We start from the raw sequence: 72089 nt of genomic DNA on the forward strand, positions 1-72089 counted from the left end.
TGGTTCCTTTATCAAAACCCAAGAGATTTCTTATCTCAGGCAAAAGCTCTGGGGAACCCAGTGCTTTCCAAGCAATAGAGGAAAGGATACTCACAGATGCCCCTTCATCAATGATAGTTCCAGCCATTACCATTCTGTAGATTTGGACTATGATTCTGAATGGTATACTGGCTGGTAACAGGGCTCTGCCTAGTTGGTTCCAATCAAAGGACACAACCAGGTTGCTTGGTGGTGGGACCGAATATACGGCCGGATATGACCCTGACGATGTTCCTTCCTGCGATAAAGGAATGGGCGCATTGCCCTGATGCTCATCAAAATCTGTGTTGATGAAAAGAATCTGGATGGTGTCATCCTTATTCTCTTCAGTGAGGGTGTCATTTGAAGATGAATCTTCAGTGACGGTGTCATTTGAGGATGAAACCTCTGAAGGAAGAACCGGGTCAACTGCCGTATCGACCTTTAGACTTTCGTCTGGTCTAGATTCAGTAGGTTCATTTTCAATGACTGACTCTTCAGCTGACCACTTGAGTGGGCCAGCTGTATTTTCAACCAACGAAGGACTAGGCACGAGTTTTTTGTATCCAGGAGGAAGCATTACCGATGAAACCGGATGATCTTCCAAAACTCTCTTCGCTTCGTCTAAGAAGGGACAACGGTGGATGGCGTGATCGCCTTTACATAGTTTGCAGGGGGATCTTGCTCCCCCTCTTTGTCTTGAACCTTCACTTTCGCTGGTTGACGGTAAGCATTCAACATGGCTATCAGAGGTTGATGCTCCCAAATTGTACAAACGAGGTGACCAGTCCCTTAGTATCCGGGGAATACAGGGACAATCTCTATGGAAGTGGTCTCCTCTACATATGACACATGGCGATTTAGGCCCGGTCTGTGCTGTGTGTGGATTTTTTTCAGATGTCTTTTGCTTGCCCCCAGTCGCCTTAGGCTCCTTCTTCTTCTTCTCCTTCTTCTCCATGGGAGCTTGGCTTTTGCCGGCTCTACCTTGCAAAGATGAAGGATTAGAGGAAGATTTATAGGAAGTAGAAGGCTGGTGGGTAGCTCTAGACTCATCTAACTGTTGACTCGACTGTTCAGGAACCATGGTGTTCTGAACTACATTGGTTGAGAATAGCCAAATGGGCAGGCCAATTGTCAGTCCTGGAAGCGACAATGTGGCCATGTGGGGTGCACCAACTTCTCCCCAAGAGGAGAAAGGACTAGGATTTCCATCATGTGGAATTCCTTGGTTGGAGCATTCCATGTTCTCAACCTAAAGATCAACGCGGGAATAGGAGGTGATTATGTTCCGTTTAAAATAAATTTTACAACGACGCTTTAGACACAACTTGCTTTTTCACTTTTCAAGAGTCGAGAAAAAGCTAAAGATGACTCTAGTCTCCTTCGATGTTTTAACGAGCCCGAAGTGACAAATGCTCGGATGGACTTTTTCAGTTATAGAGTTTGAAAAAGGCCAAAAGAAACTGCTCTGGAGTTCTAGGCAGAGGGTGTGCCAAACTTTTCGCAAAACCACAGAATACGTTTTACGATACGAGTGGTCGATCTTCGTGAATGCTGTGTTCACTGCATTGCGATCAGTAGGGCGGCCGACACGACTTCCTATGGATAAAGGCTTTGTTCCTATAGGGGTCTCCCAATATATACGCGACGGTACGTGGGAGCACAAGTCCGTATTGATACTTATCGCTTCACCATGGAGGAATCACCCAACCACTCAATGCTAAGATATCACGTTTAACGACGCCAGAACACGTCTCTAGCTTAGACCTCTATGTGTTTGCGTTATGTTTCAATGTGTTGTTATGTAAATTCAATTTATTTTAAGGTTGATCTTGTTTAACAGTTTGCCTTTATGGATCACCACGAGATGTATGATAACACTCCTAAATGCAGTCTAAGATGATAAGCAAGCTTTTCAATCTTTCAACTTTGAAAATCTTAACTACTGAGGGAAGAGAAAGATAACATCTTTTCACGCAGATCATAGAGCTCACACTAATGCACTTTTTCCTAAATCGACATGCAAACTGTCATAATGCACATGCACAATGCAAGTATTTCTTTTCTCTTTCTTAATGTTTGTGCGACACAAAAAGAAAGCTGTTGTATAACTTTGAATTCATTTTCAAGTGAAAGCAAACAAGCTTGTCCAAAATCAAAAGACACCTTAAGATTTACTTGTTTCGACACTAGAAATATATAAATTCAAACCATATGACGAAAGAAAATGCTCAATCAGCTATGAACAGCAAATAAACTAACTCTCAAGATCAAAACGACACTTTATCACAGGTCTAGATCTAAGAGGCCACAGCAAGACTAGTTCACTTTCGTTATGGGAAACTGCAAATGATGTAAGAAATACACAAAGAACAAATACAGTTTCTTTATACAATCGAGGCGGAATAGTGGCAAGGAAAGTTGGTTTCAGATAGGTACATTGACTGGTAACAGGCAACAAAAACAAGAGTGAAAACAGGGCAAGAAACAGCAGGAAACCCCAGTAGCACAAGGCAAGACTGGTCCAGCGCAGGTGGTACACAGGCAGTTTGACCTTCAGCACAGGTAGCCCCTTCGGGAACTGTGCTGAAATGCAGACAACCTTCACACAGGCTGCACTGAAGAACGAAACTTTCGTTTCTCTTGGTTTCCGGGTCACAGATTGCTCAAAAATTCACAGTTTTTGGCCAAATCAGAAGCTATCAGTCAAGTACACACTAAGGGATGAAAAGGAGGATGAAAAGCTATCCCTAAGAGCTTATTAGAGTCCTTGTGGATCAGCTCTTCAAATCATAAACTTGCCCAGAAACTGAGCTAGAGTAGCTGCCCTCTACTTTGCATTTGAAAGATCCAAATGCAGTTCGATTCGGTACTCTCTTTGTTTATGAAATGAATAGCAAAAACACAAACAACCAACAAGATACGATCCCCAGTGGAGTCACCAATTTGTTGTTGGGAAAAGTATCCAATACGGAATGACCCTATCCCACTCTAAGGGTGATAGTACCTCAGTAACAACCGAATGCAAAGCTATCCGAGATTACTTCTTTATGAAATGTAAGAGAGAGGAGAAAGAGATCCACTAACCGTTATCTTACGCTAATGATTGATCCAATCTTCCCTCTTTGCTGCTTGCTCCCAGCTCCTTGCTCTTTCACTGGCCCAGCTACACCAAGATCCTGCAAAATAACAAGAAAGGGAAACTACAAGAAGCATACATTCATAATTGATTCCAGGATTAGAATAAATCAAATATACAGGTATCAAGACGCCATTGAGACACATGCATATAGAAGAACCTCAAATGCTTTATTAATGGAAGAAGTAAAGTTCTGAGAGTGTTACAACCATAAGAGGCCCAATCCAGCAACACCTCCCAGCAGAAAGAAATCTCCTCTTCACCTCCTTCAAAGCAATCACCCAATAGTTCTATACTCAAACCAACAGCACTTCCTTACATTCACAAGATTCCAGCCCCCCTAGACCTCATGAGAGAGCTCTATATATAGGAGTTTTGGAGAAAGGATGAGTCAGCTTGAGGCTGGCATGAAGCTGACTAGTGTCCTCTCCCACTTCAGTTATTCTTCAGTTCTTGAGTCCACTTGGAGTTTCTTGCTTCCACTTGGAGATCTAGATCCTCTTACTCATCACAAGGCGAATTCCCTGATCCAAGTGTCATTTTGGAAGCTTCCTGGGCATTTGACACCTGTTGGCATTATGATGCATGTGTTGTACTTGATGGCAACCCTCTAATATCTCACTTATGTATAACTGGATGAATCTTCAGACGAGATATCAGATGTGATTGATGGAGGATAGCTCAAAGGAATCAGATGCTAATTCTAAGTGTGACAAGTTAGCCTTGCCATCAAGTCCAAAGGGGGAGATTGTTGGCATTATGAGATAAGTGTTGTCCTTGATGGCAAACCTCACTGATGACAAATCATAGTACAGAAGGTCAGCAGCAAGGAATTGATGATCAGACTATAAGAAGAAGAGAAAGTTCATACACGCAGGTTCGTTAAGCCCAAGTCGCGTATACACGCAGGTTGGCTTCAGCAAAAGCGCGTGTATGTGGAAAAGTACCTTTGGTCCATGGCGGTTAGTCCTTGGAAGTTGTGCCTATGGTTTCGGACCATTGTGTCTCGACGGGCGTGTCGATCCCTAGTTTTGAAGTTGATGGTATTGGATTTCTATGGTTTTGGCTCTTGGTATTGAACAAGGCCTAAGGCTATATAAGGAGAAGGAAATCATTAGGCAAGTGCATCTGAAATGTCTTGAATATCTGATGAAGCATTAGATCCAGTATGCAGGTTATGGGTTGATGATGCATTGCTTGATCTGAGCTAAGGAGAGATCTCACCTGTTGATGGAGAACTAGATCTAAGGAGAGATCGGGATCAAATGGTTTGAAATGAACTATCTTTATGATGCTTATTCTAGATCTACATACTGACGCATGTACTGTTCTATAAGTGTTATGAGTATGACTGATGTCTGGTACAGCTGCAAGTTATGAGAAATTATTTTTAGATCTGTACGCGGGTTGTCCTTGATAAAAGCGCGTATACACGCGGGTTTGATTCATCGAAGTAGCGTATACATTGTAAATCTTAATATTTGAAGTTGCAGATGGATCTGATGGTTATTACAGAGTTCTGTGTCTGCTCTGTGTTCTGGTGACTGTTGTTAACAGGGTTTCAGTGATTCAGAGTTTGATGATTGTTTTGAGCTTCAATGATAGTTATGGGTCCAGTATGAAAATTGGATGAAAAGTGGCCTTACAGATTATGTGTTGTGCTTCAGTGTATCCAGTCTGAAAATTGATGAAACATGGTACCTGGAGGTGAGAAGATTGTAGGCAAGCACCTACGTACTAGTATCTAAGCTAGTACAAAAGCTAAAGGAGATCTTTGGAGCATTGTAGCAGGTAGCAGCCTGCGTACTAGTAAATGGATCGGCTAGTACAAGAGCAAAGGGGGTTGTAGCTCCCGTACTGGTATAAGACTGCACCAGTACAAATATTGTAAAAGGATTTTCTTATTAAGAAGAAGATTGAGATGACTTGCAGCAGGTGGTTTTCACCCACATTGGGTTTCCACCTTATATCTTTGTGTTCATGTGTGTGGCTCTTGTGTGATGTTCTGTTCTGTTATTCTGCACCTGTTTACTGTTAATATGCTTAATAATGATCTGATGCATTTACTGAAGATTAAGCTAACTGAATTATAAGATCTCTGGATATACGCGAGTTTCATTAGACACAGTAGCGTGTACACGCGGGTTCACTTAATTGAAGTAGCGTATATGTTTCTGAGTATGAAATTGAAAAGTTTGATTGATCTGATAATACTGATTCACCCCCCCCTCTCAGTATTATTTCCAACAATCCTTCAAAGCAATCACCCAATAGTTCTATACTCAAACCAACGGCACTTCCTTACATTCACAAGATTCCAGCCCCCCTAGACCTCATGAGAGAGCTCTATATATAGGAGTTTTGGAGAAAGGATGAGTCAGCTTGAGGCTGGCATGAAGCTGACTAGTGTCCTCTCCCACTTCAGTTATTCTTCAGTTCTTGAGTCCACTTGGAGTTTCTTTCTTCCACTTGGAGATCTAGATCCTCTTACTCATCACAAGGCGAATTCCCTGATCCAAGTGTCATTTTGGAAGCTTCCTGGGCATTTGACACCTTGCAGAATGACTGTGCCACTTGGCCAATCTCACCCAGCGTAGGTAGCCTTCATTAGAGTTGACATTCAACGCAGGAACAGAGTGGAGCAGTTGACATTCAGCGTAGATGCTCAGTGGAGCAGTTGACATGATCCAGAATTAGCTTGTTTTTGAGTGTTTTCAGGTGGAGAACTGATATTTAGTGCTGTGGTTTGCTGACCTTGTTCCTCTAGGGGGAGGAACAACATGTTTAGGGACTTTGGATCCCTTAGATTATTGACATTTCATGCTTCATGCTGTAAGGCACAAAAATGTCTATAACAGGGGGGGGGGGGGGGGGGCGCGGATGAATAAGTAGTGATAGCCTTTATATAAAATTTAAAAATGTTTTACTGTAATATCAAAAGGGCTACACACATCCATAATAGTAGCTTTATCAAAATATGTAAGTAGAAATAAACTCAAAACATAATGACCATGAGAAATATCAACATAAGCATGCACAAATAAAAAAACAAATATTTCTAGTGGAAACCCTTTTGGCAAAAAAACCACCTTTTTGCTACTGCGCTGCTAAAAGATTTTATTAATCCGCTAAAAAAATTGTACATGGATTAAATTACACCCATAATTCAGAAGATTTGGTTTTCTCTATAGTATGTTGGCATCTATAAGAGATGAAAACTATTTCTCTCATGGATCTACATAAATCTATCAGCTGGAAGCTCCCACGACCAATGATCCTCACCCAACTACCATTGGACTTTCCAATTCCTATTGGATGGAGAAATATACTCCTACTGAATTCACCAAATCACTGTATACTCTGAAGCCTCCATGCCTTCACTTACTCCATGCGAACCAAGTTTCATAAATGTTTCATACTAGTTTCCCAATTTTCTCAACATGAGAAACCCAACAAAACCATCATTCTACACATCAAATATGAATCAAAATCTTTTCCTTGGAGAGGATTATTTCTTATCTTCTACTCACAAAAATCTCTACTCTCTAACACATACAAACTCAAAATTCTCTTCCACTATGAAACACATAAAATCTAAATATTTTCTTCTCAAATCATCTCTTATTTCTACATACATAATACTAATATATCTCTACCATACTATGTGAATAGATGCAATAATATATACTTACTCACAATTCCCTCACAATGGCATGCTCTCACACTCTCAAAAAACCCAACCAAATAGATGTGAATCCTTCCTCTATTTATCATTTTTCTTTGTTGAGTAACTTAGTAAATGATACAGGTTATGAATCACTCAAAAATTATTTTCAAATGCTTCATATTTGGTTAAGATAGGCTTTATGTCCAAATAAACCACTAACTCCACTAGCATTGTGATATATTCAACCTTGATCAACTTCTAGAGGCCCCACGAATGATTATGACCATATGCCAATTTTTTTTGATCAAGAACATTAGCACAACACCAAAATTAGTTGAGTAGTGTGAGGAATACAAAGAAAAACTCATGAAATACCTTAGTCAAATGCATGACACTAGCTCTATGCAACTTAAAACTTCAGTTGTTCTTATATGCCTGTCTGTCAGGGACTGGAGCCTTTCAGCCACTCCCATGGGCTTGGATCCATGCGAATGTAACTAAGATGATCAAAACTTAGTCAACTCAACTCAGGCACTGCTCAACCTTTTTCCAGAGCTCCAAAATCCTATATATAGGACCTATGGAAGTCACTGGAGCCTCTAGAAAACTTCACAAAATTACTGCCACATCACTATCATCATCATCAGTCAAACTAGGTTGAATACGATTCCAACCAACAACCATAATAAACATCTGGTCCATCAAACTTATCTCTGCCATCAATATGTAGCTCTGGTGCCTATCAGAAATTCCCCAACACCTGTACAACCATATAAATCATTCACTTGCACTTGTAGATACTCTCTAAGCATAATGTATAACATCATGTTGTGCTATACAATAACCCCCCATTTCTATAAAAAATTTACACAAAATTTTTAATAAGAAATGGGTCCCTTTTTAAATAAACTTAGTTAGATTTGTGAGTTGATAAATAAAACTGGTATTGACCTCATTACAAGAAAAATATTTATCAAAAGGCCTGATGTAAATAATTCGTTTTATAAAGCCTTTTGAAAAGAACAAAGTGTTCCTTTAAAAATATTATAAATAATTATACATTGCGATAAAGCGATCGGAGATCACATATTACAATGACAAAGGGACACACACAAACAAGGCCTCATCAAATCCTTCGATCCGATGAAGGAAATCGCAATTGGCAATCGAAGATATCATATGACAAATGGATAAAAGCACAAGCCAAACCCCGATTGCGATCAATCAATTGGGTGCACATCTCAAAAGGAAAACATACGCTAAAATGGTTTGCATGCATAATACTCCGCTTTATTATAATATCACTTTTCGGCAATCAGAGATATTCGTTGCAAGTGATAAAGCCTCTCCCTTTGAAACTCCTGATTGCGATTTGTGATTTATCGCTGATCGCTGATTGAGGAAATCTGAAGACACGCTTGAGATAATCATTTGATATATAATCGATGAGATGGGTATTTATGGTATTTATTCATCATGATTGGCAACTCGAACGGCTATTAAATTTTACAGTTAAGAATAAATCCTTCAAAAGATTTCATTCGTGGTAATTCTTAACTACATCTGATTTATCATATGTCAATCACCTTAATTCTGTTCATTTTCATATTGGCTTTCAGCGGTAATATCTCTATGTTATGGTTTGTAATTGTCTGTGCAAAGTTTCTTCGAACCCATGAATCCAGAGAAGATGGGGAAGAAATCTAAGAAGGCCAAAGCAAATCCTGTAGCCAAAGAACAAGGACCGAGCAAGAAGGCATTAATATCAGAGACAACATGTCTCGGTTTAGGAAATGCTAGCTGGGAAATAATTTATAATTTGATAGAAGCAGAGGAGCTTGAAGAATTAGAAGAGGAAGCCACAGCCGATTCAACCAACAAGTCAAAGGGAAATCTCAAAGAATTGGCCTGTTCATACCTTCACAGGATAGCAGCGCGGGCCAAACTTTTGCCATACACTGATGTGGTTAGATGGGTTGTCGAGAAAATCCCAACTTCAGATGGAACATTTTCCACGATTGATGGAAGGATATTCGGTTCATTCAAACCTAAAGATCTCAGGCAAATGTACCATCTACCTCCACCTGAGAAGCGCTATAACAAGGCATTCCTAGAAGCATTTGCAAAGGAAAATGACTTGGAGTCAGACCCGATCAAGCACTGGAGGCATTTCCCAGAGAAACATAAGCATGAGTCATTAGGTAAGTATTCTATCGACTCATTTGCTTCTCCTTATTGCTATTCTGGCGCTATGATGTGTAGACTATGGGGACAACATGATTCTGCAAAATTTACTATAGATATGGTCCCATTAATGGAAGCTATGATTAATGGTTATGTTATGGATTGAGCAAATATTTTATCTGATAGACTAGCCACTGAGATATTAGAATACAGAAGGAAAGCATATACAACTTCCCAGATCATTCCTCTTTTCTACTACAATGCATATATTCTGGATATTATTTGTTTTAATTCTGAATACCCAGTACTTGAATGGAAGTGGACTTCCCAAGATCCTAATCCTATTCATATCTATCACAAACAGTTGTGGAAGGCACACTATAAAAATCACCTGCACAGAATTTGCAATGGTTTTGTTTTACCTGTATATTATTCTATTTTCAATAACCCGCCCCCAAGATATCTTAGGAAGTAGCAATTGACCTAACAACAGTAGGTAGTTGGTTCGGAGAGGAGAAATTTACCTATGTGAGGCTTTTTGGCAGTCCCACTAAACCCCATGTTCTTCCTCTATATGTTCCTGATAAATTGTTAGCCCGAGAATTGGCATATCAGATAGCAGTTGAAGGAACATCAAGAACCCTGAAGGATTCCAAGAAACATATGTGGCCCATATTCCCCCTACGATTCCATGCAACTGTAGCTAAGATGATCAAAACTTAGTCAACTCAACTCAGATACTGCTCAACCTTTTTCTAGAGCTTCAAAATCCTCTATAGGACCTATGGAAGTCACTGGAACCTCTGGAAAACTTCACAAAATCATTGCCACATCAATATCATCATCATTAGTCAAACTAGGTTGAATACGATTCCAACCAACAACCATAATAAACATCTGGTCCATCAAACTTATCTTTGCCATCGATATGTAGCTCTGGTGCCTATCAGAAATTCCCCAACACTTGTACAACCATATAAATCATTCACTCACACTTGTAGATACTCTCTAAGCATAATGTATAACATCATGTTGTGCTGTACAACAACCCCCCATTTCTATAAAAATTTTACACAAAATTTTTAATAAGAAATGGGTCCCTTTTTAAATAAACTTAGTTATATTTATGAGTTGATAAATAAAACTGGTATTGACCTCATTACAAGAAAAATATTTATCAAAAGGCCTGATGTAAATAACTCATTTTATAAAGCCTTTTGAAAAGAACAAAGTGTTCCTTTAAAAATATTATAAATAATTCTATATTGCGATAAAGTGATCGGAGATTGCATATCACAATGACAAAGGGACACACACAAACAAGACCTCATCAAATCCTTCAATCCGATGAAGGAAATCATGATCGGAAATCAGAGATATCATATGACAAAGGGATAAAAGCGCAAGACAAACCTCGATTGCAATCAATCAATTGGGTGTGCATCTCAAAAGGAAAACATAAGATAAAACGGTTTGCATGCATAATAATCCACTTTATTATAATATCACTTTTCGACAATTGGAGATATTCATTGCAAGTGATAAAACCTCTCCCTTTGAAACTCCCAATTGCGATTTGCGATTTATCGTTGATCACTGATCAAGGAAATCCGAAGACACGCTTGAGATAATCATTTGATATATGATCGAAAAGATGGGTATTTATGGTATTTATTCATCATGATTGGTGGCTCGAATGGCTATTAAATTTTACAGTTAAGAATAAATTCTTCAAAAGATTTCATTCGTGGTAATTCTTAACTACATCTGATTTATCATATGTCAATCACCTTAATTCTATTCATTTTCATATTGGCTTTCAGCGGTAATATCTCTATGTTACTGTTTGTAATTGTCTGTGCAGAGTTTATTCGAACCCATGAATCTAGAGAAGATGGGGAAGAAATCTAAGAAGGCCAAAGCAACTCCTATAGTCAAAGAACTAGGATCGAGCAAGAAGGGATTAATATTAGAGACAACATGTCTCGGTCTGGGAAATGCTAGCTGGGAAAGCATTTATAATTTGATAGAAAAAGAGGAGCCTGAAGAATTAGAAGAGGAAGCCACATCCGATTCAACCAACAAGTCAGAGGGAACTCTCATAGAATTGGCCTGTTCATACCTTCATAGGATAGCAGTGTAGGCCAAAATTTTGCCATACACTAATGTGGTTAGATGGGCTATCAAGAAAATCCCAACTTTATATAAAACATTTTCCACGGCTGATGGAAGGATATTCGGGTCATTCAAACCTGAAAATCTCAGGCAAATTTACCATCTACCTCCACCCAAGAAGCGCTATAACAAGGCATTCCTAGAAGCATTTGCAAAGGAAAATGACTTGGAGTCGGACCCGATCAAGCACTGGAGGAATTTCCCGAAGAAACATAAGCATGAGTCATCGGGTAAGTATTTTGTCGACTCATTAGCTTCTCCTTATTGCTATGCTTATGATGTACACACTATGGAGACAAATTTGTTTTACATGTAGAAGAAATACCACCATTGGATGTCTTCTACAACCCTAAGCATAGGGTTGTAATCAAAAGACAAAGGAAAAAGAGGAAAGTTGATCAATCTCCTTGTTACACAGTAATTTGTCACCGTCCCTGTTACCCCTTTCACGCACTTTGGAGGACTCATTCCGGGACTTGTGAGCAGTGACATAACTTGAAAACACTTGCATTATGTTCCCCTAAGTATGGACTTCATATGCCTTGAAGACATCTCCTGCAAAATATCCTTAAAGAGTCCCCTTTTTCCATTAGCGCGGATCCACAGTGTATCACCCGTGCCAATGAAGGAAATTCTCCAAATAGGGCACGCTCATTGGCGCTCTGTCTTAGAGTCTTACCCGCGCCAACCAAGTTTGGAAAAGTTTGTTCACAAACGCACGCCCGAGAGTTTTTTCCTTTTGACTCATGTGGCTTTTCAGGGATAATGTCAATCTCATGGATGTCGAGAATCATCATCCACAATAGCTTTTCGAGGATAATGCTTATCCCATGAATGTCTGGATTCATTGTATCTCTTCCTCCTCCTCCATCTATAAAATCTTGTTCTGGTGCATTTGAAAAGCTAGTTTTGAGGATAGGAAGAATGATACTGTCAGAAGTCTGAGAGATTGTTGTTGAGCCTTCTTTGCATTCATAGTCAAAGAGAGAGAGAGAGGCTTGTTCCTGATCCCGACAAGCTTTGCAAGACATGTGTAGCTGATCACCCAGCCAAAGGAGGATTTGACGTCAGAACTTCGGTTGTATACTCCTTTGTTGATTATCAATAATAGATGACTATCATTATGGTTCCATTCTTGCTGTTCATTATAATGATGATTGAATTATATCTTTTCTGACCGATATATAACCGCATCTATTGGATTTTATGCTTGTATTCGTATCGTTCTTTGCATGTGCAGGTGTCCATTCATGGAGATCGTGAGGATTGTGACCGGCCGGAGCAAAGGAACGGGAGCGTCAACTTTCCTACAAAACTAGCGTTGGAATCCAAGTAGGTTCTCGTAATCCAATTTTAATTTGCAATTAGGGACCTGGATGATAGTATTGTTTTATTGTTGCTAGACCCATTTTGGGCTAGTGGGATCGCCTCTATCCGCAGAGGGGATTTACTTCTCCAACAATTTGGCGACCATACTGGGGATCTAGATTATTATGTACTCTGTTATGGATGGCTGCACCCATACCACATATATCATGTACTTGAGCTATCAGTTGTATCTCTCTATGCAGATTCTCCAGCGATAGCTGCATGTGTTCTTGTAAAGCATTTCACCCCTCTCTCTCTCTCAGGCCGCATGCCTTAGGGGGAATCTGTTACACAGTAATTTGTCACCATTGGTCACCGTCCCTGTTACCCCTTTCCTGCACTTTGGATGACTCATTCCGGGACTTGTGAGCAGTGACATAACTTGAAAACACTTGCATTATGTTCCCCTAAGTATGGACTTCATATGCCTTGAAGACATCTCCTGCAAAATATCCTTAAAGAGTCCCCTTTTTCCATTAGCGTGGATCCACAGTGTATCACCCACGCCAATGAAGGAAAAACACAGTAATTTGTCACCATTGGTCACCGTCCCTGTTACCCCTTTCCCGCACTTTGGAGGACTCATTCTGGGACTTGTGAGCAGTGACATAACTTGAAAACACTTGCATTATGTTCCGCTAAGTATGGACTTCATATGCCTTGAAGACATCTCCTGCAAAATATCCTTAAAGAGTCCCCTTTTTCCATTAGCACGGATCCACAGTGTATCACCCGCGCCAATGAAGGAAATTCTCCAAAGAGGGCGCACTCATTGGCGCTCTGTCTTAGAGTCTTACCCGCGCCAACCAAGTTTGGAAAAGTTTGTTCACAAATGCACGCCCGAGAGTTTTTTCTTTTCGACTCATGTGGCTTTTCAGGGATAATGTCAATCTCATGGATGTCGAGAATCATCATCCACAATAGCTTTTTGAGGATAATGCTTATCCCATGAATGTCTGGATTCATTGTATCTCTTCCTCCTCCTCCATCTATAAAAGCTTGTTCTGGTGCATTTGACAAGCTAGTTTTGAGTATAGGAAGAATGATACTGTCAGAAGTTTGAGAGATTGTTGTTGAGCCTTCTTTGCATTCATAGTCAAAGAGAGAGAGAGGCTTGTTCCTGATCCCAAAAAGCTTCGCAAGACATGTGTAGCTGATCACCCAGCCAAAGGAGGATTTGACGTCAGAACTTCGGTTGTATACTCCTTTGTTGATTATCAATAATAGATGACTATCATTATGGTTCCATTCTTGCTGTTCATTATAATGATGATTGAATTATATCTTTTCCGACCGATATATAATTGCATCTATTGGATTTTATGCTTGTATTCGTATCGTTCTTTGCATGTGCAGGTGTCCATTCACGGAGATCATGAGGATCGTGACCAGCCGGAGCAAAGGAACGGGAGCATCAACTTTCCTACAACACTAGTGTTGGAATCCAAGTAGGTTCTCGTAATCCACTTTTAATTTGCAATTAGGAACCTGCATGATAGTATTGTTTGATTGTTGTTAGACCCATTTTGGGCTAGTGGGATCACCTCTGTCCGCTGAGGGGATTTACCTCTCCAACAATTTAACAATACTATCATGCAGGTTCCTAATTGCAAATTAAAAGTGGATTACGAGAACCTAATTGGATTCAAGTAACCAGGTGGCTAAGAAGAAGAAGAAGAAGACAAAGACGAAGAAGACTCCTAAGCGAGAGGTTAAAAGTACAACTCAAGTTGAGCCACCTTCTGCTCCTCCGCGGAAGGTCAAATTTCCTTGTAGGTTGTGCAAGGAGGACCATCTTCTTCACGATTGTCCTGGCATTCCCAAGGTCTTAGAAGTATGGTCTCGTGATCCGGCCTGCCCCTCATCATCCTCTGAAGCTCACGGAAATGCTACTCTATCAGTTAGAAATGGTAAGGGAAAAGGGAAGATTCAAATCCCTTGTAGACTTTGTGAAGGCAATCATCCCCTTCACCTTTGTCCGCTCATGGATAAAGCCTCTGTTGTCTTGGAAAGTCTCACAGCTCCTTCACCCCAACTACCCATTGGCTATCAACGTCTCTCTGCAGCCGCAGATCGTTCCCCTGCTGACAAAGAGATCGACCAAGATTCCTCTCTTGTCCAGCCTCCTCTTCCTGAACCTGGCTCTTCCAAGGCTATTCCAAACCAACCATTGGTCGAAAAGAGTGTCGACTAGAGTTCACCACCCGATCACTCTGTTTCGGAAGAGCATAATTCCCATGTTCTTCTTGTCTCCTCAGATTCTCCTGAGTCTGGAAATGACTCTCCTATCCCAGCTGCTCCCGAGAGTCCTGCTTCGGTCCCTTTAGAGCAGGGGGGCAATCATACGATTCCCCCACCAAGTAGTTCAGTCGTTTCCTTCGACTGGAGTCGTTTGACCACCTCCCGCCTTCCATCCCATGTGCCTTTCTGGGTTACGGTACACGCCTATAATAAGGCGATACCTGGCACTGTTTTGGATGAGGGTGCATCTGTCAGTCTTATGCCTGCCACTACTTGGCAAGCTTTGGGTTCCCCACAGCTTGAGCCAGTCGCACCGAATCTGACGGCTTTTGACGGAGGAACTAGTCAACCATTAGGGATCCTTCCAAAGTTCCCTATTACTTTGGGAGGCAAAACCGTCTATATAGACGTATCGGTTACTCAAGGTGCTTTAGATTTCAGTCTTCTCCTTGGTCGTGACTATGTTTATGCCATGGGGGCCCTTGTCTCTTCCCTTTTTCGTGTGGTTTTCTTTCCACACGATGGAAGAATTGTGACTATAGATCAATTATCGTTCGTTCGTCCCTGGGTGCCTCCTGCGCAATTGTCATCCCTTCCTGGTTTTCATCCACCAGTTGCATCTGCCCCACCACAGATCAACTACGTGGCCACTTATCCCATGCCTGTATCTAGTGATGCCACCGTTGTGCATAGTGTCCTGGGGGCATTGGGTCCTGACTTCCGAGATGTGGTCCTTGCACTGGGAGAGGCACTCTTGGAAGCCTCAACTTCCTATTCATTATGATGAAGTTCGGGCGGAGCATAGTTCCTTTTCGGTGTCAAGCTCCTTCAAAAATGAAACTAGGTTTGGTCGGAGCATAGTTCATTGTCCTATATCAAGCTCCTTAAAAAATGAAACTGGGTCTGGTCGAGCATGGTTCCTGATCTTGTGTCAAGCTCGTTAAAAGATGGAACAATGGTTATGAGGATAGTTCTTTTACTGTGTCAGCCTCATCAAAAAATGAAACAATTCCCTTTCCAAATCGAGTCTTTGATTAAGATCTCGTAAAATCCAAGTCGAGTCTTTCCAAAATCTCGAAAATGAACCTTCATTCCATCCACCTCATTGAATGCAATGGAGCTTGGGGGGCATGTACCTTGTTTTGCGTCATTATTCTAGGGACATGCGAACTTATAACAAGCATAGTTTTTCGTTTCAAGCTTGTGTAAACATGAAACCGAATCCAAGAAGAGTTCTCCATGGTTCAAGCTTGTGTAAAAATGAACCCATACCCGATTTACATCTCGTGATTGTCGTTTTTATCTGCTAAATTCTGTTAGATGAGCCTTGGTTGTTTCATTCCATTGCCACCATCTCTTTGGCTGATCATATGCTCTCACTTGATTGTTTATCCTTTCCTGAGGAACCGCAGCGATGAGTGGTTTTATTAGCCAGCCTCTTGACCATTACATGTTTTGAGCAGTTCCACCATTGCCAGAACCAGTTGCTACGCGTTATAACACTCATTCCTCTAGGACGAGTCTACTTTTAGCTCTTTTCTGACTCATAAAATATGAAAAGATTGCTGAGTATTTTTTCCTTTTTAACTCGTTAAAGAGAACAAAATGGAGGTATGCTTTTAGCTCTTTTCTGACCGTTTAAATGTGAAAAGATCGCCGAGTTATCCCTCTTGACTCATTAAACGTAAATAAGAGGCGGTCGTCTTTAAACTCTTTTCCGACTGCGTAAAAACAAAAAGATCGTTGAACCTTTGTCGTTTCAGGTTCATTAACGGTTTCGAAACGACGTGGTTTCGATCGTTTTTTTACTTTTTCAGGTCAAAATCACTACTTATGAAAAGTACTCCTCGATCGTAATGGTCGGGCGGTTCTTTCGAGCATTTTTTTATACTTTTTTCGGGCTCGAGAGACACAACTTTACGAAAAAGGACACCCTTGGAGTTTTCTTTTCCGCACTCTTTTCAAACTCTCTAAACATGAAAAGACGCCGAGTTCTTCCTTTGTCAGACTCGTTAAAACGTGATGACATTGGAGTCCGTCGAGATGACGTTACAAGCATATGCTATCCCCGTAAAGCTTGTTAATAAAAAATAACTGGGGTACTCGCCAGAAATGGTGGGGGAAAATGGAACCATAATTATTGTCGTGTTGGCAGTATGTCACTCTTGAACATGGCACTTGTCTGCTTTCGTGTCCAGGTGGGGACATCTCATCTCATTTTTCACTTGCCTCCGTGGATTTGGGTAATCCTGTTTGACCTCTCATCTGCTCATTGCCTCGCCACCATGACCTCTGATCCATTGATGTCAAATACTGCCAATTCCACTGTCATGCCACCGATATGTTCAAGAGAAGTTGACCTCTGCAAAATAACAACCTCCTTCTGATAGCTCACACAATTTTGATCCACCATAACATTCTTTCTCTGTCTCATGTCGATGATGTGGGAAACACTATGGCCCACCTTCGATCAAGGTCACTTCCTGTCGACTTCAGCTCATTATCCAAGAAGCGGATCTAGAGACTCCTTTTCGGTGCCTTGGAGCCTGCATGCCTCAATGGCAGGTTCTTTGTGTTCGACCTGAGGTTTTCATCATTGGCCTCCGATCGAATGATTCTACGAGTGTTCGACGCCAGCTCACTGATTCACACGCCATAGATTGTACCTATAGTACCTTGAGGGCCATTGTCATTATTGGTGGTACCTCTCGCGTCTGTTAACAGTTTTCATTATTGATTGGTAATCAGGCGATGTTCATGCATGTTCGACTTCAGCTCATGTATTCGCATGCTTGAACTTGTACTTTTGTTCGGGTCGAGATGGAGCGCAAGACCCTGGATTTTTTCTGTTGGAATCCAGGCTGTGATTTTGCGGATTCTTGTTACATGACTCATTCACTGGATGGCTGCGACCATACCTGAGTCTATTCATCGATCCTAACCGGATGGCTGCGCCCATACCATGGATCTAGATTATTATGTACTCTGTTATGGATGGCTGCGCCCATACCACATATATCATGTACTTGAGCTATCAGTTGTATCTCTCTATGCAGATTCTCCGGTGGCAGCTGCATGTGTTCTTGTAAAGCATTTCACCCCTCTCTCTCTCTCGGGCCTCATGCTTTAGGGGGCATCTGTTACACAGTAATTTGTCACCATTGGTCACCGTCCCTGTTACCCCTTTCCCAAACTTTGGAGGACTCATTCCGGGACTTGTGAGTAGTGACATAACTTGAAAACACTTGCATTATGTTCCCCTAAGTATGGACTTCATATGCCTTGAAGACATCTCTTGCAAAATATCCTTGAAGAGTCCCCTTTTTCCATTAGCGCGGATCCACAATGTATCACTTGCGCCAATGAAGGAAATTCTCCAAAGAGGGCGCGCTCATTGGCACTCTGTCTTAGAGTCTTACCCGCGCCAACCAAGTTTGGAAAAGTTTGTTCACAAACGCATGCCCGAGAGTTTTTTCCTTTCGACTCATGTGGCTTTTCAGGGATAATGTCAATCTCATGGATGTCGAGAATCATCATCCACAATAGCTTTTCAAGGATAATGCTTATCCCATGAATGTCTGGATTCATTGTATCTCTTCCTCCTCCTCCATCTATAAAAGCTTGTTCTGGTGCATTTGACAAGCTAGTTTTGAGGATAGGAAGAATGATACTGTCAGAAGTCTGAGAGATTGTTGTTGAACCTTCTTTGCATTCATAGTCAAAGAGAGAGAGAGGCTTGTTCCTGATCCCGACAAGCTTTGCAAGACATGTGTAGCTGATCACCCAGCCAAAGGAGGATTTGACGTTAGAACTTCGGTTGTATACTCCTTTGTTGATTATCAATAATAGATGACTATCATTATGGTTCCATTCTTGCTGTTCATTATAATGATGATTGAATTATATCTTTTCTGACCAATATATAATTGCATCTATTGGATTTTATGCTTGTATTCGTATCGTTCTTTGCATGTGCAGGTGTCCATTCACGGAGATCATGAGGATCGTGACCGGCCGGAGCAAAGGAATGGGAGCGTCAACTTTCCTACAACACTAGCATTGGAATCCAAGTAGGTTCTCATAATCCACTTTTAATTTGCAATTAGGAACCTGGATGATAGTATTGTTTGATTGTTGCTAGACCCATTTTGGGCTAGTGGGATTGCCTCTGTCCACAGAGGGGATTTACCTCTCCAACACTCCTTTTTCAACTTTATAAATGGAGATAACAAGCGTGGTATGGAGAGAAAAAAGTAATCCTTCTGAAGATCTCACTAAACTATTTCGGTATGCTGGAGCATACATAGTGGCCACAATGGACAAAGCATCAGAGATCAGTAACTTGCTCAAAGAAAAAGACCAAGCAATTATTTTATTGGAAACACAAGCACAAGAGAAAAAACAAAAGATAAAGCAGTTGGAACAATAGTAAAAGTCCAGAGGTAGTCAAATGACCAATTAAACGAGCAATTGCTCAAAGAAAAACAAAGGATTGATCAACATGCAATTCATAAGCAACAGGAATTATCCCAAGCATTAAGAAAATTGCAATCATTAAATGAACAGTTGAGTAAATCAAAGGAAGAACAGATTGCTCAACTATCACTCCAGATAGAAAGATTCAAATAATATCCCCAAGTGGAAGAATTCAGATTGGAGGCTCTAAAGAAATCCTATTCACTGAATGGAAATCTCAACTAATGAAGGTAGAAAGAGTGACATCAAGATGCAGATCGACAATAAACAATCTGGTTGAATTGATTAATGATACTGTTTATTTATCAAATTTAATTACAAAGTGTTTTCTAGGGAAACTTCCATCAATAAAAGCATTAAAACAGACATGGAAATAGGAGCTGGAGTAGAGGGAAAGATTGATCGCAGGTATTCAAGTTTTAACGTGGGAAACTTTTTGGTTTTTCCTTGTTAAACCATATAGTCAGCAAATAATGATGAAATGCCTCACCGATGCAATTGGCCATATGATTCCCAAACTTACTGATGCCACATACACCACTCAGTTACACTCATGCATGAGTCATCCACCAGAACTTCAACCGATGCTCGCCATTTGTCAGCTCAAGTCACAAGATGATCAGCCAATACAGTGAACCATTCTGACCGACTGCAACATGCCTATTTCGAGAAGATTTTCACATTTTTATGATTTGGTTATACCAGCACATAGCATATTTATTTCATAGTTTATTAGTTTAAATAGTATTTATAGAACCTTTCATGTTTTTAGAAAGGGTCCTCAAATTTTTGTATTAAGACTTGGATCGGAAGTTGCACTACTGTGCTTCTAATATATTTATTTTTATAAAAACTAGACCTGAATTCTGAGTTTTGATGAAGAATACTTTTATGTGATATGCATTATTGCTTCCTGTAAAATTATTTCCAAGTTGAAAGGCGGATTTGAATGCAATTCATATTGGAGGAGACTCAAATACATATGGTACTACTATCTATGTTTTTGGTTCATGATTTTATGTGAACCAACATTTATTTATTTTTCTATTATTGATAAATATATATGTTTTTACAACAATTCTTTGACTTATCACTATTGAATGTTTAGGAGTTGTTATTTTTCATACATATGTATGTCAATAATATATAAAGATTAGTGTGATAACGTTTTAATTATTACTTTGTTCAACTATTTGAACAAAGTAATTATCATATGAATAAATATTTTTGTTTATAAGTAGAGTCATCTATATGCCTACTTGTCAATAAGAATCATCAAAAAATTTCACTAAGAATAAGACTTCCCAGGATAGATTAATTATTTATATTATTGCATTTTAGAATAAATAATCTATCATTCCCATTAGATATTAGAAAATCTATCACTTATCCATCCCATTTATGAATCATTGGGAAACTAGTCCCATTATATCCAGTTGGAGCCACCACACCAAGGAAAATTTTAAGGATGGAAAATTTTCTTGAAGTTTAAAACATTGGCGAATCTCACTAATCCCTAATATGCAAATTATAAATGTTTATTGATATATTTGTAAAATTAATCAAATTTATAATTATATTATATATAGTCTCTCTATAATCTTGGCGATTTTTAAGGTAAAATAATTTTATATTCTAAAATTTGGGCGAATCGTCTTTTATAAAATTGGAAATTGGCGAATCTTTTTTGTGGAAAAATCATGGAAAATTAGCCCACTGGGCGAACATTAGCCCCTAAAATTTTCCATGCACCACACCAAACGGAAAAGGAGCTGCTTTTAAGGTCCAGACTGGGTGGTTTTCCCCGATATTGATGCAACGATTTTTGAGGCCTCAACATTTTTGGCACTAGACGGAGGGTATAACCTGTGAATGATGAGAAAACCCAAATCTATAATCCATTCTGAGAGTAAATCTCCCTCCACCTCACCTCTGACTTCTCCCTCACATGCTAAAACTCCAGTTTTCAAGCGAGAAGTTGAGGAAACAACAACCACTACTCAACCCCAAAACATCTAAGATAAATCAACTTTAGAATCTCCTGAAGTATAGTCTCTAATTCACAAACTTCAAGGATTCTCAATATCACCATAGAAATCCGAGTTATCTCAAGGCAGTGTGACTTCGCAATTCATTCCTTCTCACCCCCTCACCAGACTTTAGAGTGAAAAGCTTGGTATTGAACTTACTGAGTTACCTTTTCCTAAAAGGAAAAGAGAAAGGAAGACAACTGAAGGGTTTGATAGTGAAACTTTCTCATCATCATCATCCATTTCATCTTCTCCATTTCGAAGTCAACCATCCACCCCACCAGTCTAGATTGTTGTTCAACAGGGTACTGGAACTTCAACATCTGTTTCCCAACCGTCTAAAACTTCAATATCTGTTGTTTCCTAACCATCTAGAACTTCATCTGCGCTACCATCCATTAGTAGCTCGACAATGGCACAGAACCCATGGAACAATCCTGGTGCAGTCACAATGCTTGCACCTTTGAACCCATTTCCAGCTCATCCTGAAAAATGGTTGCCAAAATTCAATCCAGATGCAGACATACAGGCAGACAAACACATAAATAACTTTATGTTGTCAGTCAACTTAAAAGGAGTTACTGAAGAAGATGTGGTTGTCAGAATTTTCCCTTATACCCTACAAGGATCAGTCGGGTCTTGGTACTTTTCCTTACCAGCAGGATCCATTACTAGTTGGAATATTTTCCAAGAACAGTTCTTAACTAAATACGGTGATGATAGATTTGTAGCAATGTTGATCAATGATCTTTCAAATCTTAAAACAGAATCTAGAGAGGCTATAAAAGAGTTCAATTCACGATTTAATAAACTCTTAAATAAGATTCATACTACCTCTAAACCTAGTGAACAATTTAGAAGTGAATGGTATATATCAGATTTACCTTCAAAAATAACTATCTTTGTAGATAGAACTGCAAAACCTACTCTAGCAGAAAATATGAAAGAGGCAATTGTTGTGGAAGAACATTTCATCGCCTTAGAAAAGAAATCTGCTCTTGAAGATAGAAAATCTAAAAAAGTCATCTTCAAAGATTATTCAAAGAAGAAAATGGCTAAAGATCCATACAATATGGAAGGTCTTCAAAAAGTTCTAAAGACTATGTCAAATGAAATGATAGAAATCAAGAAACAAGTAGCTAAGACTTCAACTAAAAAGCCATTTAGAAACTTTAAGAAACTAGAATCGAAACCCCCTAATGCTATATCTAATGTAGAGTCAGACCCCAAGGATGATGAAGAAGAAGATATAGTCTTATCATTTGAAGAAACTAAAGAAGAGGTAGCTGTAGAATGTCATGGGATGTGGGACTTCATTTTTCCCAATTCTGATACTGAAATTGAACAGGAAGCTTTCCCAGTTAGTACAGGAGTAAAGGCACTCCAGAACCTGTTCAAGTAACTCAGAAGAAAAGGAACATGAGTACTACTAATAAAGAAAAGGCTCCCACAAAGAAGTCTACAACGACACCTACTAAAAATCAGCCATCGGCTTCCAATCCACCTTCAACATCTAAAACATTAGTAGTTGCAAACTCTATGGATTACAACATCATTGAAGACATGAAGAAAACGAAACAAAATATCACTATGTTTGAGCTTAGTAAACTCAAACATTAACAAAAGTTGCTGCTCAAGGAATTAGATGCAATACCTTCTTCTCCACTTCCAAATGCTGTAATGTCCAAAGCTGCTAATGAGACAGGTAAACCACCACCTGGTAGAGTAGAAGCTACTGATACTGTTCTAATTGGAGATAGATCAAATTCCCATACTCCTCCTTTTCTCTTGACCTACGAGATTTATAATAGAAATATGCACAATTGCTTGATAGACTGAGGGGATTCATCGGATATAATGCCGGCCTTGGTTTGTTATAAACTAAATATTGAGCCCCAAAAGTCTACAGTGCATATTGTCCATTTGGATAGAACTAAGGTCCAAGTATTAGGGAAAATCAACTCAGTTACCATTAGGTTATCAGTTGATCCAAGAGTGGTTCAAAGAATTGACATATTAATTGATGATATTCCTGAGTTCTATGGTTTGATTTTAAGTAGAGATTGGTTTGAGAAACTTCATGGTTACATTTCTATCGATTGGTCTCACATGTGGCTACCCTATAAAGGAAAGCCAAATCAGATTAAGATTGATCGATAGAAGCATATGACTCATACTGTAATAGAGTTTGAACAAGAAAACTAGCCTATAGCATTCAACAATAACATTCTTGGTAATCATTCTTTGGTAATTTTACTGCTCAATCATGACCTTTCTCAGTTAATAATTTCACATCTCAAATTGAAATGTTTTCCCAAACAGATACATCAAGATGTGTTAAAATTGCTGAGGAAATTGTAAATAAAGTTGTAGATAAACCTTTATTTTGGTTATTATATTTTGATGGGTCTAAATCTGATGACGGTGCAGGAGCAGGATGTGTTTTAGTTAGTACTGAGGGAGAAAAGACCATGCTATCATGTAGATTAGAATTTGAGTGCACAAATAATACTATTGAATATGAAGCCTTGATTCAAGGACTTTATGAAGCAATTGGTACAATATTTGAAAGTGTTTGGTGACTCTGAAATTGTTATAAAACAAGTCATAAATACTATACATTGTCTTTCTAGTCACCTTAAACATTATTAATCCTTGGTGCAAGACCTTGTATCTCATTTTCTAGCATTTAATATTTCTTCCATTCCTAGATCTCAGAATGCAGCAACAGATTTACTAGCCAATGTTGCTTCTAAGATTCTTCCATCTGAAGATTACAGCCCCGATAGATTTTCAGTAGAGTTAATTTTCAGACCATCGATTCCTGATAATTTCACTAACTTGCGAGTATTCAATCATGATGATGACATTTTAAATTTCTTAACTTCTGATAAGACCTATGATAATTAAATTATTGATGAAAGTGAGCATGATCTTCAAATGAAGGAAAAACTTGAAGAAAATTCAATACCTAAACCAGTGGTCAAACTTGAAGACCTTTATGACATCAAAGATAGGTTTAAATAGGTTACTAATTCAAAGCTTCAAAGTTCTACTTTGAGATTTGAATTAATAAACCTTGGTATAGAGGACAAGCCACAAAACATCAATCTAGGATTAGGACTTACTTCAGAAGAAAGAATTGCATTTATCAAATTATTGAATAGATATAAAAATTTCTTCGCTTGGAATTATGATGATTTGAAAACATATGATACTTCTATCATACAACATACAATTCCAATGATATCTAAAGAAAAATCAATACAGCAGAAATTAAGAAAAATTCATCCCAACCTTGAAATTCAAATAAAATCTGAGTTAAACAAACTCTTGAAAGCTAAGATAATTTTTCCTGTTAGACATTAAAATTGGGTGTCCAACTTGGTGCCAGTAAGAAAGAAAAATTGTGACATTAGAATTTGTATTGATTTCAGAAATATTAATAAAATGAGTCAAAAGGATAACTTCCCTCTACCAACAATGGAGCAAACTCTCCATTCAGTAGCTGGTTCTGAATTAATGTCTTTCTTAGATGGTTTTTCAGGGTATAACCAAATTTTGGTGCACCTTGATGATAGACTTAAGACTACTTTCAGAACTAAGTGGGGAACTTATGCCTATCAAAAAATGCCTTTCGGATTAATTAATGTTGGAGTAACATTCCAAAGAGCGATGGACATAGCATTCAAAGGTCTAATCAATAAATCAATAGTTGTCTATTTGGATGACATTACTGTCTTCTCTAAGAAAAGAACAAATCATTTACATGATTTGAAACAAATCTTTGAACGCTGTAAAAGGTATGACATTTCACTCAATTCTAAGAAGTCCTTTTTTGCTCTTGACCAAGGTAAACTCTTGGGGTTCATTATTTCAAAAGATGGTATTTATATTGATCCAGATAGAATCAAAGATATTTTTGATATTCCATTTCCACATAATAAAAAAAATGCAATCATTTTTAGGTCAAATTAATTTTGTAAAAAGATTTGTTCCAGATTTTTCATAGATTGTTTTACCATTACAAACCATGATCAAGAAAAACTTAGTGTTTAAATGGGGGCATATAGAAAGGGAGGCTTTTGATTCAATCAAGAAAGCAATCATAAATTCTCCTACATTAAACACCCCCGATTTTTCAAATCATTTCATTTTATATACTCTTGCATCTGGTTCATCTTACGCAACAGTGCTGACACAAATCATTGATCAATACTTGGAAGCACCAATTTCATTTTATAGTTCAAATCTTCAAGGTGCTGAGCTTAATTACTCCGAATTTGAAAATCAAGCCTTTGATGTATACAAAGCCATTAAACACTTTAGGCCCTTTCTCTTAAAGGCTCACACAAAAGATATAGTCCCTTTTTCAGCAGTAAGATAGTTACTAGTTCAAAGGGAATTGGGAGCAAAAAGGGAAAACTGGGTCACGGCATTATAAGAGTATGATTTGGACATTAGACTAGAAAATATTGTCAAAGGCCAAGGTTTTTGCAAGTTTTTAGCAGGAGCTTCTAATATTTAGGAACATGAAGGTATAAACAATATTGAAGAAATCAATGAGATAAGTACCATTAATCTTGAATCTCAATATGCATATTTGATATTATATTTGAAAAATGGATATGCTCCTTCTAATCTTTCCTATAAAAATAAACATGCCATAAGAATGAAAGCAAAAAACTTCATGATTGTTGACAATGTGTTGTTTAGACGGAATTATGATTCAATTTTGTTAAGATGCTTAGAAAACCTGAAGTGCAAAAGGTCTTGCAGGAATTACATGATGGTCCAGCAGGAGGACATTTTGGAGCTGATACAACAACCCACAAAATTATTCATGCTGGGTATTATTGGCCCACCTTATTTAAAGACACTCATGAATATGTAAGGAAATGCAAAACATGTCAAACTACTAGTGGAAGACAAAGGAAGCCAACTTTTCCTTTGCAACCAGTCAACATTGAACAACCCTTTGAACAATGGGGATTGGATATCATTGGAGAAATTATTCCACATTCATCCAAACAGCATAGGTATATCCTTACAGCTACAGATTACTTTACTAAGTGGGTAGAAGCAATTCCTTTGAAGACAACAAACTCTGAGGCAATCATTGAATTCATAGATTAGTTCATCATTACCAAGTTTGGTGTCCCAAATGCTCTTATTTTTGATAATGCATCTTATTTCTCCGGTAATTCCATACTTAAATTTGCTATCAAAAGAGGATTCAAATTGAAATATTCTGCAAACTACTACCCTTAGGGTAATGGTTTAGCAGAATCCACCAATAAAAATCTTATCAAAATCATTAAGAGAACTATCGATCAAAATCATAAGAATGGGCATAATTCTTTGATATTTGCATTACGAGCAGACCGTATAACACAGAAGGCCTCAATAGGCACTTCTCCATTTAATCTAGTGTATGGAAAGGAGGCTGTCATACCAGCAAACTTAGTACTTCCATCACTAGCCTTAGTGCAGTTTATTGAAGAAAATCCCTCATCTTCTATTCAATTGAGACATAATCAGATCCTGAAACTAGAGGAAGAAAGGGAGAAAGCCCGAATTACACATGCAAAGCATCAACAAATTATTAAGTCTTCTTTTGATACAACTTCAACCGGCTCAAAACATTTACAAGTTGGTGATCTTGTTTTGAAATGGGACAAAGCCCACGAGGATAAAGGAAAGCACACTAAATTTTAGAAAATGTGGTTTTGACCATTTCAAATTAGCGAGAATATAGGCCCATCAACATTCACATTGCAAGATCTATCAGGAAAGAGAGATTATTTTCTTGTCAATGGGCTTATTTTGAAAAAAAATCTTCAATTGAGGAGGTAACCCCTTCTCACTTTGTAAATATTCATTTTTCAGCTATATTTGTGTGAATAATTAGTTTATTTTCTTTCTTAGAAAATAAAGTTGTAAATAGCCTTCTATTGGTCTTTACTATTTTGAAAAGGTTACTTAAAAGAAAATAGTCTTAATATTTACTTTTGATAGATGGAAGCCTTGAAGGAAAAGGAAAAAGTTCTAGGAAATTAGGTATAATTAAACTCTAAAAGCCCTTTTTATTTTTTTGTGGAATCTTCTCAAAACTTGAAAATAATGTAAATCATTCTAAGTTTTAGAAGCCTAAAAAATATTATCAATAGAAAGCAAAGACTGATCTAATCTTAGCATCTTCAACTCTCAAAACTATCATCTATATTCTCTTAAGGAGAAAATTATTCATCCCATCCATCAAATTTTATGATTTTTCAGAGTGTAATTCTAAAATATATTTGATATAAAAGATAAGAGGTTTCATTAGGAGTCTGCTTACCATAATCATAGGGGACTAGTTCAACTGACATTACCAACACTGCATACCAAAACAAAGTAATGGCTTATAATTATAAGACAAGGGGTCTCATCACGAGCCATCTTGTTCAGTTAAATTACAACCAGTGAATGGCATTGTCAACAGTTGGCCACCAAACTAGGACAATGGATTTTTATCTTACAAAATAAAGAAATAAGGAAAAAAGAAAATGCAATAAAAAAGGTTTGAAAGCATATCTTTTGGATTCATTCTTTTAAATTATACTCTGAAATGGTTGGGACAATGAATGATCAAATGGTAAAAAGGTAACCCTACCGAGACTATAAATATTTGCTAGTAGCAGTGGCTCTACCTGTGACAAAGGAGTCATTATACAAGCTAAGTTGGAGAAGTTTCTCGTTTTATCATTATCAACCAATTAAGGTTTACTTAAACTTAGAATTTATTTAATTTTGAGATGAGAAAGTGATAACAAAAATAGTTTTCATTATATTCAGAATTTATGATTACCTAGTTATATTAGATTTTCTCTATATACTAAGGTTTTCAGATTAAGAAAGTTAAAATATTACATTACTTTTTGAGAGATAACTATTTCTTCCAATGAATCGCCAATTGTTATGTTGTACAACAACCCCCCATTTCTATAAAAATTTTACACAAATTTTTTAATAAGAAATGGGTCCCTTTTTAAATAAACTTAATTAGATTTGTGAGTTGATAAATAAAACTGGTATTGACCTCATTACAAGAAAAATATTTATCAAAAGGTCCGATGTAAATAATTCATTTTATAAAGCCTTCTAAAAAGATCAAAGTGTTCCTTTAAAAAATATTATAAATAATTCTACATTGCGATAAAGCAATCTGAGATTGCATATCGCAATGAAAAAGGGACACACACAGACAAGGCCTCATCAAATCCTCCAATATGATGAAGGAAATTGCAATCGGAAATCGGAGATATCATATGACAAAGGGATAAAAGCGCAAGCCAAACCCCAATTATGATCAATCAATTGGGCGCGCATCTCAAAAGGAAAACATAAGCTAAAATGGTTTGCATGCAAAATACTCTCCTTTATTATAATATCATTTTTTTGGCAATCAGAGATATTTGTTGTAAGTGATAAAGCCTCTCCTTTAGAAACTCCTGATTGCAATTTGTGATTTATCGTTGATCGCCGATCGAGGAAATCTGAAGACATGCTTGAGATAATCATTTGATATATGATCAATGAGACGGGTATTTATGGTATTTATTCATCACGATTGGCAGCTCGAACGACTATTAAATTTTATAGTTAAGAATAAATCCTTCAAAAGATTTCATTCGTGGTAATTCTTAACTACATCTGATTTATCATATGTCAATCACCTTAATTCTGTTCATTTTCATATTTGCTTTCAGCGGCAATATCTCTATGTTACGATTTGTAATTGTTTGTGCAGAGTTTCTTCGAACCCATGAATCCAGAGAAGATGGAGAAGAAATCTAAGAAGGCCAAAGCAACTCATGTAGCCAAAGAACTAGGACCGAGAAAGAAGGGATTAATATCAGATACAACATGTCTTGGTCTAGGAAATGATAGCTTGGAAAACATTTATAATTTGATAGAAGCAAAGGAGCCCGAAGAATTAGAAGAGGAAGCCACAGTCAATTCAACCAACAAGTCAGAGGGAACTCTTTAAGAATTGGCCTATTCATACCTTCATAGGATAACAGTGCAGGCCAAAATTTTTCCATACAATGATGTGGTTAGATGGGTTGTCGAGAAAATCCCAACTTCATATAGAACACTTTCCATGGTTGATGGAAGGATATTTGGGTCATTCAAACCCAAAGATCTCAGGCAAATGTACCATTTACCTCTGCCCGAGAAGCGCTATAACAAGGCATTCCTGGAAGCATTTGCAAAGGAAAATGACTTGGAGTCAGACCCGATCAAGCACTGGAGGCATTTCCCGGAGAAACATAAGCATGAGTCATCGGGTAAGTATTCTGTCGACTCATTAGCTTCTCCTTATTGCTATGCTGGAGCTATGATGTGTAGACTATGGGGACAACATGATTCTGCAAAATTTACTATAGATATGGTCTCGTTAATGGAAGCTGCAATTAATGGTTATGTTATGGATTGAGCAAATATTTTATCTAATAGACTAGCCACTGAGATATTAGAACATAGAAGGAAAGCATATATAACTTCCCAGATCATTCCTCCTTTCTACTACAGTGCATATATTCTAGATATTATTTGTTTTAATTCTAAATACTCGGTACTCAAATGGAAGTGGACTTCCCAAGATCCTAATCCTATTCATATCTATCACAAATAGTTGTGGAAGCCACACTATGAAAATCACCTGTACAGAATTTGCAATGGTTTTGTTTTACCTGTATATTACTCTATTTTCAATAAGCCTACCCCAAGGGTATCTCAAGAAGCAGCAATTGACCTGACAGCAGTAGGTAGCTGTTCGGAGAGGAGAAATTTACCTATGTGAGGCTTTTTGGTAGTCTCACTAAACCCCATGTTCTTCCTTTATATGTTCCTGATAAATTGTTAGTCCGAGAATTGACATATCAGATAACAGTTGAAGGAACATCAAGAACCCTAAAGGATTCCAAGAAACATATGTGGCCCATATTCCCCCTACGATGTAGCATTTTTACCTTACATGATTACAAGCATGTAGAGAAAGAGGCAAAGAATATTCAGATGCTGAATCTTGCCACCATTCCAAATAGGCAATATGACCCAAGGAAGGTTGCCCATAACGTCACCGCTCAAGCTAAACTTGCCAAATTCGATCATGAAGAAGATGACTTTGATGATTTACTTGCTTCAGCTGAAACATTTTTTTAGGTTAAAGGATTGGCTAGGATCAGGTATGGAGAAGAGGGGTTAGAAAAATTCAAGAGGTTCAGGGCCTAGAGGTTGCAAACTCTGCATTTGGACCTATTAGCTATAGCCCTGACAGTTAAGCCACAGAGTCAGAGTGAACAAAAAGCTACCGAAAAAACTCCTGTCGTGGAGAAGATTCCCGAAAAAGAAAAATTGCAAGAGTAGGAGTAGGGCCAAGGAAAATGTGGTGAACTCATTGATTCAAGCATTTATGTTGATCCTAAAGTGATCAAGGAATGGCAGCAATTTGATTCCATCATTAGTAATACTGAGAGCCTTCAAGGATTCAGCACACCTGAGTGGACAATTAGTTAGAAATCAGTAATCAATACAGTTCCAACTGGAGAAACTAGTGGCCCACCCATAACTCACAAAGATGTGGAAATAATCCCTGAAAATCCCTCCAATGAAATTGTTTTACATGTAGAAAAAATACCACCATTGGATGTCTTCTACAACCCTAAGCATAGGGCTGTAATCAAAAGACAAAGGAAAAAAAGAAAAGTTGATCAATCTCCTCTTTTGACTTCACAAATGGAGATAACAAACATGGTATGGAGAGAAGAAATTAATCCTTCTAAAGATCTCACTAAACTTTCTCAGTATGTTGAAGCATACACAACAGCCACAATGGACAAAGCATTGGAGGTCAGTAACTTGCTTAAAGAAAAAGACCAAGCAATCATTTTGCTGGAAAAACAGGCACAAGAGAAACAATAGAAGATAGAGTAGTTGGAACAACAGTTAGCAGTCCAGAGGTAGTCAAATGACCAATTGAATGAGCAATTTCTCAAAGAAAAATAAAGGATTGATCAACATGCAATTCATAAGCAACAAGAATTATCCCAAGCATTGAGAAAGTTGTAATCATTAAATGAATAGTTGAGTAAATCAAAGGAAAAACAGATCGCTCAACTATCACTCCAGATAGAAAGATTCAAAGAATATCCCCAAGTGGGAGAATTTAGATCGAAGGCTCTACAAATTACCAAGGCATTGTCTAGTCAGTTGAGCCTATTATGTCATAATATCTCACTTGTTCTTCCTCTGTGTGAAATTTCATCATCCATGGTTGAAAAATCAATTGATGCGAGACTAAACTTGGAAAAAGCAGATGAAAGATTAACAAATTTTCTCTCTTGGCAAGAAACCAAAGAAGGAAAAGCTGCTAATCTACCACAAAGTCTGGAATCGCATAAAGAAGTCCTATTCACTAAATGGCAATCTCAACTAATGAAGGCAGAAAGAGTGACATCAAGATGCAGATCGACAACAAACAATCTGGTTGAATTGATTAATGATACTCTTTATTTATCAAATTTAATTACAGAGTGTTCTCCAGGGAAACTTCCATCAGTAAAAGCATCAAAATAGACATGGAAATAGGAGCTAGAGCAGAGGGAAAGATTGATCGCAGGTATTCAAACTTTAACATTGGAAACCTTTTGGTTTTTCCTTATTAAACCATATAATCAGTGGACAGGGATGAAAATGCCTCACCGATGTAGTCGGCCATATGATTCCCGAACTTTCTGATGCCACATAAACCACTCAGTTACACTCATGCATGAGTCATCCACTAGAACTTCAACCAATGCTCTCCATTTGTCAACTCAAGTCGCAAGATGATCAGCCAATATAGTGAACCATTCTAACCGATTGCAGCATGCCTATTTTGAGAAGATTTTCACATTTTTATGATTTGGTTATATCAACACATAGCATATTTATTTCATAGTTTGTTAGTTTAAATAGTATTTATAGACCCTTTCATGTTTTTATAAAGGGTCCTCAAATTTTTGTATTAAGACTTGGATTAGAAGTTGCACTACTGTGCTTCCGATATATTTATTTTTATAAAAATTGGACCTAAATTCTGAGTTTTGATGAATAATACTTTTATGTGATATGCACTATTACTTCCTGTAAAAGTGTTTCCAAGTTGAAAGGCGGGATTTGAATGAAATTCATATTGGAGGAAACTCAAATACATATGGTACTACTATCTATGTTTTTGCTACATGCTTTTATGTGAACCAACATTTATTTATTTTGCTATTATTGATATATGTATATGTTTTCATAGCAATTCTTTGACTTATCACTATTGAATGTTTAAGAGTTGTTATTTTTCATACATATGTATGTCAATAATATATAAAGATTAGTGTGATAACGTTTTAATTATTACTTTGTTCTACTTGAACAAAGTAATTATCATATGAATAAATATTTTTGTTTATAATTAGAGTCATTTATATGCCTACTTGTCAATAAGAATCATAAAAGATTGCACTAAGAGAAAGACTTCCCGGGATAGATTATTTATTTATATTGTTGCATTTTAGAATAAATCATCCATCATTCCCATTAGATATTAGAAAATCGATCACTTATCCATCCCATTTATAAATCATTGGGAAGCTAGTCCCATTATATCCAGTCAGAGCCACCACACCAAACGGAAAAGGAGCTGCTTTTAAGGTTTGGACCGAGTGGTTTTCCCTGATGTTGATGCAGCAATTTTCGAGGCCTCAACACATCATCAACAAGGGATACCTAATCCAGGACATGGAGACCTAATCACAAGGCTCCTCAACTCAATTTTTTGTAGCATCCACCAAATCCTGTGTGCAACAAAATGATCAATATATTCATCATGGAAAGGCCTCCGAACAAGTGTACCACACCACCATCCAATTCAACAACAATAACATGATCATGAGGACCACGACATCCTCTGATCACACTCTATATGCAACACCTAAAAGTCACACATAAACATGCATTACCAATTTACTTGCAACCCAATTAACTAGTTTGACATCAATGCCAACCAAAAACACACCTGCAACACTACAACACACATCAATGCCAAAAATATCCCTCTTTGGCATTGATGACAACACCAATTGAAATAATCATCTAAAACTATCCTTTGAAAATTGATCCTCATCCTCACATTCTCCCCCATTGACATTAATGGAAAAGGGATAAACATGTCAAGGAAGAATGCTATATACTCCTCTACATGCAATGGGTTCCATCAACAAAAACATATACTCCACTCAAATTCATATTCAGGTGATGAATAATGGAGTGTAAAAATGAAAGATAACAACAACACTCCCCCTGGAAAATATGTGCACCTAGACATAAGCTACGCCGAGTCGAAAACACACATAACAACAATATACATCTCCTATTAGTAGCAATAACTAAAAATATGCTCTCTTTCCTAAGCAACAATAACATAATCCATGGCATAATAGTAATAATAGATCAAATCACCAATACATAGTAAACAACAACATAATGTGACCAACTAGCATCAACAACTTTGATCAATTCCATAGTTGCAAAAACATATATCCAACCAACTATGAAACAACATCAACAAGTACATCCTCTCCACATTGAACTATCTAGCAGCAGAAAACTCATACATCATCAATAATAATGATTATCTCTATAGCTAAAAGTAAACTGATATATATAACTACCAATTCCTTCTTTCCATATGTAAGAGGCTGCTCCACATGGACCAATGACTATGACCAAATGATATGAAATAGAGTACATTGATTCATAGGCCTATTACATGACTACCAAAATGATAATACATTATTGTACAATTACACCAATAAACCCATATATGGATGAACCATGACTCATGTACCTATCTCTCTCAATGCATGTATGACTCAAGAATGTCCCACCATGATAAGTATGAGAGTGTACAATAATAATACGTGGTTGCAAAAACACTACTAACAACCCATACATAGCCAGACTAACTCTCATGACTTATTATGAAAAAACACTACTAACAACCCATACATAGTTGGACTAACTCTCATGAATTATTATGAAACATATGCCAAACATGGATCTCATAACAATCCTCTCATTAATGCATGTCTAATACAATGTAATAGTACAAGTACATAGAGCATATGATCAGCCACATATCCTCTTTATGATAGCAAGATAATGTCAATACAAATCACATAAGAGACATGTATCAACCTTTACAAATAATCAACCATGGATTTAGATATCAACAATAATCATCTACACATAATAATGTATAGTGGCCCAATAGTAGCATGTATCAACAACATCATGAATAAAAAATATAACATCCAGTTAGACCAATATGTCAGCTCTCTATAGCTATACATGGAAGAAACAATAATTGTCATATGGAGCATGATCCTTTACAAGATACTCAAAGGCTAATAGCAACAAATACACATATAATGATGTAATGACAACAAAAACTTCACACCAACAACCATACTAAAAAAGATAAGCATCATCATATGTAGAAACATCATTAGTATGAAACACATCCATCATAAATATAAGCAACATGCATCATCATCGTACTAATATCCACGGAACCACCACATCCATAAAATCATCAGCCTAAAATGCATGATACAAGCCAACTGCATATGTAGAAAATTATCCATGCATAATCAAAATGAAAGCTCTTGCAACAATGATATATTAAATAAACATATAGCATGGAACAGATATCTGAAACCTCCAAGGAACCATGGTTCCATCAAAACCATCAAAATTTTGGAAGCATATAAAGTGCTCCCCCTGAACATGTGCCATCTCTCTCCCTGATCACATATTATAAAAAACAACATCAGTAGCAAAAATCCATCATAAAGAAAACATATTCAAAGAGATAAACATCAATGAAAACTACTACATGCTAAAAAAAATGTGTCATATACTTCCCTTGAGCGTATGAAGGCTACACATCCATTTTAAATTTTAAAACATCTATCATGCAAGAGGAGACTGAAATATGTGCTGATCTCTTCTACTTTTAATTTGAAGATGAAGAGTACTTATTTGATCTCCTTTCTTTGCTTACTCTTCCCATTAATACAACCATTGGAGCATCCAATGTGGCCTAGGCATGAAAGACCTAGGGATCTTATCCCATACTCTCAGTGCCAAGGTGTTTGTGGAGGTGGAATGCCAAATATGGGATTGAGTGTGGACAACAGCCCTTGCAAGATCATTCGCACCCCCCTAACAGATCCTCGGTCTAGAACTGGCCTAAAACTTAGCAAGCCTTCATCCAAACACATGGATTTTGGGAAATAAGGAATGGTGGCAGTGCCAGATATTGGAGTGAACAATGGATGTAGCATCCACGACTAGATCAAGAACATGCCTTCTGAGTGGCTAGGGACTCCACCTCTCAGCTAGGAGCGGAATTCATCAAGGACTTATGGAAGGACTCCCTTCTAGAATCAACATGGTGGGAATGAATACCTCCTAGGACTGCCCCCCACAGGTTCCCCATAGGGCATGGGAGGTCCTCCTTAAAACTCTTCAACAATGACCCATCCTCAACAATGGGGAACCAGATAAGCTGCGTTGGGGATATAGACCCCACAGAATGTTCACCTTGAAGGAAGCGTACTCCCTTTTGTCGATGGAAGGAAATATGGAGCTGAAATCCATATGGAAATGAATTTCATATTATCTCTTATAGCCTAAATCGTTCTTCCTATGGTTAGAAAGAATGGGTAAACTACTAATATGGGACAAAATATGAAAGAAAGGCTTCAGTGGGCCATCACGTTGCCCTCTATGTCACAAGGAGGAGGAAACAATAGACCATCTCTTAAACTCATGCCCATAGGCATTGGAAGTATGGAGGTGTCACTTGGAGCTCTTTGAAGCCTTAGAAAAATCAAATAATAGCCTTGGGGAAACTATAGAAACATGGAGATGGTCTGTGTTCAACAACCCTATCGTTAACAAATCCTGGTGCCACTCACAGGGCTTAGTACTATGGAACATATGGAAAGTGGGGAATAGAGTAATCTTCCATTTAGAACCCTTTCATCCCCTTAAGATCTAGACAACTGTAATTCAGAACATCCAAGAGACCCTCACCATTGGTAAGTGGAAGGACGGAGATTGAAGTGAGGAAGGATGGGAGCACACCATCCTCTTGGTGCTATATATTTCTCAAAAGTCCTTTATCCTACCTCCTACCTGACGCCTACATGCAAAGCAGGTGTCCTCCAGTAGGTTCAAATGCCCCCCACAAGGATTCCACAAATTGAACTTCGATGGAGCATCTAAGGGCAACCCTCGGGAAGAGGGCTTGGGCGGAATCATCTGGAATGATAAAGGGCAGGGGATTAGAATATATGTAGCTTCATGTGGACACACAAAAAACAACATGGAAGAGTATTTGGCCCTAGACATAGGATTATAGATGGCCAAAGATCTTAGAATCACAAAGCTATAGGTCATTGGGGACTCGCAGATTGCTATCTCTATGCTTTAGCACCTTATCAATGACTCACCCTTAGACAAGGTAATTAAAAGATGGTTCTTGGAATTGAAGGGGAACACATCCAATCCCATCTCTCATGTTTTGATTATGTGATCACGAAGCATGTTGATTGGAAATGTAACAAGGCAATGAACCTCCTAGAAAATCGGGGTTATGAGATATAGGGCTAGGAAATGCAGTAAAATTGGCCTCCCTCCTGTGGAGGTAACCATCTTGAATAGTTGCAAACAATAGTGGAGGAGGAGGCCACTTTCCCAATGGGGGTGATTATCAATAATAACGTGGCTGTCAAGCCTCATGAAGAGTGACAAATGGGCCGCTGGAGAGGGTCGTACCTCCCAGTCACCTCTCCATATACGACAGAGGTAATGGCATACAGGGACATCCGATTTGTGGCGTGTGAGTAATCAAGGTGCATCAACAAGGGGAAGCACTAATGAATTGAAAGGCATGATGAGGGAGGAGAATAGAATTCATTTCAATGCTCAAGTCTTGTGGTGGAGCTACACTTGGTTTCCTGCTCAACGACGGAAGCAACATTGAAGGTGTGACAAAATTGGTGGTTTATGGATTTTAATTGGAAATGGTGGTTTGTTGCTTATAATGGAGTCCAACTTCTAGTTTTTCTCAGGCCTTGTAGGGCAGGACTTGGTTGAAAAGTGCTAGGGGAAGGTAAATGTTATTTATGGTTTATTTGTGATAAGGAATGTCTTTCTAAAAGCTGACAATGCCATGGAGAGAGAGGTGATCTGGAGGCACCAAGCTCATGGAAAACTGTCATCCTCCTCGTAGCCGGCTCTATACAATGGAGTGACTATTGTGGCAGGGTCAAGGAAGGTGGTGTTAACAATGGCAGTTGTGCTAACTCCCTGGGGTTTAAGTGTGTGATCCTAGCTCTCGGGTGGATTGACAAGTGGATTGAAGACACCTCTGGCGAGTGTTGGAATAGGCGGGGCTCTAGGAGGACGATCTGGTGGATGAGAAGGTAGCAATTTAGGCCAATGGATGGGGTCAAACTCTCGGCTATCGTGGGAGCACTTGGTTAGTGGTAGATGCAATCCTTTCCATGAAATGGGTGGGATATCCTCCTGGTGGAGCCGAGAAAGGGGAGGAAGGAGGCCCTCGCATTAGCAACCATGGTTTATAGAAGCGGGAGAAATCTGATGGGAAGGGATCAAGGTGTAGTTTCTAGAACACATGGAGGGCGAGATAGTGGATAGGTGAATCAACGTGGCGGTAGTGGTGGCTCAAAGAGATCCTACATTGGTAGAATCTCTCAGACGTTGGGCTCTCTGAAGGGTGGTGGGCATAGGAGAGGTCAATCTACTCAATGCGATGATTGTGATGAAGACCTTGACCCACAAGCATTCTAACATTACTGCTGGGAAAATTTTTGTTGCCTAATTCAATCCTTAATGGACTAGGTAGATGTGGCAATGAAAATTAATAGGGAAAAGCATGAGGAGCTAATGGCAACTCTGGAACACATGCATTAATTCCAATTCTAGGTCAGGGAGCGAGTGGTGGTAGTCTAGCAGGGAAAAAACCATCTAGTGAAGAAAGTGGAAAAGTTGGATACCTAGATGACACACTTTGAAGGGCACATTCAGTGTAACTTCTGCTCTCTGCCTCCTCCAGGAAATGCTCCAGATAACCTTGCTTCTGTCACCTCAAATGATTAGTATGTCCTCTGGTTTTCTTTATGTTTTATATGTCTATTGGACCCTATGTCCCTCTCGTTTGTGGACACTGCTACTAGTATCTTTTTTGTATTTTTTCCATCTTCCACACACTTTGGTCAATAAACCTAGTCGGGGTGAGACTACATGTTTTTTTGAAGCATCAGATGTATATCCTTTTTTCTGAATGAATAGAATGTTAACTCACTATATCTATATCTATATCTATATCTATATCTATATATATATACATACATAGATATATATATATATATATATATATATATATATATATATATATATATATATATATGTATATATATACATACATATATATATATATATATATATATATATCTATATATATATATATACATACATACATACATACATACATACATACATACATACATACATACATACATACATACATACATACATACATACATACATACATACATACATACATACATACATACATATATATATATATATATATATATATATATATATATATATATAACAATTTTTAGAGACATGTATTTATGGGAAAAACAATACCTTTCACACTTTAATGTGATATGTATATTTTAAATGTTTATATATCCCATGAAATTATGAATAGTGGTTATGAGTCTTATGAATAGTGAAATTAATTAATTAAATCCATCTTAACTTTGGATCTATCAGAAATTAAGAGGGATAAGATCTCTTGTGGTGAAAAACTCTTTTTTGAGTGCAAAATTTCAAGAAATGTTTGCACCTCAGGGGATTTGATCTCTCTCGATTCTTCATAGATTCAGAGTTGATATGGATCTGATTTGATATATATAATATCGATAGTTAAGAAAGTGTACTTGACGCTCTATTATTAGACCCTAAAACCTAATAAAATCCTCAGTTATTCCGTAAAATTCAATAAGAATATATACCTTTTTCTTTGCAAGAATCGAAGATATTAACTATGTTTGGTTTAATTTTAATTTTAATGTTATCATTCGATCTCATAAATAAGACTCAATAAAAATCGTATCTAAACTAAGTTCTTATGAACATCTGAGAGACATATTCAGTGAATTTTCATGCAGAGGTTAAAATCAACAATTGGCACAATCTAAACTAAGAAACTCTAATAAATTTCAATACAGACAAAATAATATAAACAAAATGTAGGACTACATGCAACATATTTTATTTTTTTCGTGCTCTTGTTTCTCTTCATGGTCAAGAGTAAAATTTCAAAGATATAAAATAAAATGAATAACATACACAACAATGTGGAAAAACATAATCTTTGAAATCTATGTAACAAAGTGAGCAAGGTTGTTTTCCTAAGTTTTACCTAGAAGACACGCATCCACAAAAATATAAAGTATTCTTGTAATTCACCTTTATTGAGTGGTTTTCTTTTCCAAATCATCTATGAAATTTGCTTAAGGTTATGCTAATTGTTGTGGAAATTATGATTTATTTTGTGTTGGAAATAATACTGAGAGGGGGGGGGTGAATCAATATTATCAAATATTTCCTTTTTCAACTTCAGATGATGTACGCTACTTCAGTTAATAAAAACCACGTATATACACAACTTCAGATAAGGAAAACCACGTATATAAAGCAGACTTATAATTTGATTTATCTTTCATATGTCAGTTATTAATCTTTGAATCAGAAGCAAATAAATAGTACTAGAACCAGTGAAACAGAGCAGAAGATAGTCACACACATGAACACAAGATATAAGGAGGAAACCCAATGTGGGTGAAAACCCCCTGCTGCAATTCATCTCTATCTTCTTTTTAATTAGAAACTTCTCTTTACAATGTTTTGCATTGGTGCAGTCTTTACCAGTACGCAGGCTGCAACCTGCAGAGAGCTACAACTCTCTCTCATTCTCCAGCTTTCTTGGAAGGGAGCTCCAACCCCCTTAGTTCTTGTACTAGCTTGAGATACTAGTACGCAGGCTCCTACCTACAGAAGGCTGCAACCTTCTCTCTGCTTTCAGGGACCTCATTTCATTAATTTTCAGACTGGATCCACAAGTAATATCAATCAAACATCAAGTATTTCTACATCAACCAAACCCTTTTCACCAATCAAAAACTGAATCAGATAAACACTTCTCTGTCAGTTGTACCCAGAACACAATAACTGTAATCAAACACCAATTCTGAACCCAGAACACTGCAACAATAAAACAGAAGCAGCTAGAACATAAATCAAGATATGTACGCTACTTCACTATTCATCAATCTGTGTGTATACGCTTCTGTCACATAACCAACATGCGTATACGCTTCTTTCATTCACAGAAAAAGTGTGTATACGCACCTGCACTTCACTGAACCTGCATATAGATCTATAAAGGATAATTTATTCTTTTAAGCATTCAGACATTAGTTAACCTAGATTTATAGATCAAGAGTGCGCCACATATAACAGATCAAAATCATACAGAGATACCAATGTTCAAGCCTTGAGATTTTGATCCATCAATAGTCCTTATCCTTCTTGCGCTCAGGTTCCTCCTTCATTCAGATCTAGATCTGCACCATAACCCAATCAACAGTATTCCAGATCTAGCACGATATCAGATATTCAATAAATCAGATGATTCTTTGCCACATGATCTCCTTCCTCTTTTATAGTTTTAGCCCTTCCACAATACCACGGTCCAAAACCATAATAAACCAATACCAAGGGCCCAAACCTGGGGTCAACACTTCTGACGAGATACCATGGTCCAAAACCATAGGTTCAAATTCCAAGGACTAACAACCACGGACCAAAAATAAGTTTCCCACCATGTACGTTCTTTTCTGTGCATAAAAGTGTGTGTACATGCATACACGACTTTTGAACGTATAACCCGCGTGTATATGCGTCTTTGGCAAGGTGAACCTGCGTATACAAAATTTCCTTCATTCTGAGCGCCTGAACTGAGATCTGTCACCAACATGAGTTGCCATCAAGGACAACACCTGTACCATAGCGCCACATCGGTGCCAAAATGCCAACAATCTCCCCCTTTGGACTTGATGGCAATCCCAAGATCCTCAAAGTCATTCTCCCCCTTTGTCATCAAGGGCAAAGGGCTGTGCTCCCCCTGAGTACATGCTGATATCTCTACTCTGCTGTGCTGAACATGCTCCCCCTGACTGTAGGCAAGATCTGCAAAAAGGTGTTCTTCAAGAAGAACCATGACTTATACATCATAAAAGACCTTCCTATCACCAAAAGACTCAATACATACAACCATCACCCAACCAAGTGGGGATCATCCACCCAACCAAGTGGGGATACATCAGAAATTTACATATGACAACCAATTGCATCAATCATCCCAGGCATAGTGGGGAAACCAAAATAGGCCGTTACATGACCTTGATAAAAAAAAGATATACATGACATAGAGACAAAACATCAAGACTATGAAAAACACCAATAACAACTATCAGTAGCATCTGACAATCATTGTATATATCAACAACCATGTTCCCCTTCTGCTCTTCTTTCTACAGCTGATCCACCTGAACCAAAAATAGCTTGAGTACTAGAACCAAGAGCTTCTAAGGTAATGCCAACAATGCATTATTAGAAGATTATCTGCTCCCCCTGAACCTATGCCTGATGGTCTCTGACAGACCCATATCAGACTCTCTTCAACTAGAGTCTGTCCTTGCTGATTTTCTTCAGAACTCCATATACGCGACTGCACCTGCATAAATCGGCATATGTACGTGGATTCCCCTCATCCAACTCGTGTACACCAAATTTTCTTTGAAACAGACAAGCTTCAACAACAGGATGAAGCATCAACTACTCCCAGCTTCTGTCTGAGATATTCAAAAGTTTCCCTGGGCAGTGGTTTGGTGAGGATATCAGCAATTTGTTCCTTAGAAGGAACATACTCCAACTTGACTTTTTGCTCAAGCACTTGTTCCTGAAGAAAGTGATATTTGATAGGTATGTGCTTGGTCTTTGAATGCATGATAGGATTCTTTGAAATGCTTATTACACTTGTATTATCACATAAGATAGAGACAGGTGGAGTACAAGTGATTTGAAAATCCTGCAAGGTTTGCATCATCCAAAGAAGTTGAGTGCAACAAGATGCAACAACCACATATTTCTCTTCAGCTGTAGATAAAGCAATCGAACTCTGTTTCTTGCTGAACCAAGATACTAATCTGGAACCCATAAAGAATGCACCACCACTTGTGCTCTTCTTGTCATCCACGCTTCTGGCCCAATCTGCATCTGTGTAAGCATGAAGTGTGAGATCTGTATCTCTAGGGTACCATAAGCCATAGTTTTGAGTTCCTTGAAGGTACTTGAAGATTCTCTTGACTGCTTGAAGGTGAGTTTCCCTTGGATTTGCCTGAAATCTTCCAACTATTCCCACTACATGCATGATGTCTGGTCGGGTACCTATCAAATAAAGTAGACTTCCAATCATAGATCTATAGGTTGGTTGATGCATTGCTGCCGATTCATCATTTTCACTGAGGCTGCTTCCTGTAACCATGGGGGTACATACTGGTTTTGAATCTTCCATGCCATACTTCTTCAGAATCTGCTTGAGGTACTTGGTTTGAGACAAGAAGATACCGCCTTCATTATGTTGGATTTGCAATCCAAGAAAGTATGTCAGTTCTCCAAGCAAGGACATTTCGAATTCTTTGTGCATCACCAAGGCAAAGCTTTGACTCATAGATTCTTCATTGCTTCCAAAGATAATATCATCTACATACACAACAAGTATTAGCAATTTTTTATTTTCAATTTTTATATAGAGATTGCTATCTGTTGATCCTTTTGAAAAACCTTGTTGATAAAGGTATTTATCCAAATGATAGTACCAAGCCCTTGGAGCTTGTTTAAGCCCATAGAGAGCCTTTTTAAGTTTGCATACAAGATTTGGATCATTCCCAAGGATGAAACCATCTGGTTGCTCGATGTATACTTCTTCTTCTAAGTCTCCATTCAGAAAGGCTGACTTCATGTCCATTTGAAATACTTTGAACTTCTAAAAGCTTGAGAGAGAAAGGAACATTCGAATGGCTTCAAGTCTAGCAACGGGAGCAAAAGTTTCTTCAAAGTCTATTCCTTCTTGTTGAGCATACCCTTTACAAACAAGCCTAGCCTTGTTTCTAATAACTTCCCCATTTTCATTCAACTTGTTCTTGAAGATCCATTTTGTTCCTATGACATTCTTATCTTTTGGTCTAGGAACCAACTCCCAAGTGTTGTTCTTTTCGATCTGCTCAAGTTCTTTATCCTTCGCCTTGACCCAGCATTCATCTTTGCACGCCTCTTTTACATTTTGTGGTTCAGTGGAGGAGAGTAATGCCAAATAGCTTGAGGCTTCTGCAATTGTTCTTCTAGTTTGTACACCTGCTTCTTTCTGCCCCAAAATCTGAGATTCTGGATGATTTTTCTGAACGTACCTGGATGGAGTCTTCTCTTCTATCCTTGTCTGTCCCTCTAGTGTCTCTTGAGGTTCTTCTTCATCATTTTTCTGATTTTGAGAGTAGTCTTCATTCTCATCGATATCTTCATGATTTACTTGCCTAGGGATGTATCCTTTTTCATCAATCACTACATCAATGCTGTCAACAATTCTTCCAAGTCTTTTATTGTAACACTTATATGCTTTGCTGTGAGGAGAATAACCAAGGAGAATGCCTTCATCTGCTCTAGGTTCAAGTTTGCCAAGCTGCTTATCAGTATTCTTAATATAGCATTTTCTCCCAAAAATTTCGAAATGCTTACCGAAGGAGTCTCACCATACCAGAGCTCATGAGGAGTTTGAGTGTTGTTCACTCGAACATTTGTTTTGTTGAGAATAACAACCGCAGCATATGCAGCTTCACCCCAGAAGGTTGCAGGTGTTCTAGACTCATCAAGCATAGCACAAGCCATTTGTTGGATTGTTCTGTTCATCCTTTCCCCCACTCCATTTTGCTGAGGAGTCCTAGCCGTAGAGAATTCCCTTCTTATTCCATGTTCTTCACAAAAATCGAAAAATTCATTTGAGGTAAACTCCCCACCTCTGTCGGACCTGAGGAACTTAATTTTATAATCTGATTCATTTTCAGCCAAGGCTTTGAATGATTTGAAGTTTTCGAATGCTTCGTCTTTGTGCTTCATAAGTCCTAACCAAACAAACTTGGAGAAGTCGTCAATGAATAATATCAAGTATTCTTCTCCTCGAGGTGACCTTGTCCTGAATGGACCACATACATCTGTATGGACTAGCTCAAGAGGTCTGCTAGCTGATCCTTCCTTCTCAGGAAAGTTAGTTCTGGTTTGCTTACCAAACTGACATGATTTGCACATGGTTTTGTCTGGTATTTTGATATCTGGAAGACCACGAACTGCCTGGTATTTGCATGTTTTCCTTATTTGTGAAAATCTTAGATGCCCCAACCTCTGGTGCCATAACCAGTGTTCATCATCCTTGCTCAAATAGCATTGTTGTTGTCATTCTTCAAATATGTATAGATTATTTGGAGTTCTTCTGCCTTTGATCACTGTTTTTCCTGTATCAATATCACGAACACTACATCCATTTGATCGAAATATTACCTCGGTTCCTTGATTTCACATCTGACTAACACTTAGTAGATTATGCTTCAAGCCATCAACATACAAAACATTTCCAGCTTTGACCTTTTCTTTCAACTGAGTAGTGCCTTTTCCTTTTATGGTTGCAGGGGTATCGTTTCCAAAAGACACCTTCTTTCCCTTTTCTACTGCAGTATATGATTCAAGTTTTTCTTTATCCCCTGTCATATGCTTCGAACATCCGCTGTCGATATACCATAGATTTTCCTGTCCTTCTGCATAGAAAGCTATCCCACATCTTTCTGGTTGTGGTTCCTTCATTCTCCATGTTCTGGCACTTGAGGTATGTTCCTTTTGAGTTGTCTTCCAAAACCTGCTCCTGCATTCAAAATCTTCATGACCAAAGTTATTACAAATAGAACATTCAACTTCATTTTCAAGGGCCGAAAAGTTGTTATAAGTCCTTTTCATGATTCGAGTCATGTTCCTTTGTTTTTGAGCTTCTCTAGTCATGATTGTATTATAGGCAACACATTGAGCTGCTTTGTGACCAAAATTATGGCAAGAGAAACATTGGCCATTGAATAAACTCCTGCGATTATCAAATCTATCATCCAACCGATTGTAGTTTCTACTGACATCCATTCTTGAGACAAATTGGGAAGATTTTACCTGTGGCTGATTGTAGCTTCTGTTTGTCCTTAAGGTAGCTTGTCCCCAATTTTCTTGGTAGTCTTTATTCTTTCTTGAGGTAAATTGTCCCTGATTTACCTGATGATTTCTATTAGGCCTTTGCTCGCTCCTCCTTGCTGCATCAAGATAACTTTTGGAGGTAGAAGCTTGAGATGTTTCTCCATTATATCCCAGACCTGTCTTGATTAGTCGAGAACGTTGCACATTGATAATCTCATCCAGAGTTTCAGATCCTTTAACAAATTTAAGATTAATAGCTTTTGTTTTCTCAATCTCCTTTCTAAGACAAACAATTTCACATTCCAATTTTTCAGGATGTTCTTCCGTTTCAGCCAGTTGACATTGTAGAGAATAAATAATTGCATTTTTCTCTTCTAAGCAGATTTTGAGATTAGTCATCTCTTCACAAAAACCTTCTACATCTATAGCATCCATGTAGTCATCATCTTCAAAAGCCATTAAAATTTTATATTCATTACCTCGTTCATCTTCGTCACTATTTGAAAGACCATCACTATCTTCATGAGTGTAATAACTTTTCTTATTTGCATTCTATTTCTTGTTCCATCTAACAGGTTCCTTTCCCTTGTCAATCTTATGAGGACATTTGGAAGCATAGTGACCTACTCTTCCACAAGCAAAGCACTTGAAAGGTAACTTACCTCGGAATCGTCCAGCACCCCTTTGAAGATTCCTGACAAAATTTGATTCTTCTTCTTCTTCTCACACGTGTCCTGATTCATAGTATTCTCCTTTGCCTGAAGCCTTGAAGACAGCTTCTCTCCTGTCTGATGGACCTCCTTTCCTCATTTCATAAGCAGTAAGAATTCCGTGCAGTTGTGACATTTTAAGACTTTGTAGATTCTCCTTTTCTTCTATTGTAGAAACTTTAGATTCAAACCTAGGTGACAAAGATCTCAGAACTTTTTCAACCACAACAACCTCTTTTATTTCTTCTCCCAAGTTTTTCATACAATTAGCAATCTCATCTACACGAAGAAAATAGTTAGCCACACTTTCATCATTATACATCTTGAGATTTTCATACTGAATCTTGAGGGTTTGAAGTTTTGCTCGTTTTACCTGATCATCTCCTTCATAGCTTAGGACAATCTTGTCCCATATTTCTTTTGCTGATTTTAGCTGCATAACTTTCACGAATTCTGATTGAGATAGACATCCTAGAAGAGTATTGACCGCCTTTGCATTTGTTTCATATTTCTTCTTCTCAGCTAGATCTGTAGGGGTAGCTGATGGAAAAGTATACCATGTTTCTATGATGTCCCAGACTTCTGTACCCAGAGATTGAAGATAGGTAGTAACTCTTACCTTCCAATATACGAATTTTGTCCCATCAAAAACCGGTGGCCTGATTGATGCTTCCCTCTCGTAGTTGCTCATGATGAAAGATCTTCCTTCAAGCGATCAAGCTTCTTTAGAAGCTCCTGCTCTAATACCAATTGATGGAAATAATACTGAGACGGGGGGGGGTGAATCAGCATTATCAAATATTTCCTTTTTCAACTTCAGATAATATACGCTACTTCAGTTAATAAAAACCGCGTATATACGCAACTTCAGATAAGGAAAACTGCGTATATAAAGCAGACTTATAATTTGATTTATCTTTCAGATGTCAATTATTAATCTGTGAATCAGAAGCAAATAAACAGTACTATAAGCAGTGAAATAGAGTAGAAGACAGTCACACACATGAACACAATATATAAGGAGGAAACCCAATGTGGGTGAAAACCCCTTGCTGCAATTCGTCTCTATCTTCTTTTTAATTAGAAACTTCTCTTTACAATGTTTTTCACTGGTGCAGTCTTTACCAGTACACAGGTTGCAACCTGCAGAGAGCTACAACTCTCTCTCATTCTCCAGCTTTCCTGGAAGGGAGCTCAAACCCCCTTAGTTCTTGTACTAGCTTAAGATACTAGTACGCAGGCTCCTACCTGCAGAAGGCTGCAACCTTCTCTCTGCTTTCAGGGACCTCGTTTCATTAATTTTCAGACTGGATCCACAAGTAATATCAATCAAACATCAAACATTTTTGCATCAACCAAACCCTTTTCACCAATCAAAAACTGGATCAGATAAACACTTCTCTGTCAGCTATACCCAGAACACAGTAACTGTAATCAAACACCAATTCTGAACCCAGAACACTACAACAATAAAACAGAAGCAGCTAGAACATAAATCAAGATATGTACGCTACTTCACTATTCATCAATCTGCGTGTATATGCTTCTGTCCCATAACCAACCTGCGTATATGCTTCTTTCATTCACAGAAAAAGCGTGTATACGCACCTGCACTTCACTGAACCTGTGTATAGATCTATAAAGGATAATTTATTCTTTTAAGCATTCAGACATTAGTTAACCTTGATTTATAGATCAAGAGTGCGCCACATATAACAGATCAAAATCATACAGAGATACCAATGTTCAAGCCTTGAGATTTTGACCCATCAATAGTCCTTATCCTTCTTGTGCTCAGGTTCCTCATTCATTCAGATCTAGATCTGCACCATAACCCAATCAACAGTATTCCAGATCTATCACGATGTCATATATTCAATAAATCAGATGATTCTTTGCCACATGATCTCCTTCCTCTTTTATAGTTTTAGCCCTTCCACAATACCACGGTCCAAAACCATAATAAACCAATACCAAGGGCCCAAACCTGGGGTCAACACTTTTGATGAGATACCATGGTCCAAAACCATAGGTTCAAATTCCAAGGACTAACAACCACGGACCAAAAATAAGTTTCCCACCATGTACGCGCTTTTTTGTGCATAAAAGTGCGTGTATACGCATACGCGACTTTTGAACGTATAACCCGCGTGTATACGTGTCTTCGGCAAGGTGAACCTACGTATACAAGATTTCCTTCATTTTGAGCGCCTGAACTGAGATCTGTCACCAACGTGAGTTGCCATCAAGGACAACACCTGTACCATAGCGCTACACCGGTGCCAAAATGCCAGCATTTTGATCTAGCTAAAATATTTTATTGCAATGAATGTCTCATATTAGCAAATAATACCTTTAAAATAGGCTATATTAGAGAAGAATAACTAGGGAAAAACCTTGGGTTGTGAAGACTTGGAGCCCAAAAACATCCATCCATAAATTTACTATTTATCTCAATTTAATTATTAATTAATTATTTTATTTTGTCTTTAATTTTTTTAATTAATTAATTAATGTAATTTGAACATTAGAGAAGAACAACATGGGAAAAACCATGGGTTGTGAAAACTTTGAGCCCAAAATTGTCCATCTATAAATTTACTACCATCCATAAATTTACTATTGATTTGTCTAAGGGTCTAACTTCCTTATTTCTAGGCTTGTAGCTCTAAAGGTTTGCCTTGTTATGATGAATTTCCATGACAATACTATGCACTGTAGTGTACTCACACATAATGATTGTGATGGTTCACAACATATGCAAATTTAACATCCTATAAGTACCCCTGCATGGTGTTTCATGACCAATTAGGCCATAAATTGAAGGTTGTTCATGATTAACGTGACATGAGGCTTCACAAATTTATTATTTAATCTCAATGTTATTAAAATTATTAATTATTATTTTTTTATTTTATTTTTTAAAATTTTATTTCATTTATTTTTTTAATATAATTTGACCATTAGAGAAGAATGCCATTGGAAAAACCATGGGTTGTGAAAACCTAGAGCCCAAAAATATTACTATTTTATCTAAATTTTATTTATACTAATTAATTATTTGTTTTTACATGTAATTTGACCAAGCCAAAATGTTTACATAATATAACATATGTATACTTATGAACCTGACATTTAAAAAATATTCACATATTTAACTCCTACACATCTAACATCTAACATCTACAAATCTAACACCTACACATCTAACATCTAACACTTACACATCTACCCCATACTAGGCTGTAGAGAGCCTCTTCGTGCAATAATTTATATCATTAACATTTATTGCACTAACATTGATATTTATTTTAAAGTAATGTGAGATAAATATTATGTATTGGTAAAAAATTGAGAAAACCATTCACGAGTGTAACAACTACCTTGCACTCTCTTAAAGAATTAAAGAATTTTCAAAATGTGGAAGGTGTTATCTATTTGATTTGATCTTCAAGGGTTAGTAAGAAGACACGGTTAGAAAAAACCTCAATTTCGAAAATCTATAGAAATTTAATATGATACCACCATAGTGTTTAGCTTGTCGAGAATGTTTTGGTGATATAAAATTTGTCTCACTTCGAGTCCTAAATTAAAATTTATGCTTGTTAGAAGTTTTTTCCTATGAAAAGATGCCATGTCATCCGAATACCCATGTGGTAGCAACATGGCCTCCATGAGGACTTAGTGACATTCCGAATTACTACTATAGGGCCCACACTCCCTTAGTGGAGAAACAAGGCCATATCATGTTGCAGTGGTCCTTCCCTTACAAGCTCACCTGCTGCAAGGTAATCAATTACAAAAATATATCTATCTCTCAATGGGAAGGGTTCCCACACTAGAATCATAGTGGGATCAACCTAACTCCCATAACTTTCCGCTCATTTAAAATTTTAACAACATGCAAAGATTGTAGTAGTAGGTAGTGGCATGATGATAAGGTTCTACTCTAAAACCATGGTTGGGTCATCCCACTTGTCATGAGTCGCTTGTCTTTTTAAAAGTTATTAAAGTGTTGGAAATGGGTGGTGATAAGGTTCCATGATGGAAACATTTCCAGATCGACCTATACTTCCTCAACATTGATAGTTTTAACAAGCTTATCAAGGTGTAAGGATTGCGATAGTGGCGATGGCATGACATCATGGTTCCCCTAGCTGGAATGTCGACCCAATTAGAAACCTATCATTAGCATGTCAATTCACAAGATGTTAAGGTTAACAACACTCGTGATGGGTGGTGATAAGGTTCCATGTTGGAATCATGGCCAAATCAACCAACACTTTGTCAAGAATTTCAATTAGTAGAGTTAGGAAGTTGTGAGACTATTAGCAATGGGCAACCTTCTAGTGAGAATGTGAAATCGTAGCCAAGTTAAGATATAAATGGTTCCTCTGTTATAATGAATAATGGAGATTGAGACCCATTCTACATGAGTGTTCCCTTTGTCAAAGAGACCCGCCTGTGTACCACCATGAATGAAATTTTAAGTAGCAAGGATTCTATATCTCCATGTTATGAAAATATGGCCCTTTAAGATCAATGTAAGCCACAGTCATGGTAATAGATTAAGTGTGCAAAAATGCATAACTTATCGCATTATTCATAAAGTAAATCCCTGTGAGCACACTTCATGCATATGCTCAACTCATAGCTTATAAAATATTCTACAAATTATGAGCATGGAAACAACTCCACAATATTTGTAGTCATTGAAATCATAAAGAAATACAATAACTAGCAATGACTATAATAGCAATATTCAAGCATCTAAACATGAACATATAAAACCTTAAAACAATCATTATCACAAAAGAAATATCATAGCCTAATATTCAAATATGCATAACCTTTATACTTATATTAAATATTGTAATGGTCGTCAACTAGAGGGATTTTCACTCTTCACCCAATAGTAGGCCAACTACACTGCAATTTTCTTGTAGCTAATCATCCTCAAGTTAGATCTGAAGTTAGATGGAATGCTTTCTCAGGGAAAATTCACACCAAATCTTGGTAGACACTCAAGCGATGGATCCCACTACCCAGGAGGTTTCTCAACTACCTTTTGGCAATAAGCACCATAATGACTTACTTTCTTCTCTGAGTTCAATCATAGGTCTTCATCCAAGGTCCACGTGGGGTATTTTTTAGTAAAGTAGGTTGAATCCACTTTCTAGGTGGTCTATCAGTGGTATTTTTGTAGCAAGCACCACAATGGCATGCCATCCATTGTTGAGGTTGTTAATAACTCTCCAACAATCAGCACAGTGACTCAGATTGCCTTGTCTAGGTGGTTAATATCTATACACCAAGCACCATAGTGATTCGATCATCCATTGAGCCTCCTAATAACCACATAGTCATAAACAAACAATACAGTGGTGTCAAACATAATTAATATGGATTACATCTAAAGCTTAGATAGGGTATTTCTTAATCTAGGAGGTGCAATCCAATCTCTAGGTGGTTTTTTAACTTCCTTCTAGTAGTAAGCACCATAGTGTTTTCATCATCCACTAAGCCACCACTAATAACACTTGCATAGGTAACATACTGCAATGGCCTCAATTTTTCTCTTTTATTTTCAATTCTCTAATAACACCTTGTGGATGACTACTAGTTTCCACGAAATTTTCCACGTCCATGGAGAACTAATATTCCCTCATATTGTGACTCTTCACTCCAACATTCTTCCACTAATCTCCTCTTCTACCACTTCCAAACTAGATCCTGTATTTCTTCGTTAATAATTGGTTCCTCGGCCTCAATCCCTAAGTGGATCAAGGATGGGAAAAATCATCTCCCTATACACCCAATCCCATATGTTCAATTTTTGTTAGCATCGGTGGTTGGGTGGTTAGTAAATGGTGATGGAAATTTAATGTGGATAGGTATGGTTGCATAAAATAAAAAAAATGGTATGGTTCAACCATATGACATGATTACCCTCCCTTAAAACTATGGATCTATGTGTCCCTCTGTCTAAGCTATTCATTAAATTTTCATTCACTCTTCAAGTGTTAACAAAGATTTTATTTTGCTAGTCGTTTCTCTCATAATTGTAGAACACTATTATATTTACATACGTGGGGTGTAGAAAAAGGGTTGTTATAGATCACACCCCCTTAAGGGAACACAACCCTTAGTTTCCTATAAACAAAAAACAAAAGTAAATACTAAGCTTTATATATAAAACTTTTACCTTCATTTATACATTAAAACAAATGGGTAGTGTACCATCATTTGATCTTCCATCTTCAAGGTTTCTTCATCAAGTCTAAGGTTCTTCAATTACACATTAACATACTATATTACTCAATTTTGAAGCATGATCTATCTCTAGTGTAGGAAGCATAGTGGTTCTGGATGGAATTCTCACTTGGATTCCACCTTTATCACAAACCAATCAATGACATGATTAGTGTAATGTACACATGTTTTAAGCAAAGAAGTGTGAAATACATCATGTGTTTTCATGGTAGGTGGTAAGGCTAGCTTATAAGCCACTCTTCCCAATCTTTCCAAAATATAGAATGGTCCAAAAAACCTAGGTGCTAACTTAGCTTAAGAGCTCACTTTAAGTGAGGTATTCCTTTGTGTGATTTGGAGATATACATGCTCTCCCACCTGGAATTTTCTGTGTATTCTATGATGATCTACATAAGTCTTTTTTGTATCTTGGGAAACCTTCAATTTCTCCTTGATATTGCACACTTCTTTCTCCATTTCCTTCATTATGTTAGGTCCAAGAACCAATATTTTTACTGGGTCATCCCAGCTGATAGGAGTGCTAGATTTTTAGTGTAACACCCCTCCCTTGTATACTAAATTATTGTAAACCTAAGCTAAGTTAAAGCTAGGTGTGATATCCTCCCTTATGTGTTAAATTTTTTTAAACCTAAGTTGAGGAAAGTTAGGTTAGATACCCTCCTTTGTGGGTTAAACTATTCTAAACCTAAGCCAAGGAAAGCTAGGTGATATGTAATATGAAAAGAAAATGTGTTATTAAATAAATTAATAAAATAAGTCACTTGAAAGGTGGAGCACCAAGGGAGAGGAGATTCTTGCCAAATCCCGTGAGGGATGGGATAGAGATGAATATTTCATGATAAAGCTTCTAGATGTGATTCTAGATAAGCTTGGATGAATTAAAGATCCATCAGACATAAAAGCTTTGCAGGAGATAAAGGCGATATTTTATGAGGAAAATCCTCGTGGGAGATAAAGATGAGATTTTCTAAAAAAGACCTAGGTAAATGGAAAAATCCATAAAAGTGAGACGTTGCTAATGGTAAATAAATCATGAAAGAGGGATTAAATACCTAGTGCATTGATCAATTTAGGACAATTGATCCTTGGCAAGATCTTCGGCTCGAGGGTAATCAAAGGTGATTCATGGTTGGGTGGTGGTGCTCCTCCCTCCAAGTGAGGTTTTAGTTGGTGTCAGATGTGTGGAATGGTTGTATGATGATTCTTACTCTCTCTCTATGTTATAGTTTGAGTTTATTTATGAGAAGAGTTGTTAAGTTTTCTTCCCCATGAGAATGCTTGATGAATAGTATATGCTTATGTATTAATAGATTTAATGATGTTTCCCTCTAATCTCATGAGATTCAATTGCATGGTATGTGTTTTGTGTTAATCCTTACATGTTATGAGATTAAAATCAATTAGCTCAGATATAATGATGGTTGAATTTATCTCTATTATGGAATGACAGATTTATTATGCAGGCTGCATTCTAGTGTGAAGTTAATTGTAGAAGCATGTTCAATGGACCCATTCATGGTAGAAATTGGCATGTGACAACTATTCATAAATAGATTACATGTGTGAATGTTTTCTTATGAAATGATTGCATCCATTGTGGCTTGATGTGCATATTAGTATTCCTTTGACCATGCTTAAGGAGTTGCAAAATGGTAACTATACCTCATAAATGATTTTGGTCCTAAGTATGAAATTGTGAAGCTAGATCTTCATGTTATTTAATCCATGCAATAAGGTACTATAAGCTCAATTTCTTTGCTTGATGTATTCCACTTCTGTACTTGCATGGCATAAGATATCTATTGATGCTTCTATATGTATTCTTGTAATTAATCTCATTTTATGCATGTGAACGTGTGTAATATCCAATGAATCTAAAGGTAATCATTATTTTACGGAATCAGAGTATGTATGTAATGCTATATAAAATTTCTAGTTAACATGGAAGATAGTGTGGCTGCATGCAGAACCGATGGTATAATTCATTTAATGCAATAATCCATGATGGTCAGAAGATATATGGTATGTATACTCAATAAGGTTCGATCTTCATTCTTCTTGTTTCTTAAGAGTAATATTTGTGATGATAATGATGGATTCTTATCATGCATATGTTCTTATTGCATTATGATGTAACAGTAGAACATACTAAGTGTATGAAAACGTAAGTGGTTGATTTGAATTATAAACTCTGACAAGTGGATCTAAATGCCCTCATCCTGGTACTAGTTAAGGACAGTGTAGGTATTCTTTCATGTGCATAATAGATAAGACAATAGTAGCTTTGATTATGCCTAAAGTAGGATGCATGCCCATACTATCGAAAATAGATGTAGGGAAATGTTCTATTAATGTTGCATGGAATATTGCATGAAGACATTATAGTAGTTGTAAGGGTTGCATGTTAGGAGAGCATGTGATTTTACACCCAGGGTATATGATTCTTTACCTTGATATTTCATTGTGGTTATAATCCTGGGTTCACTAGATTCATGATGACTGTGAAATCTTAATTGTAATCAAAACAAAAATTTTAAATTTATGGGGCATAGAGGCTATTTTCCTAGGTAGGCTAAGGAGGTTCATTACATTTAGCCATACAATTCCCTAAAAGGACATAGATTGAGTGACTCGTGATAGACATTTTTGTATGCAAAATCAACTAATGGTAGGAATTATTCCCACCACTTTGGATGATGCATGAAATACATCCTCAACATGTCCTCTAAAATTCAACTTATCCTTTTTGTTTGACCATTTGTCTAAGGATGATATATTGTACCAAAAGTTGGATGAGTCCCAAATCCATCAAACAATGCCTTCAAAAAATTTGATGTGAACTTGACATCTCGATATGAAATGATATTCTTGGGTATACCATATAATATAAATATTTCTTTCATGAAAATATGAGCTATGTCAATGGACATGTGGGTGGAATTGACAACTATAAAGTGGGTTGTGTTTCTCAATTTCTTCATTACCATGAGAATGTCATCATGTTGTTTGAATCTCTTTGGAAATATTGTAATGAAGTCCATAAATATGACTTCCCATTTCCACTCATGGATTGTGGTTGGTTGCAACAATCCTTTTGGGTGTTGATATTCTACTTTGACTTGTTAGCAGTCTACCCACTTGACAATGTACTAAACAATCTCCTCCATTCCTAGACAATAATATGATTTATTTATGGATGTTATCTCTTTCTGATAATGAGGATGACTTGAATAAGGTCTCTTATGAAATTCATCCATTACGAGCTTCTTTAAGTTGGCCACACAAGGCACATACCACATATATTGGAAGAAAATAATACCATGATCGTTAGTGAGCTTTTAATTCTTGCTCATTATTCCCTTTTCTTCTTGTTATAATAATTCCTTCACATGTTAGAAATTCTCACCATGTATCAAAGGATATTTAATCCTTTCTTTGATGTTAATCTCACAAGTGATAATGGCTTCCATGTGCACCACTTGTAGACTTCTACTAAGTGCATCTACTACTTTGTTTTCTTTACCCTTAATATGCTTGATCTCAAAATAAAACTAGATAATTAGGGCTATCCATCTCAATTATATAGCATTTAATTTGAACTGATCAAGAAATTATCTCAACCCTCCATGATCTTACATCAACACAAACTTCCTCCCTAGCAAGTAGTTCCTCCACATCTTACTGTATGTATGATTACTGCTAGTTGTAAGTGATGAGTGACATAATTATGTTAATGATAATTTATTTTTCTTGATTCATAATAGGATACATGTCTTTCTTGCATTAGGACTCCACCTAGTCCTTCCTTGCATGCATCTCTATAGACTAGGAAGTCCTTTTCTGGGTTTGTTATCCTCAAAATAGGTGCACATGTGATCAATTTATTTAGTTATTCAAAACTAGCTACACGCTTTAACATCCATTAAAATTTGAATCCTTTCGTTTGGAAGCCTATGATTGGATTCCTAATATTTAAAAAATCTTGAATGAACCACTAGTAATATTTGGCTAATCCCATAAAGGATCTAACTTCCATGACAATTTGGGGACTAGGCCGCCCCATTACACCCTTAATATTTTAAGATCGATAGGAAATCGTTCTCTTGAAATGAAATGTCCCAAATATTGAACTTGTGATTGGAAGAAATCATATTTATGAAGTTTGGCATTCAACTTGTGTTCCCTCAATAATTGCAACACTGCCTTCAATTGCACTTCATGCTCCTCTTTAGTTTTTGAGTAAACTAGGATGTAATTCACAAAACCCAATACAAACTTGTCCAAATAAGGGTTGAGGACATTATTCATCAGACACATAAAATTGGTAGGGGAATTTCCGAGCCAAAATGGCACCACCATAAACTCATAGTGCCCATTTCTTGTCTTGAACATAGCCTTGTGAATTCCTTTGTCTTTAATTTGGAAATAATAATAACCATATCTCAAATTTATTTTTAAAGAACACTACATGCCGTTATGAGCTAATAGAATAGGTCATCAATTCGGGAAAATGGGTACTTGTTTTTCACTGTAGCTTTATTTAGCTTCTAGTAATCAATGCACAATAATAACGTGCCATCTTATTTACAAATAATATTTGGGCTCCCCAAGCCCACACATGGGTTTGATATACCCATTAACCAACATTTATTTCAAATGCAACTTTAATTCTACCAATTTTTGCATGCTCATATGATATGGATATTTTTAAAATAGCCTTGGACTAGAATCAACTCAATGGAGAAGTCGTCGATTTCCCTCCTGGGTGGAGATCACGATATTTCTTATTTTGGAAACACATAATTTAATTACTTTATTATAGGGTGATCTTTAATTCTCTCCTTACTTCTTTCTTGGACTAGAATCAACTCAATGGAGAAGTCGATTTCCCTCCTGGGTGGAGATCACGATATTTCTTATTTTGGAAACACATAATTTAATTACTTTATTATAGGGTGATCTTTAATTCTCTCCTTACTTCTTTCTAGCACACCAGTCATATGGACCACGTACAAGGCACATGTCTTCTTGATACACTCCTTTACGTGCAGACTTTATAAGTATCTATAGAGATAAGATTCCTCACTCGAACTAATTTTTTTGGAAATACATTTGTGCTTCCACTAAAATGAAAGCTAGTGAGTATTGGATTTCCTTCATGCATAATCCAGAGAATTATATCAATGCTTTGAGAGTACCTTTGTCCTAATGATCACGATGGTTAATACTATGTCTTTGTGTGTACCCTATTATTGGATATAGAATATTCTAACAAGATCTACGATTATTAAATGCTAATTGTATTCAAACATTTTTCCAGCATGGAATCTACATTTTTTCTTGTAGATGGATCACTAGCAAGCACTATATTTCTTTGGAAGTGCAATGTTGTTATTGGAAATGTTCTCCACTCTTGCTAAAAGGAAATATAGCATACATGAGGGGACATTTTAGAAGATAAATTTCATAGATGGGCCCATTGCCTATGCTTTTGCCAAAAATCATTCACCAATTTCCATTTTTCCTAAAATCGATCATAGATCCATCTTAAGTAAGGATGTAACATGAGTCCACATGAAAAAGTTTTTAGAGTGCAAAATATAATGTGTTATTTCTCATTGTTTAAATTGTATTTTTGAATGATAAATAGTGTAAATATAGGACCAAATAAAATTTTTAACCATATATATATATATATATATATATATATATATATATATATATATATATATATATATATATATTTTCTATATGTAGATATATATATGAAGTTGATATGGACATAAATTAGTTAACATAGATATTCAAATAGTTTATTTAAATTTTTTGTTGAAATATTTTTGAAAAAGTATAAGATTTAAACATCTAATTCACACATTTTTTTATTTCTAATTACTTTACAACACACACACACACACACACACATATATACATATATATTTTAATTATAGCGACATTATTTTTCTATTTAGAACATAGTTTTTAATTTTTAATTTTATTTTAAAGAGTGAACAAACTTACACATCCCCTCATACCGGGGTGTAGAATAAGCCTATAGGTTCAATGATTCACCAAAATTTTGCACACTTTGTAAAATTATTAGAAATTTGAATATTTTTACCAAAATATCATGAAATATTTTATGTTTTTCATATTATTATTAGAATTTTTTTTTTTTTTTTTACCAAAACATTTTGGATACATTTTTTTATTTTTCTTGTTAAGGACAAGTGATATTTACTAAGGTTTCTCCACTTTATGATTAATACATTAGTTTTTCTATATGGCTAAGTGTTTTTATTGGACTTATGTTTGGTTGATAAGAAATGATAGTGATAGCTAGTTTTTCTTCATGTTGTAATGTATTTTTTTGCAACAAACTTATGATTGTGCTAGAAGGATAGCTAGTGTATGCTAGTTATCCTTGTAGTAGGTACTAGGTTTCCATTACCTTGTAATGTTGTTATTGGAAATGTTCTTTTTCTTCTTCTAGAATGAATGCTAAGAGTTGCCATATTTTCTTCATGATATAATGTTATTGTTGGCAAAGTAGTTGTGATTGTACTAGAAGGAAAATTATTATTCACTAGTATCCTTTCATGGTGAGGGCTTGTCATTGGGAATGCACTTCTTCTTGTATAGAAAACAAATTTTCATTTCATCGTGCAAGCTTTTAATGCAATGTTCTTGTGCTATAAATAAACTTTATATGCATTAAATTTCCTTCAAAGTGTTATATTGATGTTGATAATGTGTTTTTGTTTTTTTAGTAGGCACTATCTTTTTTTCATGGTGCAATGTATTTGTGATTGTGTTAGAAGGAAAGCTAGCATGCATTATATTTCTCTTCAAATAAAATTTTATTGTTGGAAATGTCCTTTTCCTTATTCTAGAAGGAAATATAACATGAATGAGCTTTCCTTCATAGTTCATTGTTATTATTAGTAATTCCCTTGTGCCTCTTCTAACAAAAAAATATAATATTAACTAGATTTCTTGCATGGTAAAATGTTTTTGTTTGGGAATGCACTTATTCTTGTGTTAGAAGAAATTTCAGTAGGTTCTAGAATTCCTTCAGGTGGAACATTGTTGTTGGCAATGTGATTAGGATTGCTAGTTATTTCATGTTGTAATGTGAGTGTTCCAAATGTAGTCATTCCTTTGATAAAAGGAATGCTAGTGGGAATTATCTTTCATTCAAGGTGCAATCATTCATGGGAATATGTTCCTTCTTATATGAAAAGGAAAACTAGCAAGTGTAAGCTATCCTTCATAGAAAAATGTGTAAGTGATGAAAATTAGGATGAAATCTGTGCATAGAGGGCTATTTAAGCCTTGTGTGGCCTTCTATTAACTCTAAAAAAGATAGGAATATTCATGATTATGAAGGAAGATTAGTATTCAAATATGTTATTGTCATTTCTTATACATTTATTCTTGTCATAGGTGGGAAGCTAATATGTGTTATGATTCCTTAATTATGAAATGTTATTGTACTTATGGTACTTTGGCTTATTATAGAGGAAAAGCTAGCTTCAACATTGTTTTTGGAAATGTGTTTGTACCTACAATGTTGTTGTTGGAAACTGACTTTTGTTTGGGCTAGGAAAAAAATAACAAGGCCTTAGATTTCTTTTAGGAATATGAAAAATGATGAAATGAGTGTTGTGGGAGTGCATTTCTCCTAATGATCAGAATGCTTACTTTTTTTCCCTTTTTTATCATTGGTGAAATTGATTTAGAACTTATGCTAGAAGGAAATATATTAGGTTATAACTTCCAAATTAGTGTTGTGGGAGTGCATCTTTCCTAATGATCAGCATGGTTACTTTTATACCTTTTTATCATTGGTGGTATTGATTTGGAACTTATTCTAGAAGGAAATATATTAGGTTATAACTTTAGTTCATGGATATATGTTGGTTTTGGAAATGTTTTTTTGCTTATGTTTTTATGTTTTGGTTATTATTTTTTTCTTTACATTTGTTATGTTGTTGTTGGAAATGCACTTATACTTGTGTTAGAACGAAAGCTAGTGGATGCTAACTTTACTTCATTGTCCAATGATTTCATTAAAAATGCACTTGCGCCTATGCTAGAAGGTAAGCTACCAAGAACTCAGTCTTGTTCATAGTATAATGTTGTTATATATGGAAATGATCAAGGGTTAATTTGAAGGATGCAATTAATTTTGGAATTGTGCCTTTTTTCTAACAATTCCATGCTTGGTTTTCTTTCTTTGTGTGAGTCTTTTTTTGGATATATAACAAGTTAATAAGATCTAAATTTATGGAAGAAAATTTGTACTTGAATATGATGTGTTACTGGATTTACATTTTTTAAATGTAATTAATAGTTATTTTTCCTTCACAGTGCAATGTTATTGTTGGCAATGCACTTGTGTTAGAAAAAAATATTAGATGATAAATTTCATTCATAGTGCAATGTTGTTGCTGGAAATGTGCTTATTTATGTATGTGTTCTTAATGTGTTAAGGTTGTTTCTAGTAATACACTTGAGATTATGCTGCAAATTAGGTTCTAAATTTCTATGTTTTTCAAAATAAACTTTTTCTTCTGCTATAGGAAAAAATAAATTTCCTCCATGATGCACCATTTTCATTGGTAATGTATTTGTGCTAGAATTATTTCTAGTGGGCTTTATCTTTCCTTTACTATGCAATTTTTGGAAATGCACTTTTTCTTGTGTTATTAGTTGCAATGTTTTTGTTAGAAAGTGATTATGTTAAAAGGAAAGCTAGCACACATAATATTTACTCCATGATGTAATGTTTTTTTAGCAATGAACTTGTGTTTTTTCAAGAAATAAATCCAATGAGAACTATGTTGTGCTATATGGAAACCTAGCATGTGGTAACTTTTCTTAATAGTGAAATTTTGTTGTTAGAAATGATATTCCTCTTATGTTGGAAGGAAATATGGAAATAGTGTTAGTTCTAGAAGAAGTATAAGGTGTTTTTACTGCTAGTACAAGCATAAGAGGCAACCAATTCTCTAGGCTCAACTCTGTGATAACAATCGTTATGGTTAGGTTTTTTTCCTTTGCGTGTGCCTAAAGCTTGTGCACATAATATTTACTTCATGATGTAATTTTTTTTAGCAATGACCTTGTGTTTTTTTCAAGAAATAAATCTAATGAGAACTACGTTGGGCTATATGGAAACGTATCATGTGGTAACTTTTCTTAATAGTGCAATTTTTTTGTTAGAAATGCTATTCCTCTTATGTTAGAGGGAATTAAGGAAATAGTGTTAGTTCTAGAAGAAGAATAAGGTATTTTTATTTTGCTATAAGAGTAAGAGGCAACCAATGCTCTAGGTGCAATTCTATGCTAACAATTGTTATGGTTAGGTTTTTTTTCCTTTGTGTGCCTCCGTTTATTAGTTGTGGAAAAATATAAAAATATCCATGATGGTGTAAGAAGTGCATTTTAAAAGTGTCATATTATTTTTAGATCTCCATACTTGCTTGTGTTGGAATGCAATCTAGTGGTTGCTATATTTACAGGTTGGAAGAAGAAAAAATATATAACTATTTTTCTTGTCCTCGCATGAACCTTTACCTCAATAACATGTATCACAAAACCCTATTTATAATTCCTCTGTTGGGTGAGCCAATATTATTGGGTTCTAAAAAAGTAAGGATGTAATTCCACCCTAATCAAAGTAAATATTGCCATGTGTTTGTCAACTTTATGCTCATTATTTTGCTGGACAAGAAGGTAAGGGATTTTAGAGTTTCTTCTACCATAATCACAATATGTAATCAATGTTATAGGGATATATTTGTTTTAACAATCCCCATGGGTATAAGTTTTATTTTTTTTGTACTATTTTATTGGTTTTGGATTATTGAGAAGATACATAAATGTGAAATAAAATAATGCCTATAACTATGATTTTTTCTATTGGCGATGCACTTTTATTATGTTTGTTTTAACAATCCCCATGTTTATAATTTTTCATTTTTTTGGTACTATTTTATTGGTTTTGGATTATTGAGAAGATACATAATTGTGAAATTAAATAGTGTGTTTAAATATGATTTTTGCTATTGGATATGCACTTTTATTATGTTTGTTTTAACAATCCCCATGGTTATAATTTTTCATTTTTTTTACTATTTTATTGGTTTTGGATTATTGAGAAGATACATAATTGTGAAATAAAATAGTGCTTTTAAATATGATTTTATCTATTCGCTATGCACTTTTATTATGTTCGAATATAAGGTAATTTATTTATTTTTTCTTTAAGAAGAAAAAGCATGCAATCACTTTTTAGTGATTCTTTTTTTCTTACATCTATAATTTTTTTTAATAAACTATTAGATTTCTATTATTAAAAGATAGATTGCATGGCCACAATTCTTTACATATGTAATTACAAAACTTTATTTTATAATTTCCGCTACTTTAAAATTACAATAAATTCATAGTAGTTGTGCATTGATACCTTCCATATATTCTAAAAATATGACCCAAAAACAAGACATACTTGCAATACATAGATAATAGAGAAATTGAACTAGTTTTGAAGGATGAACTTCATCAACTCCATTTCAGATGACCTATTTTTCTTTGCTTAAGCACAACCACTAGAGTAATCTTGCTGCTCCTAGATGTTAGGATCTATATTTCCAGACACATATTCTTGAACATCTACCAAGAGGCCAAATCTCAAGACCTCCACTTTATTAGACATTAGCTCAGTCTCCAACTTTGTGAATTTTCTTTCCAGCTTAACTTCAAACCCTTCAAAATTTTCATATACCAAGCTAGCTCTTGCCTCTCTTTCGCTCTCCATAAGGTCCAACCTTTTGGAGAGAAGGTCTATCCTTCCCATCAATAGTTTGAACAAATGCACCATCATTTTCCGACACTGCACCAACTCTGGCTCCAAGGATTGGCCCTCTTCCAATGCCATTGTTAGACTTTCAGACACCCATAGATGTGGTATGAATACCAAGATAAATGGAAGGAAGTTGACCAAAAAAACCAACTAACCCTTCTTAAATATACATTCCCCATCATTTCTTCCAAATAGGGGTTCTTATGTCTCCACTAAGACGAGATCTCCACCCATCTCCAAATTTGTTGCAGACTTATCCTTCACCAGGTATTGGAACAATAAAGAGTTTATGAATAATGATGAAAGGAATTATTTCCTAGGTGGGATCCCATGGCTCTAAGGATCAATGCCATCCAAACTTCCATTGAGATCCCATAGCTCCAAGAATGAATTCCATCCAACTGTCCATTATCCTGGAATTAGTAAGCTTAGAGAATAACCCATAGTAGCAGGGATTATCACTTACTAGTCTAATCTTATTAAGGCATCCAAGTGGTTTCTCCTTATTTATCATGACAAATCCTTTGTGCATGCTTATATTAAATGCCTTTAATCAACATTTCAAGTGGTTGTGAGATTTGATAGCCCTTGGATCCAAGTTCATTTGCATTGGGTTATGGAACATGGGAAAATCCCTTGCCATTTGCATTAATTTTTATGGTTCCACTTTTAAGCTCTACCCCTAGGTTAGAAAATATGTATCCCTCTCCATTTAACTCCATCATAACATAATAAAGGGATATTTATTCAAACTTTTTCAATAGGAGTGCAATTCTTCTCACCATAGGAGGAAATGAAGAGTCTTCAAATGATAGAGACTTGGTGATGATTATAAGAATAATCATCACAATCCCCAACAATTTCAACCTTTCTTATGCATTTATTCTTAGCAATATCCAAGCCTTTCCACCATGCTATAAATTAGGCTCTCTTGTTTGTAATTGTGCCTAAACCCCAAGGGTATATTATCTCTTCATATTCTTCTAAGAAATATATAACCCTTCCTCCTCGTGCAACCCTAATCCTTACCACTATATTTAGCACAAGTAAATGTATCCATTTGATCATGCATATCCATAATCCTACTAATGATTATTCTACCCTCATGAGTCATAATGATTGGCCCAACAAAAAATAAGGAGTTGATTAAACCCTCAAAACTGATATATTTATTGTGGAAATTTTATCATTTCCCTTATGTTTTTACTAGGAGGAAAGATAATGCTTGTTGTTGCTAGATTTTCTTTTGGCACAATAAAAAGATTCAATCACCATGATTGGATTTTTTTCTATGTGTTCTCGGTTACTTGTTTTAGAATAATCTAATAAACTCCATGCTGGAGCAATATGAAATTTAAATAAATATGTTTTTATTGCTTAAGTTGCACTTGTGCTTGCTCTAGAAGGAAAGCTAGTGGTAGCTAGCTTTCCTTCATGAAGAAGAGAAAGTATGCAACTATTAGTGCTACCTTTTTCATGAAACACATATTTAATGCAACAAGATGTATGAATTTGAAATTTATTAGCCCTAAACATAATCTTGATCCCCTCCATCACAAGGAACGATTATGGTTTTTTGGAAAAGTAAGGAGGTTTTTCCATCCTACTAAGGCTAGTGTTCCATCTTTCTTGGTGGAATTGTACTTCTTCTTGTGCTAGAAGGAAAGAGAGCTACTACTGTATTTTCTTATGGCATAACTAGAAAATGCAATCAAAGTTTTAGGGTGACTATGTTTTAAGTATCATAGTTGCTATATTTTTTCCTTTATGTGTTCGCATTTATTGGCTCTTTAGCAACCTAAAAATATTGATGATGATCCAATAAGGAAATATATAAATTTACTATTATTGTTCTCTCTAAATTTGTTCTTGTATTGGAAGGGAAGTAAGTGGTTGTTATATTATATTAATAAATAAGCACAAGTATAAAATTATTGCTAAAGGCTTCCTTTGCCATCAAATGATCTTTTACTATAAGTAAATGTATCAATTCATACATTATTACCCATAACCCTAGTTTAAATTCCAATGTATGATGGGACATGATTAATTGTTGCTAGACAAAGTAAGGAGGTGATTCCATCTTGACCAAGGATACTATTATGATATACTAGTAGAAATTGAACATGTGCTTATGCTAGAATGACAGCTTGTAGCTACCCAATTCCCTTTTGGAATAATCACAAGATATAATGAATTCCATATGGGTGTTTTCATCTTGACAATTATGGAAATTTTAGGGGTTCTTGTTTATCTATGTGTTTTATTTACATTCATTTTTAATTTAAGATATATTGACAACTAAGAATTATTGCAATACAACATAAATCATAAATTAAAAAATGAAACAATTAGATGAATCTATCAATACAATCTCCTATATTTGAAATATGAAATCTCCTATAATTTTGATAATTAGTGTCACTCAAACACAATATTGTGGAAGATGTGGATGAAGGGGACATACATCCATCTAATATTATAGACTTGAATGACAAATTATAACGTGTTAAGTTTTGTTAAGTTTTTTGAGAGTATATTGAATGAGATATGAGAAAAAATACTTTGTTTGATTGTGTATACAAAATGTGAGAAAAGGTATATATTTCTCAAAGTGGAGTGTTGATTGGGTATACTCACGGAAATGTTTCATCTACAATTTCTATTGGCAAAAATATATTCTTTTCAATGTGGAGTGAAGGGTGAGGGATTTGTATTCAATATAGAGCTCTTCATTAAGGTGCATGGAAGGATGATAAAGGAAGGAATCATATCGGTTAAAAATGCCACTTTACCAAATCTAGTAGGATTTAGACATACACTAGGAATGCACTGGAATCTTACCACATTTGGAATCTCATTGTCATGATCATCCCAATAATATTCCTAATATAGGGTTGCATTCCCAATGAAATGGTAGTTAATGTCCATCAGGATGACATGGTTGAGGCCACTGTGAAACATTAATGAAATAGACATAAGTATTTGAATGAAAGAGATACATAGAAATTATTAATGATGCAAGGTTTTTTATAAGCGTATACATTTCTAGGTTAGATGGCCAATAAATAAGTAGGTGAAAAACAAGATCTAAATGTTAAGAGTTAATGAAAAGCTCAAGTAGCCACCAAGGGAAATAGGGTGGTGATATTTATATTGAAAAATATATAGGGTGTGGAAATTATGGATTTCATAGAGATGTTGTGATTCTTCCCACACTTTTCATAATAGGTAGTTTTGGAGAATAGAACTTAGAACTTGGGTTCAAGTTGTGATACCATGAAAGAGTTTAGGGTTACACCAAAACCTTAAGGTTTTAGTAAACTTTCCAAACTAATAACTAGGATCCCAAACAAAAATTATAATTTCCATAGAATGAGATAACATTTTCTATAATTAATTAAACTATTCCAAAAATCCCTAATTCAACTGGAGGGTAGCCAAACCCTACCTGAAGCCTTGCGAAGAAAAAAATGATACGGTAATGAAGACTTACGAGGGTGAAAAACCTAACTTGAAGCTTTAGAATTACCCATGCCAAAAATGAAACGATTATGAAAACTTACTAGACTGAAAACCCTAACCAGAACTTTGCATGGAATGATGGAATGACCTTATTACGAAACCTAACTCGAATGGATCAGACAGCAATGCATACAGGATTAGGTTTTAAAATCTCCCGCTGCTAATTGATTAGTACTTGATGCGTTGCCAGACCAGCCGACCCCAATTTATAGTCGTTGGGTAGGAAATAGGGCAAATCAAAGTGGTCCAAATTGTGCCAACTCAAGCACTTTGAATTAATTAGTTGTAACAGACCATTTAAAACAACAAATCGGATTCTCTCTTCAGTTTAGGTTCTAGGTAGTAGAGAGCGGTTCTCTTATCATACTTTAAAATGGAAAATAATTAATAAAATGTTTTTTTAATTAAATTATAATCTCATTAAAAAATTAAGTTATTATTTTAATTATAGATGTTAATCAAATAATAATTGATTTACAATTTAAATTATTATTATTTTAATTACAAATATTAATTAAATAATAATTTATTTGCAATTTAGATTATTATTAGTTTAATTATAAATATTAATTAAATAATAATTTGTTCACCATTTAAATTATTATTTTAAATAAATTACAATTGAGTGAAATTTTAAAATTAATATTTTAATTATAAATTTTATATTTACATTTTTATGAATACAATTTTTTATTATTTATAATTATCACTAAATTAGTTGAGATTTATATAATTTTACATTTATTAAGTGTTTATAAGGATTAAATCTCTTTTCACTCTAAAAAATGTTTATACTTTGATACTTAAAATAGATTTAGACTAGTTTATTTATTAATTATAATTAATTTATAGTTATAATTATTAATTTTATTTTTATTTTTATTGATATGTGATTTCAACATATAAAAATGTTTTGTTAATAATTATATTTATTATTTTCTTAATTCACTTTAAAAGAGGTTTGCATGTCAAGAAATTTGATCCCTCTCTATGCTTGGTAGATTCATTGTAGGCTAGTTTCATTATTAATTATAATTAATTATAATTATCAATATAAAATGATTAAGGAATTTAGACTTCTGTGATCCATAACATTGTCTGGATATCTTCGGCAAAATCACATAATCAATCTTTTGTCGACGCGTTTCGAACCAACCAGTGTGGTTCATCGTCAGGACAAGTTGAAGAACTGATCAGGCTAAGCTTGATTAAATAGAGTGTGCAGAGACTCCAACGGCTATATTGCAACGGCTAATTTTGACCTGAGGATCAAAGTCAAACCCTTGATTTCTATTAATAGAAGCATATAATTAATTATTATTAGTTAATTGAGTAATAAATAAAATGGTCATTATATCATCATATTTATTAAATAACCTATATTTAATATTATCCCCAAATTATTTAAATATAATTAAATCGTATTAAATTACTATTATTCCTAGAAATTAGTTACAATCGGTAAGTGTGTATTAATTTAATAATAACTATTTAAACCCAAGGGGTCCAAAGGTGAACTAGAATTATTGGTCATTAATAAATAAGGTAAATTAAATATAAAGGTCATTAATAAATTAAATCTTCAAATAACCTAAATTTATTATTATTTAGATATAATAAATAGTATTAAATTACAAATATTCTTATAATATAGTTACAATAGGTAACTGTGTAATAATTATTAAAATTCAGGGTCCAAAGGTGAACTAGATCTCCTCTAAATTTAAAACTTCTATATTTACTTAATAATTTTTATCTTATAAATAGTATTCTAGTTAAGTAAATACCATAATTAAAGTACATGTTAATCTAACCTAGTAATTTATATCCATTAAACAATCAATATTTATTACTAAAATTATTTACTTACAAGGTTTAAAAGGTTTATTTTAATTAAATACATATGAATTCAGTTAAAGGAAATAACTAGGTTAAAAAACAAAGCAAGGAATCTGATCAAAATTTAAACAACCCCCTCGGATAGGATAAAAGCCATAATTGGCCCGAAACTACTAAAACCAAATTACTCCTCCTGCAATCCAAGACACACCCGCCAAGAACATAAATTGAGGAGAGGGAAGATAGAAACCCTAAGACCTAACCAAAGGGGAAAGAGGAGGCTAGGAAGACAAGGCTGGGACCCAGCAACTGCTAATCTTCCAGCCATCATCCCTATTAAGATTCCGAACAATCTTAATAGGGATGATGGCTGGAAGATTAGCAGTTGCTGGGTCCCAGCCTTGTCTTCCTAGCCTCCTCTTTCCCCTTTGGTTAGGTCTTAGGGTTTCTATCTTCCCTCTCCTCAATTTATGTTCTTGGCGGGTGTGTCTTGGATTGCAGGAGGAGTAATTTGGTTTTAGTAGTTTCGGGCCAATTATGGCTTTTATCCTATCCGAGGGGGTTGTTTAAATTTTGATCAGATTCCTTGCTTTGTTTTTTAACCTAGTTATTTCCTTTAACTGAATTCATATGTATTTAATTAAAATAAACCTTTTAAACCTTGTAAGTAAATAATTTTAGTAATAAATATTGATTGTTTAATGGATATAAATTACTAGGTTAGATTAACATGTACTTTAATTATGGTATTTACTTAACTAGAATACTATTTATAAGATAAAAATTATTAAGTAAATATAGAAGTTTTAAATTTAGAGGAGATCTAGTTCACCTTTGGACCCTGAATTTTAATAATTATTACACAGTTACCTATTGTAACTATATTATAAGAATATTTGTAATTTAATACTATTTATTATATCTAAATAATAATAAATTTAGGTTATTTGAAGATTTAATTTATTAATGACCTTTATATTTAATTTACCTTATTTATTAATGACCAATAATTCTAGTTCACCTTTGGACCCCTTGGGTTTAAATAGTTATTATTAAATTAATACACACTTACCGATTGTAACTAATTTCTAGGAATAATAGTAATTTAATACGATTTAATTATATTTAAATAATTTGGGGATAATATTAAATATAGGTTATTTAATAAATATGATGATATAATGACCATTTTATTTATTACTCAATTAACTAATAATAATTAATTATATGCTTCTATTAATAGAAATCAAGGGTTTGACTTTGATCCTCAGGTCAAAATTAGCCGTTGCAATATAGCCGTTGGAGTCTCTGCACACTCTATTTAATCAAGCTTAGCCTGATCAGTTCTTCAACTTGTCCTGACGATGAACCACACTGGTTGGTTCGAAACGCGTCGACAAAAGATTGATTATGTGATTTTGCCGAAGATATCCAGACAATATAAAATGAAGTTAAGATGGATCTAGGTTAGCTTAATTATTAATTATAATTAAAATTATAAATAAAATTATTAGTTTTATATTCTTTTATTAATTTTTTTTTTTTACCAAGTCAAAAATGTAAAGATTACAACATGGGTACCACACTTTCATCAAATGTTTACATAGGAGTTAAGTTTACTTGTGAACCTAAATGGCATAATTTTCTAGAGCTAGTTATGTATCTAAAAATAACATTAAACTAAGATGGAACTAGGCTAGCTTAATTTCCTCTCTAAATCAGTTATATTCCACGTAAGTACCATGGGCGAATACCATGGATTCTTAATACCATGTGTAAATATCACCGATCATTTTTATTTTATTATTATTTAAATTTTATAGGGTCATTTTTATTTTATTTTCAATAAGTTTAAATGTTTACATTATATTAAGTTACACATCTCTATCATATTTTAATTTGTCCTTAGTCAAAATGTTTACATTATGTTACACATCTTTAACATACTCTACTAGAGAGAAACCTAGGGACACTCAAATTCTATAGATTAAATTAAATAGAAAAAATCCCTTGAAAATTGTCATTTTGTTTATAAGTTAGAAGACACCATTAAATAGATAGGCATGCCAATTCTAGAATTTTAATTTAATTATTAGTAATTACACCTATATGAGGCTCTATTTTGAAATGGGAATTTCCTAATTTTAATTAAATTATCAATAAGTAGCAATCATATAGATACTTATATTTACATCAAATATAGTTATACCTTTTTTTTTTTCCTCTATAAATCAATTTGTATTACCTTTGAACATCAAGTTACATCATTGTTTGCATAAGCACACTATACAAGGATACATTTTCTTCCTTCATAGAATCAAGTCATAGGATTGTTCATGGGTATTTCCTTCTTTCTTTTTCTCTTCTCTATGTCTATCCATCCCAAGAGGTTATCACGAACATATGTAGATGAGACAATGATGAAATTTCCTTGATACACTTCCACAGTCAAATGCTTTTGCACATTTGTTGTTTCCTTTTCCCAATCTGAATGATCTGATTTTTGGGTGTGTTTGTGCCCTCTTATTGATGTTTCCAAAATTATGGTTGTCTCTTACCACATTGATTGAAGGATGGCTCAACATGAGGCTAAGATGAGTTTGAGGTGCATATTTGGCAATGGGTGATGATTGTTTCTATGAGTTATCCTCCTCGTGAGCTGGGATGGTTAAATATCCTTTGGTTCTTTTTATATATTCCCATCCACCATCCATTTTATTAGCATCTCAGTGAAAATAAAGTCCTTGTGAATAGGGACATGTATTCTGAAGATGACTAGGGGTCTAACAAGTCCTTAAATTTAAATACATGTTGTCATAATCCATTTATTCTGAATACACACTAACTCTCCATTTGAGAAGGATCTTCTCTAGAAATCCTTTTCTCAGGTCCATTTCAACACATATGTGAACAAATAAGAGGATTTCTTTAGGAATCTTATCAATGTTAATTTTGATGAAGCAACCTAGTAAGTTTCCCACATTTTTTAAGATATCTAAGTGTGTCATAGGGATGGGAAGATTGGGGAGCCTTTCCCAAA

Source organism: Pinus tabuliformis, chromosome 7 (genome assembly GCF_031772625.1).
Source record: "Pinus tabuliformis cultivar Carrire ecotype Pingquan chromosome 7, CPIR1, whole genome shotgun sequence".
Classification (NCBI taxonomy): domain Eukaryota; kingdom Viridiplantae; phylum Streptophyta; class Pinopsida; order Pinales; family Pinaceae; genus Pinus; species Pinus tabuliformis.